Raw genomic sequence first — 51103 nt, 5'->3', positions numbered from 1 at the left:
GGATGGCTAGGAACGAAGGAAGGAGAAAAGAGTGGAGTAAGGGGGTGAAAGAACTTTCTATACATATCTAACTGGATGGCTAGGAACGAAGGCACACAGATGAGGGTGTTCATGAGGCGCATGACACTATGGGGTTCCGCTGACCTCCGGACGTCGCTACAGATTAGCTTGACCAGAGGGTCCAGGGGGTGTGCGAGCGCCCTGGAGACTCACACTCGTACGTGTGAGTCGTGTGTAGGGAAGTACTACACATCCAATTTGTTCGATACTGGAAGCCACCCCTAAGATGATTAGAGATAGGTCCCTATTCATGATTGCATGTGTTTGCATTAGCATGGCCCCTATAGTGGGGTCACTTCGAAATACTCAGGCCATGTGCTATATTATTTTTCAGGTAAAGGCAAGGCTCCCATGTACGGTTGACGGTGACATCGTGATCAAAGACTGGGGCGCGTGCATAGGATAGTTGCATATTTAAAATTCCTAGTCTTGGTTAGGATAGGGCGTTTGCATTTCATTCAGTTATATTAATTAATTTGTTATCGTTTTATTTTATCTTTTAAACCCCAGCACGATGTTTGAAACACGTAAGTCCGGCAGTGTTTTCCAATGTTTAAATGTATTCTGAAGTTTTAAATTTTTCCGCTACTAAAGATGAGCATTCTTAGATTTTTATTCTGCATTAGAGATGAGCATGAGACGTTAGTGGCGACTCTAGATATGTGGAAATTTAGGGTCGTTACATATAGATTCTATAGACTAGCCTACGATGTACACTCAGAATTTTTCCATTGTCTTGCAGCGGACGATTCATCATAGTTAGGTATGCCTTGCGAAAGATATAAAAGATATTATTTCTACTTTTTTTTGTGACTTACTATACTTAGAATGTGAGTGGTACATGATGTATGGACGATTCAATACACGTTTAGATTAAGCAAAATTTGTATTCAAATTGTATGTTAGGGAATGATCATGAGTTGATAATCAAGGAATACTCTCTCTATTGGCTGAGGCGTTTTGGGGAAGCCAAAAGTAAAGCCATGAGAGCTTATGCTCAAAGTAGACAATATTATACCACTGTGGAGAGTTGTGTTCATCTAACATGGTATCAGAGCCATGACCTAAACTTAGCCATGTCAATAGAATCCTGAAAGGTCGAACAAAGGACTCTAAAAGAAAAAGGAGTCGAGCTTATGCTCAATGTGGGCAATATCATACCACTGTGGAGAGTTGTGTTTATCTAACATCGTCAAGTTAGAGCATCATTAAAAGTAGTAGGCTACTAAAATAGTGTACACATAAAAATGATTTTGCTGAGGAAGATTAGATGTTTTAATCGGATGTTTCAAAACATAAAAGAAAAAATATATATATATATGTGTGTGTATAGTTTCATGATTATTAATGTTTTCAAGGCTTGTATAAATGTGAATTGCAATATGAGGTGTCCAAAATATGATACACAATTATGAAACTATGAATTGAGATCGAGCAAAGTGGGAGATTCACGGTGATGAAAGTATATGAATTTTTTTCAAGCCAATCTAGACTTTTCTCCACTCAAAAATCTATATGCACTCTAATTTAAGTAAGAGTTAAGGGATTATGGAATGATTAAGACAAGAACCAAAATTTAAGGTCCTAAACCAGACAATTTTCTCCAGCTTCAAGTGACTTTAAAATAACACTCTGAATGGACTCTGATATCCATGATATTTTAACAGAAGACTTAGCAGACATGTTTAGGTTATGCATTAAATTTGGAGGTCATTTTGCAGTGTTAAAGGGTTGAACAAAGGATAAGGGTAAAATAATCAAAATGACTCTAAAGTTACCTACCACTAATTTATGACCCATGACACATCTAAATGACATTAAATGAAGTCTTATTTCATGGTTTAAAATGATTGTGAAAAGTTTCAAGATCATTGGAATATGTTCAGAACTTAAACCAAGTTTTGGGTTTTTAAATAGCCAAAATAGTCAAGAATTCTGAGATGTTTCAAGACCCAAGGGACTCCAAGAATTTGGAAACTTAATGTATTATTCACTTATGAATATAAGGGTAATCGACGGGATCTCGTGAGGGGATTAGATATGTTTGGGCTATGAACTATGTGAAAAATGACAAACTACTCGTAAAGACCCATTATAGGGAATTAAGATTTTTGTGGCAACAAGATTTTTGTGGCAACCGTCAAGATGCTTAAGATTTATGCATTTAAAGAAGTGCTTAGGACTATTATGGATTAGCCTCTTGTTTTTCTTGGCTCAGTTTTTCCGCTTCCTTTTCTTTCGATCCACTTATTTCTTCTTTCTTTTCTTGCTACCAATACTAATGGAGGCTTCTAGAAGATGTTGATGGTCTTTCATTAATATCTTATATAGGTGATTTGCAACCATTTTACCTCAAGGTTCTGTTTTACTCAAATATCTTAATAAACAAGTTTAATAATATTTTATAATTTGACTGAGGATAATAATATTCTTCTTCAAACTTGAGATGTGATATACCTTGGTCATTAAACATTGATCGCGTTCTTACACTGAAACAAGGTGAATCATTTGTCTTGGATCAGTACAATTGATCCATTGTAAAGCTTTATGTTTCTAATGAACTTTTCATTAAGCTCCATTAACTTTGCTCGATCTTTGGTCATGTGCTTGCTCACTCCAATGTCTAAGTACCACATGTTTGTCTCCACTTGGTCTTCAACATCTGTGAAGGGATTCGCCATAACCTTTTCTTCATTAAGCACTAATAGGTTTGACATCTTCTTGGGCACATGAGTGCAGGCTCTTTGTCATCTATGAATGTGAAGTTGCCTCACTAGTGGCGTCATGATTCGTACATTAGTGTCATACTTTTACATGAAAAAGAAGTAGCACGTGGCTTAAGTATTTAAATATACTTAGTAAGTAGCCCAACTATTAAAGTTGGAAAATGCAATTACATGCAATTACGGTAAAGACTTGTATTTCCGTAGAACTTTTCCTTGGTCACTACTTTCTAATCCTTGTAGGGATGGATATGTTGCACTTCTCAATACATGGCTCATGCACATGCACATGAACCAACAAGTCATGGTCATATTTGTATCCATTTACCTAATTATGGCCCAACGCACACTCACGCTACCAGAAGCCACAGAGGGAAAGGAGAATATAGAATATCATGGTGCGTGTCTGTACTAATCATAACACAAAAATATCTCGATACACATTACATACAAAATGCATGAAGTCCTTTAGTTCCAACCATGGTACGTACTTATGATAAAAATCGTACCTCCATTATTTTCATGATATGACGTTCCTAAGAAGAATACATGGCTTATCACTATGTCATATGTATAGTGTTCACATGCAAAAATAATATACGCACCATGACGTATGGAAGTAAATGCATCATATAACATTCATATAAAAATGTCATTTCATAATACAACATAATCATAACATAGCATAGCATCATAAAAAAATGACACGTACAAGTGCCACAGAGTACGTATCAGTCATACAACACATAGGTTATCTAGGCATTTAACAACAAACCCACTTACCGGTTGACCTAAGTGAGAGTGTATTGTCACTTACATAGTAGAATGGCTCATTGATAAGCAATTCAACCTTTTTCTCAAATATATTGTGGGTGGTCAAGCATGATTTCCTCTTTTCATCAACTTTTATATCATCAATAGAGATACCGTTTGCAATCATAGATGATCTTGCTACATTATTCATTGTTGTTAACATTGCAAGCCTCCATTCTCTAAATCCATAAACTACAATTCTTTCTTGAGGAAATATGAGTTAAAAATTCTTAGCATGGTTTCTCTCTTAATTTTTAATTTGCACTCAGCTAGAGGTAACATTAAGAGTTGTTAAAGGATATATCCAAACAACTGTTCAGTTAATTTAAAGGGTACCAAGAAGTTCGATAGTTTTGAGGTTATGTCATGGAATTCCTTCTAGGTTTACCTAATATAGCGAAAGGTCACACTGCCATTCAAATAGTGGTGGATGGTTGCACTCACAAGCTTACACAAGTTACTTCAAGTAAAGTCTCCGTCCTATAAAAAAATAGGTGAGATTATGTGATGTCAGTATTAATAGTCACAAAACCTCAGTTTCATAAATGAGTTTGTTTCCAAGTAATATTTTATGGAGATTGCTCATAACCATAGTTATCAATGGACTATTGGTATGACACGATTTCAAGTCTTATATGAAAAACATTTTAGGCTTTGGTACACTGGGACGAGCTAGGCAAGCACAAATTTTTTATCCAAAGAAGGTCCAAGCGACCAACGACGACCCATGGCAGACATAAAAATTACGGTAATGAGCCTGCATATTTGTTTAATGTACATTTGCATGGGCCATACATAGAGAAGTATCTAAGCCTACATGGATTGGAAAGTAGAGACAAATGAAAAGTTTTATGAAAGGATAGGTACTCCTACTATGATTGCATGTACTAGCATTTTCCGACTCCAACACTAGGACTACTTAATATTTTAAAATACTCAATTTATGTGCTACTTTTCTTTTTTTCAAGTATAGGCAATGAACCCATGTATGGACGTCCATGTCGCTGTAGAGGCAATAAAAATAAAGTTAGAGTAGTTGTTAGTTTAAATGGATTCTAGGAAGGTTTTAATCTATTACAAGTATTCAGTAAACTACTTTAAACTATATATATATATATTTACATATTAGGAATTTCAGGCACGTCCTATTGACTTTATTTTTTAAAATGAAAAATTGGGTCAGTACAGCAAGTGTCACTTATGCACTTTCTGAAACTTATTTTGCTACTTTGGAAGATCGGGAGGGCAGGCTACGTAAGATTAATATTTCACCAGATGATCACATCATAATCTTGAATAAGTTCATAGATGGTAATTATTTTTATAGTTGATTTAAATGCCTAAAATTTTGAGGACTTGACTAAATATGAAAGAGTAATAATTGTGGGACGAGATAAAATTCACTCATTCTCAAATAAGTAAAAGTAGATGAGTAGTTCTCTTATAAATGTTGATTTCAAAACTTGAACCATGGAGCCTCATTTTCTCATAGTCTAATGACCCACTTTTCGAAACTTCGAATCACGAATCCTTACATACATTGGAGGGTAAAACAATGATAATATTATTCATTTTTTAAAATAGGCGACTCAAAAGTAAATCAAAATATTAGAAATATAAATTTACATTAAGAATTTGAGACGTACCATATGCATTCATGGAAGTTATACAAATGTTACAAATAAATACAATGTTCTGAAACGAAGTTAAAATATAAAACTCGGACAATGATATAGATCTAACAGCCCTTGCAGTTACACAACTCCTCGATACTCCTGTCATCAATCATCAATCAAAATTTGTTGCTTTGGCTGAGTGGTTAAGGCATGTGCTTGCTAAGTACATGGGGTTTCCTCGCGAGAGTTTGAATCTCTCCCGAACAAATTTATTTTAATTGCTTTATTGAATTGTGATAATTTGCTCGTACCACTATCGGGCTAAAAATCTCTTGTTTAGATTTCCACCATACATGTGCATGATGACATATTTTGGTCATTTAGATAGTTGGGTCCTTAAAGGTCCCCATTAAAGACACGGGTTGCGGAAAAAAAATGTATAAATTGATTAGAGCCATAACTCTTCTAGGATTGGGTCCTTAAAGGTCCCACTAAAGACACGGGTTGTGGAAAAAAAAATGTGTAAATCGATTAGAGCCATAACTCTTCTAGGATTGGGTCCTTAAAGGTCCCATTAAAGACACGGGGTTGCGGAAAAAAATGTGTAAATGGATTAGAGCCATAACTCTTCTAGGATTGGGTCCTTAAAGGTCCCATTAAAGACACAGGGTTGTGTAACGATTTGGAAAAAAATGTTATATTAAAACAGGAAATCTCACGATTTCCGACGAGGTATTATTTCTGCGGAGTAACCAACCACAACCCCCTGTTAAAAACCCTACTCTCATGCTCTCCATCACCAACATAATCTTTTCTTCATTCTGCAACCCAACGACACATTTGAGAGTTATTCGAGAAAGAAAACAAGAGCATTGTCTGATAAGGAAACCAAGAGACTACCTCACAAAGATCTCAAATTTTAGTTAAGATTTTTGGGATTTAGGAGCAATGGAGTGTGGTGTGTTATTTTACAAACAAGAGATGGACGAAGGATGATGGAATAACGCGTAAACGGTGTCACAAAGCCGTTGAAAAAGAGGGGAGAAAGATCGAGGATTACTCCATGTTCTCGTGCAAAGGAGATGAAGCTGCTATTCTCAAGTCGAAGCCCTAATGCATGAACCCAACCCATTGCAACCTACAAAACTAATACCTATTCTAGACTTGCTCGATCCAAATTTTAGGTAGTTTTAGGACATATGTTTGAAATAATCATCATGTTTAGCTAGAATAAATTATGGATATGCTCTAAAATATGTGACATAATTTGATATGGGTAGAATTAAGCGTTGGAATATAGTTTTTAAAGCGGCTAACGAGTAATTAGTAAGTTTAGTCCAGGCCAATCAAGTGAGTGACCGTACGGTTGAAGTTAGATAATTGATTGATGTATGTTGGTGCATGCCATGTGGCTCCTGCATGTACCATTGATGGATTATGTGATGATTGTCTTATATACATGATGCATATATGAAATATGTTATGGATGAAATGAGAAAGGAAATGAAATTAATGTCATGTTATGAATTAAACTCATGAGACCTTATGCATGTACGTATGTCTTGTGCATCGGGATACTTCCCCGTTATGTTATGCAAGTACGGACACGTACCTTCGATATTTATGTTTGCTATGATACCATGTGGGTCTTTCCTTTTCCGAGGCATCCAATGACATGTAATGTGTTGTGCCCGACCAAGTTAGGCCAATGGGGTACGTATATGAGCCCACCTGGTGGGTTGAAGTGTGTGTACATGAGTTTGTGTGGAGAAGTACTACACATCAAACCCTTCCCAAAATTGGAAAGATCCTATGATCTTGTTACGATTTTAAAAGAAAGATCTTAATCATGATATGTGTGTGATTGCTATTACTGGCCCCAATAATGTGGTGACTTATTGAGTATTTCTTAAAATATTCAAGTCATATGCTACCCTTATATTTTTCAGGTAAAGATAAAGCTCCCATGCGCTCTCATGCACGGATGACAATGAATACTAGAAATGACATGGAAGTCAAGATAGATCATGATAGGACCAATTGCACATTGAATTTATTTTAATAGTTGATAGGTGTTTTTAATGCAATTTATTTTATATTAGAAAATTATGTTATCTTTATTTTCTTGTTTTGAATTGAATACGTAAGTTCATGGTTTTATTTAAAAGCATTTATTATGAGTTTCCGCAATATGAGATTAAAGCATGCATAGGGTAACTTCACTCATTATGCTAAGAAAATTAAGGGCTTTACAGGTTGTATGTCTTTAAATCTCGTAAATATCTCGTCTCTCACATAACCCTTAGATTGTTGGTCGTTTGTTCCTATTTGTTGGGTGTCATAGCCTACATCATTGTGTTGTATGTCTTTCACATTATGGCATCCGTAATGGTGTTCAACCCTATTAGAGGTGCCACAGGTGGTACTATAATCAGTGGCACGGTTGGGCAAATCCAACTCTCTAAACTTTGCTAGCTGGATTCCTTCTACCCCTACCTCGACCTATAGCAAGTAGTCGTCCTTTTCGAAGTATTCGAGGTAGAATGATCTATTATTCGATACATAAGACACTAACTCTTTGACACTCGACATGAAATCTTAAATGATGCATAACATTCATTGTAACGACTCTAGATTTCTACTAGCCTAAAGTCGCTACTGTATGCATTACATGGCTTCTTATGCATAAATAATAATTTTAAACAATACAAAAGAAATATTAAATTAAAACAGACATAAGTAAAAATAAAACTGTAATACCTACACTAACCCATAATCTACGAAATTGAATACAACTACCCTTTGCATGTGCCATGATCTTCAAATTTGCGATGTCGCCATCAACCGTGCAGTGGTGCCTTGCCTTTACCTGAAATATAAAAGTAGCACGTTACTTGATTATTTTAAAAAATACTCTGTAAGTGATCTTACTATTGGGGTTAGATGCAAATACATGCAATCATGAACGAAATCTATCATTTAAAACCATATTCCCTTAAGTGACTATCCTAAGCGTGTCATTGAATGTGTACTTACTATTCTACACATGGCCCATACGTGCAAATATGGACCCACCAGTCGGTTCGCACACCTCTTAGGACCCTTTTCTAGTCGAGCTAGATTCTCTGGTGCTATTGTCGGACACTCGGTAGGAATAGTGATCGTCGTAGCATCATGATAGACATAATGATCAATTTTCTTTTTGTAATGTACACATTCTTAGTCAATAAAGGGGGTAATTCCCTAATTCATATAACATACAATGATGTATGAGATCCCAACATTATTCACATTTATTAAACCATGTAAAACAATTCCTATTTTCTCTCATATCATATCATCTTATAACATAGTCTTTAAAACGTTTATGAGAGTTGTATATCATGTCAAAATATATATATTGTGTATCATTCCTTTCATACATCATATTATGTCATATCATGTACAAAACATATCCTTCTAACATATCATATCATATCGTGCACGTATAATAAATCATATCATAACATGTATCATATCATCAAATATATCATATCATAACATGGATCATATCGTCAAATATATCATATCATAACATGAATCATATCATAGTCATATCATATCATAGACATATCATTTCATAAATATTTCACACATATCAAACATATGACACATGTAGAACCACGAGGCACGTGTCATCACACAAAAAAACAAACTTCTAATAATGTCAATAGTAAGACCACTAACTTAGATGGTCATAGCTGACTCTCCCTAACTCAAATATTCTTAATTTTTGTCCTTCAAATTTGTTTCAAGTAATAATGTAATATTAGAACATACATCTAATTTCTTAAACAATTCACATTTCCTAACTTAATTCAACTTGAATTTGAGTAATAATCGGACATTATACTAAGCCTTAATTCTCTTAAATAAGGTCAATTCCAACTTCGAGAGGGTCCAAAACATATGAATTTAAGTCCAATTGTCTAAACCAAGTCGAATGATAAGTTTTTAACGGACATAGTCGAAGGAGCCGTGGCTGTGAACAAGCGTGACAAGGGTTAAGCTGACGCGTGCGCGGGTTTGGCTACATGTTAAGACATGGAGTTTGGGTGGGTTTCACTGATGTGCAAGTTGTTGAGCTGTGTATGGTTTTTAGGTCGCGATTTCGAGTCTACTGGGCTCGAGTGGGAAGGTTGGACTTGAATGTGGGTTGAGGGTTGTTGATTCATTTGGGCTTTGGGTTGTGGGCTGCTGCAGGAGGTATTCGACCAAGATCCGAATGGTCTACCTTTTCATCTGACTACACGCGAAATCTCTGACGTCATTTTCTGGTCGCCCCTCTGTTCTAGATATGACCTCTTCCACTTTGCACTCACCTGCCTTTCCCTTCCACGATGTTAATACCCTTTGTAAGCACATCCACATACGATTTTTGCAAGTTTATAAATCCTCTATGTAATGCATATAACGCCAGTGGCAAAAGGATTACCATGTAGAAATAAAATTTGCTCTGAAACTGATTCGTAGAAAATAACAATCCGCTCTATACTAATTTGTAGAAATAAACACTCGCTCTGAAACTAACTTGTTAAAATAACACTCACGAAGGTGTGAAGGAGATGTCGTGAGGGGAGAGACAAGGAGAGAGAAGTTCTGAAGCCCTTTTCGATTACAGTGTACTTTTTAACCCTGTAATTTATATGATTTTTCGCCCTTCATTTTTTTTCTTTGACATTTTCTACTCAATTTCCAAAACCTTACTAAAATTAACAAAATTAAAAACTACAATTTTTTTTTTATTCCCAACAAAACTCCCCTATAAACTTAAATGCTCTATTCAATGATTCCACGTGCGTTGCTTTCATTTTCTCGACCTCAGTTGTGGTTTCTTCGATTTCCTCTCCTTGTCCTCGAGCAACAAACTGAGCTTGTCCTTTTCTGATGAGACTTCATTTGGAACTTCTCGTGAACAGCCCATTTGAGATACCAACTCCTCATTTCTCCCATCCTCAGCCACGCTCGATTCAGATGTCATAGCTCCGTTCAGTTTTCTCAATTCCCTTCGCAAGTCGACAACGACATTTTTAGCTTCCATTTTTGCTTCCTCCATTTCGGCTTTATCACGAGTGAGTGTCTCAATCGTGTGTCGTAAATTCACTGTCTCCTGTTGGACTTGATTCAAGTTCACATCGAGTGAGTCTCTCTGTTGGGTCAGCATCTCTATATCTTTCTCCTCACTCACTAGCTCGCCCACTAGAGCATCAATCTCCATTAACAGACCATTCTCTTTCTTCACACCTCTTTTGACTTTTTTCACAAGTTCAAAGATTACCTGCCCATTCTCTTCCTTCTCCTGTTTGAGATAGGAGGAATTCTCACTCAGCTCAGCAATTACCTTCTCTAACCTTTCAACCTTTATTTCTAACTCTCTCTTTTCTTCTTCCATTTTCATCATCTTTCTTCTTTCTTCCTCAAATTGCCTTTTCGGCCATTGGAGCTCTCTCTCTTCGAGCTCAGGCTATCTATTATTTGGTTGTTCATATTTTTTCGATTTTCTCGTCTCTGCTATCAGGATTTCGCCACATCCGTTGCGCATCACCTCATTTCCAATAGTTTCCACTACCTCACGACTATCGCCATCATCTTTCGCACCACCGCGTTCTTTTGTTTTCACTCTTCATTTTGGGCCATTAAGAGAATGCCTCCATTTGTTGCGTCATCCAAGGCTAGGTTGATCGTTTCTTCCACCTTTTCCTTGGCTCGACAATCTCTTGCATAGTGACCCATTCTGCTACAATTGTAACATTTGTCGGAGTTACAATTAGTTGCATAGTGGCCATATTTTTTACATTGGTAACACTGGACGTTGGAATTATATCCTTGACCACGTCCTTGATTGTGTCCTCTTCCACGCCAATTTGCTTGGCTCGATAGTCTCTTCTCCTTATAATTTTCTTCATTACTTTTTCCTTGACCACCTCGACCATTCTTGCAACTTCCTCGACCTCTACCTTGCGTATTTTGAGAGTAGAGTACCTTTTCATCCTTTATTGATGCCTTAATCTAAAGCGCTTGATTAAGTGTTTCCTCCTCCTTCTTCTTACGTTGTTCATATGCCTCGAGAGAACTGGCGAGCTCATTGACCGTGAACGTCGCTAGGTCCTTCGACTCTTCTATGGCACATACAACATTCTCGAAGTTGTCTGTTAACGACCTCAAGATCTTCTCCACAACCCGCATCTCGGGTAACATTTCTCCATTTCGATTTGGTTCAATTTCCATGGTCTGTACGCGCGTAATGTAGTCAGATACATTTTCTGACTCCTTCATCTTCATTCTCTCCAACTCGCTACGCAGAGTCTGGAGACGCATCTGCTTGACTCGGTCAGTTCCATTGAACACTTTTTCTAAAGTGTTCCACGCTTCTTTTGAAGTAGTTGCCCTTGCAATCTTCTAAAAGGCCAACTCGTTAATTGCCCGAAACAACATGTATAATGCTGCCTTATCTTTTGATTGTAATTCTTTTAGTGCCTTGTTTTGCGCCACCGTATAACCCGTGGTATCCTTCGGTTCTTCGAAACCTTCTTTGACCACCTCCCATGCGTCTTGAGAACCGAGAAGAACTTTCATTTGGATGCTCCAACTCTCGTAGTTCGTCTTCGTCAATCGTGGTAGCGACATTTGTCCCATCATGTTCGCCATCGGCTCTGATACCAATTTGTAGAAATAAACGCTCGCTCTGAAACTAACTTGTTAAAATAACACTCATGAAGCTGTGAAGGACATATCGAGAGGGGAGAGACAAGGAGATAAAGAAGTTCTGAAAAGCTCTTTTCTATTACACTTGAATTTTTAACTCTGTAACTCTTGTTTTGCTCTGCTCTTTGCTCTCTGTTTTTTACCATCGAAAACCAATTAATTTATAAATTTTCTAAAATCTAAAATCGGCTATCCCATAACCCACTCTCTCCTAAAATGATTCTTGGCCCTTCATTTCTTTCTTTGGCCTTTTACTCCATACTTATGACTCAATTTCAAAAACCTTACTAAAATTAACAAAATTAAAAACTACCTTTTTTTTTCATTTAAGTTTATTCCCAACATACCACAGAGTGTTGTGAAGACGAAAGACTTACTGTTTGTACTCTCACATCTGTTGACCATCTTTCCTATGGCATGACTAGGTTATTCGTTATTTGTTAGTCGTACAACTCGAATCTAAGGTGTAACGACCCAAAATTTTCTACTTAATTCAAGGTCGCTACTGTATACGTACCATAAACGTTGAATGTGGAAGACTTCATTTAATTTCTATAAAACATAATCTTTATCTTAAAACACAGCCACGAAAATACATGTTTCAAAAACATCTTTAAAACGACACAACAAAAGACTCGAAATAAAATAAATAAGCGTTTAAGTTTAAAACATCCTATTCTAGCGGAAGTCTAAGAAAATAAATACCACTATCCTATGCATGTGCCATGATCTCGAGTTGTGATGCTATTGTCAGCCGTACAGGAATGCCTTGCCTTAACCTGGAAAATGTAGTAGCATATGGCTTGAGTATTTAAAGAAATACTAGTAAGTGACCCCACTATTAGGGTTAAATGCAACAATCACATGCAATGAGATGATGAGACCTATCTTTCATTCCGTTTTCCCTACGGTGCTGTCCTAACGGATAATTTTGGATGTGTACCATATACTTTACACACAGCCCATACGTGCGAGTATGGGCTCACCAGATAGTTCGCACACCGCTGGACCACATTCCTTATCCGGTGGTCATACTCTAGGAGCCCCTTAGGCCGGACACCCGCTAGAACTAGTAACCGTCACGGTAGCGCTATGCAAAACATAACGATTTTTGTCCTGTCATTGGATGTACGTGTCCGTACCCTCGTGATGGGATAGGGGTATCCCCCCAAATGCATGAGCAAACATAATGCATGAGGTCCCAAAACTTTTCCATTTTCATTATCCTTTAATACAACCCCGCTAGCATTATGTACATATCATATCATTTTCCATATCGTTTCAGATATCGTTCATCATTCATGTCATATCGTTTCTCATTCTTTAGTTCTGAAATCATACATAATTCTAACGAGGTTATACTTCATGCCATTTATCGTAATTTCATGTCATTCATATCATGTTGTATACACACAATTTAAGAGATCTAACATAACGTTTTATGCTTTTAACATAACATTTCATCATATACACATCATACCATGACATATTGCATCACAATATATCATATCATAAACAAGTCATAACGTAAACACTTCATAGTATCGTTCTCTAACTTATCATAGCCTTAACATTCTTACACCCATCACAGACATATCATTACGTGAACGTACTTTAGTCATCTCATCACAAGAACTTAACCTAACGCTATCATTCTATCAATCCTAACGCTATCGTTCTATCAATCCTAACGCTATCGTTCTATCAATCTATCACAAACCTATCCCTTTCTACTCGTAGCCTAACCGTATTCTTCTATCAACCTCTCATATCCATATCACTCCGGTATGTAACCTAACCTTTGTTGGTGACAACAAAAAATTGAAGTGAGATTGAGAGGAGGAGTAATTTGAATGGTAGAAAGGGAGGTCATTTTATAGGACGAGATTTCATTGCGTCCCGGAGTTGGTTGAGAATTTTGTGGATGAAATTGCTTTCACCTCCTCCTTCTCCGTAGCAACTAATTCAAATTACTGCTTTTTCTATTATTAGCTTCAACACTCTCCCTTAAACTGAATTCTGCAGAAATCAGTTTAGGACTTCATCTTTTTGATATAAATTTTAGATTCTGCACATCCCCATCTTTCTTCTAAGCTTCTCGAACAATGGTTGTTTCAAGGGCTTTGTGAATAGGTCTGCGATCTGTTCATCACTTCGGCAAAAGTTAAGTTCAATAATGCCTTCTTTACACAAATCACGCAAGAAATGAAATTGAACATTGATGTGCTTACTCCTTCTATGCAACACAGGAATTTTAGACAACTTAATAGTTGACATATTATCACAATATATAACCGTCGTACCTGGTTGCTTCTTATTAAGAATTTCAAGCATTTTTCTTAACCAAATTGCTTGGCACGAGCATGCTGCTACTGCCACAAATTCTGCTTCTATAGTTGAGAGTGTTACAATAGGTTGCTTCTTTGAAGACCATCAAATAGCTTGTGAACTCATCATGAAAATACTTCCTAAAGTACTTTTACGATCATTTATATCACCTGCATAGTCGCTATCTGTATAGCCAACCATCTTCGGATCATCTCCTTTCTTGTAGAATACCCCCAAATCAAAAGTTCCTCTGACATAACGAAGTATCCTTCTTGTTGCATTGAGATGTTTTTTCGTTGGATGCTCCATGTAACGACTTATCATACTAACCGCATACATGATGTCTGGTCTTGTTGAAGTTAGGTACATCAAACTTCCCACAATTTGTTTGAAGTACCTATTATCAACCTCTCGCCCTTCAATATCCTTGTGCAACTTCAAACCCAATTCTGATGGAGTTCCAAATGTGCGCTTATCCAATTTAAATCTTTCAAGTAATTCTTGAGCATATTTCTTCTGACAGATGAAGTTACCTGCGGGAGTTTGAGTAACTTCTACTCTAAGAAAATATCTCATCAAACCAAGATCTGTCATTTCAAATTCCTTCATCATGCTCTTCTTAAAAAATTCAAACATTTCTTCATTATTGCTAGTAAATATTAAATCATCAACATATAAGCAAATAATGATAATGTTACCTCCCTTTTCAGTTTTCACATACAACGTATGTTCATAGGGGCATTTAGTGAATCCCATCTTTTCAAAATGAGAATCAATGCGACTATACCATGCCCTCGGAGCTTGCTTCAAACCGTACAAAGCTTTCTTAAACTTGTATACTTTTTCCTCTTTGCCTTTTTGAACAAAACCTTCTGGTTGCTTCACATATACCTCTTCTTGAATCTCTCCATGTAAGAAGGCCGATTTCACATCAAGTTGATACATAGGTCAAGATTTCTGTGCTGCAATAGAAATTATGAGCCTGATAGTATCTTGACGTGCCACTGGTGCAAATACCTCCTTATAATCAATTTCATACTTCTGCTTGTATCCTTTTGCAACGAGTCGCGCCTTGTACTTATCCACCTCACCGTTTTCATTCAACTTGGTTTTGAAAACCCATTTTACTCCAATTGTTTTATGTCCTCTAGGAAGACCAGTGAGCTCTCAAGTCTTGTTCTTCTCAATGGATTTGATTTCATTGTCCATAGCTTCCTTCCATTTCTTCTCCTTTACCGCTTCTTCATAGACAATTGGATCACTATCGATAAAGAATGAAAAATAACCACTATCACTTGATTCATAGTCCATCTCATAATCAATCATCCAATTTGGTCTCTTTCTTGTTCTTGGATTTCTTTGATTATGATCATGATCTTCTTCTACTCGTTCTTCTTGTTGAGTTTGTGATGATCTCTGTCCATTCTCATAGTGAGGCTGAATAGGGGCTTCAGTTTGTTCTTCTTCAAGATCTACAAAAATCTGCTGATTCACAGTGATCTTTTCTTCCCATGTCCAAGGCTTCTTTTCATCAAAGACTACATCACGACTTACGACCACCTTCTTTGTCAAAGGATCATAGAGCTTGTACGCCTTAGAGGTCTCGCTTACTCCAAAGAATACACACTTCAAACTCTTGTCCTCAAGTTTCTTCCTTTTCTCATCAGGAACGTATGCATATGCTATGCACCCAAAGATTCTAAAGTGGTCTACTGTAGGTTTTCTTCCACTCCATGCTTCTTGTGGAGTCATATCTCTAACAGAAAAAGTAAGGCTCCGGTTGAGAATTTGAACAGACCACACGACAGCTTCTGGCCAGAATTCCTTCGGGACTTCTCCTTTATTTAGTAAACTTCGAACCATGTTGAGAATGGTCCTGTTTTTCCTTTCGACCACACCATTTTTTTGTGGTGTATATGTTGGTTTTAACTGCCTCCTTATACCCTTCTCTTCACAAAATTTAATAAACTCGTTCGAGCAGAACTCTCCACCTCTGTCAATTCTTAAAGCCTTGACTCTTCTTCCAGTTTCCGTCTTCATAGTAGCACAAATTTTTTTGAAGCAATCAAAGGCTTCTGATTTGGCATGCAAGAAATAAGTCCATGTTTTTCGACTAAAATCATCAATGAGGGTCATGAAATATTTCTTGTTACCATTTGATGCTAGAGAGATGGAACCACATATGTCTGAATGAATCAACTCCAAAATTGCTTCAGCTCTTCTTGATTTTCCGGATGGAAAATAATTTCTTTCATGTTTTGCTATTACACAGCTCTCACAAATTTCTGTTGGAGGAGTAATATCTAGCAACCCAGTTACCATCTTCTTTGAAGACAAGGTCTTTAATCCTTTGAAGTGTAGATGACTATACCTAAAATGCCAAAGCCAGGTGGTATCTTCTTTCTTCACCATCAAACTTTTGGAGACGGTATTTAACGTCAACGGATATAGACGGTTGGTGGTCATCTTCATCTTAGAAATCGATCCTCTTTTGGAGTCATAAATCTCACATTCATCATTTTGGAATGTGATCACATACCCCTTTTCTTGTAACTAACCGATACTAAGTAAGTTGACCTTCAGATCAAGAATGTAGAATACATTAGAAATAGACTCTACAAAGCCATTTCTAGTCTTGATATCTACGGTTCCTTTCTCCATCACTTGGATAGTTGAATTGTTGCCAAGAGAAACCGTAGTATGAAAATTTTCATCCAGAGTTAAGAAGAATTCCTTACAACCTGTCATATGGTTGCTGCATCCAGAGTCTTCGACCCATACACCTTGATCTGCAACCTTCATAGCATGGAATGACATTAACAATGTTTCTTCTTCTCTTCTCTTCACAAAATTGGATTGATCTCTTTTCTCCTGTTGGAGCTTGGTATAGCATTCATTTTTGTAATGTCCAAGGCGTCCACATCTGTAGCATTCCACCTTAGACTTGTCAAAGTGTCTCTTGCCTTTATTGTCATAATCTTTTCTGACTAGATCTGCTGACCTGCCAACATCTCCACTTCTTTCTCGACTGCCTCTCCCACGACCTCTGCCTCTTCTTTGCCCTCTACCTCTAGAGCTTGAAGTTTCACTTGGTGTGGATATCTTCAAGGCTGTCATCTCCTTTATTGCACTTGTACGATTGAGCCTCTGCTCATGTACTAACAGGGAGCTTTGGAGTTCATCTATTTGCATCTCTTCAACATTGTTTGCTTCTTCGATAGAACATACAATGTAATCGAACTTTGGAGTTAGTGATCACAAAAATCTTTTCTACGACCGCAACATCCGTGATTGAATCACCATGCATCCTCATTTTACTTGCAAGACTCATAACCTTGCCAATATAATCATTCACCGTTTCTCCCTTTTGCAATTGGAGAATTTCAAAGTCTCTTCTAACTGCTTGAAGTTGAGCACGCTTCACTCTCGCTGAGCCTTGATACTTCCTCCTCATAAAATCCCAAATTTCCTTGGATGTCTTCTTCTGAAGCATTGTGTCAAAGATAGTCCTATCAATGGACTAAAATAAATAGTTCTTGACCTTTAGGTCCTTCAACTTCGATGCTGCCAACAGTTGCTGTTGACCAACTGAGAGTACCTCGCCTTCATTTGGCTCTTCATAACCCGTCTCCACCATATCAAAAAACTCCTTTGATCTGAGAAAATTTTCTATCAACATCGCCCAATGATCATTGTGACCATCGAACCTCGGGATGGCGGGCTGAACGTATCTCTCAACTTGATTTTCTGCTGCAAGATCGCTCTGATACCAGTTGTCGGAGGAGAAGTAATTTGAATGATGTAAAGGGAGGTCATTTTATAGTACGGGATTTCATTGCTTCCCGGAGTTGGTTGGGATTTTTGTGGATGAAATTGCTTTCACCTCCTCCTTCTCCGTAGTAACTAAATTCAAATTACTGCTTTCTCTATTATTAGCTTCAACAACCTTAACTTTTCATGAATGTATTTTATTCCTATAGTTACATTTTGTTTTGTGCATGCTTCTTGTATCCTATCTCAAACATATCCGTTAACACATCGTACCGTAATTATTATCATACAATTCACATATTACAACATATACATAACATATATGAAGCATATCGATCCACAGACAATTCACACATATCAATATATATGACACGTGCAGAACCACAGGGCACGTGTCAACATCAAATATAACCATGCCGATAGTAAGGTCACTTACCTGGCTAGCTTAAGTCGTTGTTCCGTCGTTATCCTTAATGAAAGTCCATTGAAATCCAAGTCAACCTATGTGAGCCCATGATATCTGTTTCAAGTTTGAACTCTACAATTATTTCTCTAATTTACATTGGCCATTGTTAAATTCTGATATTTCCTGTTAAACGAAATTTAATGGAGTTCCTTGCCTCTAATATTTCCCGTTTTATTTTTTAAATTCTGTTCAACAAATCTTTCCTCAATCTTCCCTCTTCCTCTGTAATTATTTTCAGGGTAAGGAGATATTATTGGCCAATTTTGTTAATCTATTCTTACTCCCAAATCTTCCCTTTTTATTTATTTATTTTTTTCTTTCTTTTCAGTTAACAGTACTCTCCATTTTCATCCCTATTTCGTCTTATTTCCTTTGTCCATTCATTTTGTTATATTCTTTTTCTATAATTCATATAAAATTATTGACAACCTAAATCATTGCAACAATTCAGGAGATCTAAAATATAATAGGTTGTGATTTCATAAAAGTCATACAAAATTCTTTTCATTCCATCTCTAACTCAAAACTAAATAAAGGTAACCAAATTAATATTACTTAATAAAATAAAAAGAAGATTTAACAACGAACACTGACCTCTTCAAATGACATATCTCTTCCGCGGAACTAAATCTACTTAAACCTTTTGTTTTTTTTATTTTTCTATTTGTTTTTGTAGGAAGGAAGAATGTCTAATATGAGTAAATCTGCAGTTGTTTTCACAGAAAAGGAATTCATGATTTGTTGCCAGATTTAATTTTAGGGAAGGAGGGGTGAGAGATTGAAGGAAGGAGGAGGGATGGTTAAGCAATGTTTTTCTTTTAATATATATTTTTATTACTTATTTTATTATTATTATTATTATTATTATTACTATTTTATTTTATTTTTCGTGGTTGTTACATAAGGTCACCGACGTTGTGCTCGAAGGTATTAGTTAAGTTTATGTCATTTCGTTCTTTGGTCTCGCGCTCTCGGATGGCAATACGTGTGAAGTAGAAGGGTGGGTCTTGAAGTCGGCTTAAAAAGGAGTAACGTGGTATTTTTCTCTTATCTCATCTTACTGTTTCCACGTAGCTTCTTCTGTTTTATTGTTTCGTCAGGCAATATCTTTACTGTGTAGGGCTTTCACTTCATAAGCTAAGATCCTTCTAGGTTTTGTTGACTTTCGACAATCACAAGGAAATCGTCGAAGGAATAAAAATGGCCGAAGGAAATTTGTTGGAAGAAAGAAAATAACGAAAGATTAACAGAGAGAAAGTATGCGCTGAAGACCCGATAGATTGTTATTTTCATTTAGTTGACATATTTAAATAACCATCCTATCCTATAATTATCAGTAGGGGCACAAATCTTGCGCCAAAGTTGGCCCAAATGGCTAGCAAAAAATATGCTCTTCCATTGTACGGGGAGGGTTAATTCAGATATCCAGAAACCAAAAAAACAACTAACTAATTTTGAATAACCTAAATAAGGAAAAAAAAATAGCTTGTATCTAATAATCTAAAGCTGTGGTATATCTACCTTATTATTTGAACTCTGATCTTTGAGCGTAGTTGTTCAAATTTTACCCACGCCAAGGACTTGGTGAAAATGTCTTCAAGCTGTTCCTTTGTTTGGATGAAATCAATCTTGATGAGCTCCCGATCTATACATTCTCGGATGTAGTGGAATCTGATTTTTATGTGCTTGCTCCGATCGTGCAAACTGGATTTTTTATTAGGGAGATCGTAGCTTTGTTGTCCACGTATAGCATTGGTGGATCGCCTTCTCTTCCGATGAGCTCTTCCATCAGTCGCGCAAGCTAGACCCCTTGTGTTACCGCCATCGAAGTGGCGATGTATTCTGCTTTACAGGAAGACAATGCAACTATCTTTTGTTTTGTTGATTGTCAGCAGATCACGCCATTGAGAGGAAGTAAATCATCCTGCTAGTGCTCTTACGATCATCAACGTCACTGGCCATGTCATTATCACTGTAGCCGACCAGCTCAAGCTTTTTCTTTCCTCTCCCTACGTAGTATCTCACACCCCAGCCTCTTGTTCCAGCCACATAGCGCAGGATGCGCTTGACAGCCACAAGATGCTCCTCTCTAGGTGCTTCCACGAATCTAATCACGTATCTAACGAAATAAGCAAGGTCAGGGCGTGTGTTTACCAGATAGCGCAGGCCGCAGACAATGCTGCGGTAATTGGTGGCGTCGACTGTCGTCGTAGTGCCGGCCTTCCTTAGTTGGAACTCGGCCTCCATTGGCGTCCTTGTTAGGGTTACTGTCCGCAAGCCCAGTTGTCTCCAACAGCTTCTTCGCGTACGCACTTTGGCAAATGGTGATGCTGGCAGTACTCTATTGCATTTCGATGCCGAGGTAGTAGCTGAGCACGCCGAGATCGCTCATCTTGAAGTTCTTTGACATCTCCCTCTTGAATCTTTCGAGGACTTCCATGTCGTCTCCAGTGATTATGAGGTCGTCGACGTACACTCCCACGATCAATCGCTGCTCGTCCTGGCCGTGTGTGTACATGCCATTCTCAGAGGCATAGCGCTTGAACTTCAGCGATAGTAGGGTACTATCAAGCTTCACATTCTAGGCTCGTGGTGCTTGCCAAAGCCCATAGAGTGCCTTGTGCAGGGGCAATACCTTGTCAGGGTTGTCGTTGTCCAAGAAGCCTGGTGATTGTCGGACATAGACGGTCTCCTTTAGCTCTCCGTTCAGGAACGCGAACATCAGGAGCATGTGGTGGACCTCCCAGGAATGATGTGCCCCGATTGTCAGCAAAAGGCAGACAGATTCCAGCTTTGCCACTGGCGCGAATACCTCCTCAAAATCCACTCCTTGCTTCTGGACGTAGTTCTTCGCCATCAGACGGGCCTTGAGTTTCACAACTTCTCCCTCTTCGTTATGCTTAAGTTTGAAGACCCATTTGAGCCCTATGGCTCGGTGTTTCGGTGGCATATATATTATTACATTTAAATATATATATATATATAGATATATTTATTTATTTATTTATTTATATTTATAATATATAATAAAAATGAATTTAAAATGTTTTTAATATTTATTTAAAATAATATATATATATATATATATAATTAATTAATTAAATAAATGAAACATGTCTCTATAGTTTTTCACGATAAATTTAAAAAAGAAATAAATAAATATTATTTTTCGTGGTCCACATTTCAGTTCACGTTTTAGTGGTACGTATGAATTTCTATTTTTACAACTTGATCACTATTTAAACTCATCACCTCTTGATATTTTTTAAAACACCGAACACTATTTAAATTCATCACCTCTTGATATTTTTTTAAAACACCGAACACGTTCACAACTTTCATAGTTTCCTCAATCTAAACTTTTTTTTAAAAGTGTCCATTGTTGCTCTATCCAAAGATTCGAATTTTATTTCTTGTTTATCTTATTATTGAGAGAGATATCGATTGTATTGTGAGAAAATAGTTGTGAGGTGAACGATCAAATTGTAAATCTACTCTTTCAAAGAGTTGTGTGTGTTTCTACAAAATTTCAGACAATTGTACCAGTTTGATCCTGAGCCGTGGAAAGGATTGAATTTTCTCTTGAACTCGCAAAAAAAAACGATGTAGCAGTTGGGCTCTGATCCGAGAAAAGAGTCAAGAAAGGTTTATTCAAATTCCCAAGAGACGCTTGGGTAGTGGTGTAGGTCGAGTTTGACTGAACTACTGTAAAACTAGGACGGTGTTATACTTTCTAACCCTTTCCTATTTAATTGTAAATTATTATTAAGTTTTATTGCAATGTATTAAGTTGTTTTGTTATTAGAAAATTTTAATCACATTTAAATTATTATATGGTTGAAACCCTATTCACCCTCTACGGTTGCCATATCAATCCAACAAAATGGTCTCATGTTTTTTAGGTGACCGAAAGGAGCTAATCGAGGATAAACACAAATTTGGAGCAGATGCTACAAAGAGCCACACCATAATTATTTTAATCTTTTAAATTATTTTTCTTATTAGGCCCCATGTATATAAACTCTATTTTAATTTGTAAATATAATATAATTATGTTTTGTTTTAAAGCATAAAATCTTATTGCATTATTTTACTTTGCCGGGTATGTTTTCAAGCAAGTCTTTAAGATAGTCTCGACTTGAGTCAGGAACCTAACTTTTATGAGTAACATACGTGGCTTAACAATTTCTTATAAACCTTGAGTGAACATGCTAGCATCATGTGTGTGGCATAATATATAGAGGCTTCATGCATCATACAAGATTGAGTTTACAACAAGATTCATAGCGTAGAATAATGATAACATAAACATAATATAATAGACATCAAACAATCACAAAACACGACACATTTAGGAGTTACTAGATAGGCCATTCATACTTCATACCGTTCAGCCAACCAATTTCATAGCAAAATCATTTACTTGTTGGCCTAAATCAAAATCACTATCATGATGCTACTTTAAAAGCTTCAACTTCAATTCTAGTTCTCATAATTTAGAATTCTTGGTGGAAAAAATTAGCTCACTTAATTTCCATGAAATAATTTAAACTCTAATTAATTTTCCTCCCATAATCTAAACTTAACTTTAAATTGCTAATCTAATTTGCATGAAAAATCTAAACTTTACTTCAACTAATTTAAATTTATTAAAAATGAGTCATGCTAACCTTAAACACCTCCATATGTGTCAAAAACACCTCTTGAAGATTAAAAAATGTAAGAAAAGCTTCCAACATATCAGATCCAAGGCGGATTAGCCTAGAAGTTGAGCTAGAGCCTTTAAAAAAATGTATTATTCGACTAGCTTCAAATCCCCTGAATGGAATGAAATAGTGTAATTGTTGACTCAATAAGCTAAGGTTCGTTTTATATTAGAGTCTGACTCCTCACTTTCCCCATCTAACCGATGTGGAACTTTATTTTATTTTATTTATTGTTTATTAAATATTTATTTTATCTTTAGTTTTTTTTTTCTCGTAATTCCCGAGTTTATATATATATATATATATATATATATATATATATATATATATATATATATATACACCACTTGTTTCAATCGCACTCTTGATGGCAGCAGACTTGCGATTGTGCAGCACTCACTTTCCCACGACAAGTGAGTTAAGCCAATTCGTTCTTGCGTCGCCTACGGCCAAGCGACGTATGCTTGAGCCTCTGGCCTCGGTTTTAAGAGAAGGTTTTAGAAAACGAGGGCAGAGAGAGATTTTCAAAAGAAAAATTTTCGAAAGAAAATTTTTTTAAAGAAACTTTATATAAGCAAGCAAGAGAGAAATAATAACGGATCACACTATATAACTTTGGGTCTATATATATATATATGTATGTATGTATATATGTATGTATGTATACATACATTGAAATAATTATCTTATGAACAAAATCACTATATAAATAATGCTATATTTTAACATTGTTTTTTGTAATGCACTATTTATTCTTCTTACCTTAAAAATAAAAATAAAAAATAATAATAAAAATAAAAAATAAAATAAAATAATTATGCAATAACTCTAAACTATATTTACTTTGAGAAATTATATATAATTAATTTATTAGTATGATGCTAATAGTCTCCTGTTTACTAATATAAATTTATATTATTTTATTTACTAAAAAAGTTTGATATTAATTTATAAATATATTTTAATCGACAAATTAATTAGTCAAAGTATTAATATTTTATTTTAAAGCAATCAAAGTATTAATGTAATATAATTGGTAAACAAATAAATACTAATATAGGCAATTAAGATTAATTTTAATTTTAAGCCTAAGTTTTTAATGTAAGTATTTACGTTATCAACTTTACCTTACAACCATAAGCAACATATTCTCAAAATAAAATAATAATAAAATAAATGGGTCAAACAAAAAAGCACTAAAAATATTAACACAAGTATAATATATATAAACTAGGGAGCTGAGAGGGACATTATTATGTTAGATACAATTATCAAATATTATATTTTAATACATATAGCTTAAGAGAGACCTTTTGAGACCATACATAAAACTATATACCCTAAGTTATTCTCAACTTTAATCTTCGAACACATTTAGCTAAGATATTATTCTAAATTCGATTCATATATCTTAGTTTGTTTGGCCGCCACCGCCACTGCTCTTAGTTGATCGAGGAACACGTCTAGCGAGCGATGTCATAAATGTCTCGATACGGTGTGAAAACTGTAGTTCGAGTAATTTAAATTTGGTAAATGCCCAATGTTCCCCGAGGGATTAGGAGATAGGTAAATTGGAAATATCCTCACCTAAGCCATCACTTTGACCATGGAACATTTTTACCTCCTCAGTTGAAACCTCCATTTTTCTTCCTGTTTTCAACAAAAACTTAGAACGATGCTCTCTAGATTCTCTCGTAGTGTTTGTGGAAAAAGGGTTCGTGTTAGTCTTGATTGAATGCCTGAAAATATATATAGGCGAATACGAGTTGAATATCGATTCCTTTTCATTTTTCACCAATTGTTTATTGAAGATTCAAACAAAATTCTTTGTTTTGATTTGGGCTTAGCAGAACCTCGTAGTTTTTCCTACACCTAACTTGTGAAATATGACTATTTATTAAATTTATGATACATCTAACGATTATTTTTGTTAGTTTATAGACCATTTGGCCGGCGGTCTCCAAATCAATGGAAGTGACCAAAGTTTAGTATTGATTCATTCAAAATAATTGACACTTCGAAAGAGATTCAATTATTTAATATTTTGATTTCATTTGGTTTGATTCTCATATTTCGGCTATCTCGATTCACACAAGCTCTATGTAAGCTCCACGTAAGCCTTCGTTGTTGGGACTCCAACAAAAGATTGTTGGAATAAATTTAGTATGATGCTTGTCTAGTAAACTCAGCTTCTTAAGTTCACGTTCGAAGCGATATTAAGTTGAGTGAGATTTAAGTTACTTACCTAATTTCTAAGAGTCTATTGATATTTATGGAAATTAGACTAATTGTGATATCACAATATTAATGTTCGTGGATTTCAGTGTATAAAGTTAACGCATCTTAGGAGGATGACAAGATAAATGACGTAAATAGGAGTGCTTGTTTTATAGGGTAGACTTAAACGAGTCACGCTCTATGAGTCTAACCCTTATATGGTCAAAGGGTTTAGCATGATATTGAACAACAAGCACTACTCAATCCAATGTGTTGTCTCTTATAGTTTTTTCTCAATCGACTTTTTTTATTATTAAAATTCCTACCTTATGTTTAGAAATTGTAGTATTGAGCCAAAAATCGGCGCTCAAAGTAAAAGATAACGAAGACTTCATGTAAGGACGCTATTTTCTTATTCATGACAAGGTCGCTAGTGCATGCATGATATGACAACTATGTGCGGGAAAGCCCCTTTAGATATATCATAAACGATGTCATGAACTTAAACATTTGTAGAATTCATTTCAAGTAAAAATAAACCGAAAATTGTCACAATTTAGTGTAACTTATTTTAGTTTGAATTAGTTATGGAATATATGATATTCGTAATCTTGAAAAAGAATATATTAGTTAGGAAATATATCTTAAATATTCTCAATCAGTTGAATTTGAATAGTAGGATATTTTATTTTATTACCAGGATTTAGTTAGTCTATATTTTCTTTATATATATTATTTAGTATCTTGTATCCGATTTAAAGGTTGTGAATATCAATGAAGATTGAACATTCGATCCCAATTTTTTTTCTTATTCTTAAATCTGTATTCTTTCGTTGAGTAATAATAATATCTTCATCAGTTAGATATTGCATCAGTTGGTATCAGAGCCAAGTTGGTACGGTTTGATATTATTACTCAACGAGATGAAAAGTGGGAGTGGTTCTATGGGTGTAGCTATGGAAAAGCTGGTTGGCAATAACTATAGTTATTGGAAGTTATGCATGGAAGCTTATCTACAAGGGCAAGATTTGTGGGATTTAATTGAAGGTGATGACATAGACATTCCAGCCGATACTCCACAGAATGCAAAATTACGCCAACAATGGAAGATCAAATGCGGAAAAGCCTTGTTTACTTTGCGGACTTTGATTAGCAAGGAGTATATTGATCATGTTCGTGATTTAAAGTCACCAAAGCAAGTATGGGATACACTTCAAAAGTTGTTCGTAAGAAAAATACAGCTCGACTACAATTTCTAGAGAATGAACTAGCTATGGTAACTCAAGGTAATTTTTCTGTTGAAGAACATTTTGAAAGTGAAAAATCTGTGTTCTAAAATTTCAGAATTAAATGCTGAGGAGCCAGTGAGTGATGCTCGATTACGGCGTTATCTTATTCGTGGATTACGAAAAGAGTTTATGCCCTTTGTTTCCTCAATACAAGGGTGGGCAAATCAACCTACGGTAATTGAATTAGAGAATCTTCTTTCCAATTAGGAAGCATTGATTAAGCAAATGACTAGCAGCAACGAATTTTCCCCAAAGTTAGAAGGTGTGTTGTATGTCAAAGATCAAAGGAGACAGAATTTTTACTCAAAGCCTTCATCAAGCAATGGGAATCAATTCAGGAGTGAGGAGTCGTCAAAGAAGCCATTTAAAGCTTGTTACAGGTGTGGAAAACCAGGCCACTTAAAACGAGATTGTCAGGCGAAAGTGGTGTGTGATCATTGCAGAAAGCCAGGCCATATTAAACCAAATTGCCGAGTCAAGATGCAAGAATCAAAAGCAAATGCGGTACATGAAAATAAAAGTTCTCCAGATCCAATTTGGGAATATTGCTTAACCACTAAGGTTCTTGACCAGCCAACAAACGTGACTTCAGCCGTATATCAAGATGATGTCTCTACAGGTGATCAAAATTCTAATTCCACTACTTACGCTTTTGAGTTTGATTCTCTCCAAATTTCGCATCTGGACTCTCTTTTTTCTCCGATGTCAATTCTATTGCCCCTGATGACCCTTCTGTTTATTCCACGGCCTTGGATTTGAGATTCGACGAAAATGAAGTTGTCGAGCTAACGTTTGACGATCTTGACGGTCTTTACTTCCCTCTGAGGCTGACGATTTCCTCATCTTGGAGAATTTGGATCAAACTACCAATTCGCAGGATTCGGCTACTGATGCTCCGCCCCAGCCTGACCCAGAAATAGCTGCACTGCTTGATGATGATGATTTATCACAATTTGGCTTTGATGTCGAGGACTTGAAGGAGGATTTAGTAGTTCAGGCAAATTTATGTGAAGAAGAGGAGGATGGTTCAATGGATAATAAGTTTAGTTTGGCTAAGGATTCTGAGAAGGCGACAGGAAGCCAGAATATTATTAATAACAAATCTTTTGGCGGCGACATTTTTGAGGATGCAGATGTTGACCATGTGGAGGATGATGTTGATAAGCCACGAACTCGACAGCTTTTGGATGATCGATTTGACACCCTATTAAGTCAGGACTATGCATCTAGTGACAAAGGTGACAGTGCTTGTGATGAGCATGATGGTTGGGTAGCTGAAGAAGATGAGTCCCTTGCTCAAAAGCTCAAGCATGCCCTTGGTGATCATAGTAAGGATGACTTGGACCTTGACCAAGGATATAAAGATTCTGCAAATCAAGAGCTTTTGCAGTCTGCCAGTGATGTAATTCATCGGTGTATGGAGTATGCTGAGTCTGCACAAGTTGAGATGAATTATTACTCTTTATCATTAGAATTGGAGCATTCAAAAGCTCAGATTCAATCATTGAAGGGTCATATCGACTTGAAGCCTAGTCATGTAGATGCTTTGTATATTTTTGGTGGACTTTACATGGACTCAAATGGTGAAGGAGCTTTTATAGTTGTGGAAGCCTCAAAGTTTAAGACCATTAGAGAGAAGACTGTTTTGAAACCGAAACTGTCAAATGCTCTCAAAATTAGATCTTTTCATAAGATTATCAGATTGAATCGCTGCGATGTGGAACTTATTAAGAAGGAAATCATTGAACATGATGTGTCAGTGTCTTATTCAGGTGGTGGCGTGCCTAAGAAGTCCATACGCAAGCCTAACTGGAAGAAATTCTTCATAGATTATTTTGTTCGAGAGAAAGTGTTAACGCAGGATGTTGAATTGCAGGAAATACATACTAATGAGCAAGTTGCAGACATATTGACTAAGACACTTGCCAAAGTAAAATTTGAAGTTTTTCGTAAAGGCTCTCGGAGTTATTGAGAAATAAGCTTGCACTAAGGGAGGCTGTCACAATTTAGTGCAACTTATTTTAGTTTGAATTAGTTATGAAATATATGATATTCGTAATCTTGGAAAAGAATATATTAGTTAGGAAATATATCTTAAATATTCGTAATCAGTTGAATTTGAATAGTAGTATATTTTATTTTATTATCAAGATTCAGTTGAATTTGAATAGTAGTATATTTTATTTTATTATCAGGATTTAGTTAGTTTATATTTTCTTTATAGATATTATTTAGTATCTTGTATCCTATTTAAAGGTTGTGAATATCAATGAAAATTGAACATTCAATCCCAATTCTTTTTCTTATTCTTAAATCTGTATTCTTTCGTTGAGTAATAATAATATTTTCATATCTACTCACACTTTTGAGTGGTAGATATTGGGTCAAAAATGTGATGAGAATACCTTCAAAACAATGAAAACGCCTTGATGTAACATAAGAGCTATAATTTAAATAGATATGCAGCTACCCTAATTTTGGCTTCATGGTCTTCATTGCAACAATTTCATCCGTACAGAGGTATCTTACTTTTACCTGAAAAAAAAAAAAAAGCTCAGTTTGAGTATTTAAAAATACTCCGTAAGTAAATCCACTATTACGGTTAAGAAATGCAAACACAAAGCGGCAGGGCCATGTGTACCTTGTTCTACTAGTGCATGCTCATGCAGCTAAATGCTACAGAGGGAAAGGGTACGCACAATAACATGACGAACATAAATATCGTAAAGGTATACATCCGTACTAATTATAACGGAGAAGTATCCTAATGAATGTGACAAACCGAATGCATGAGGTCCCCTAACATCAAAACATCGTATATACTTATAATGCAAGTCATTTCTCAATTATTTCTCTGACATAGTGTCTCTATGAGATATACATACGTGTTATTTGTCATATCTTTCATATTTAACATATAAGACTTTTTAATATCTCATCGACATAGATCTAACGTATCAATGTAGTTTACATAGCGTGACACATGGAGTTCATGCATCATAGCATAATCAAGTCATAATATAGCGGATAACATAGTATATTTTGTAACACTGTATAACATATATCGTAGTATAAATATAACATAGCACATGTCAAGAAATTATAAAACATGACATACGTAGGGGTTAGCTACTTACTTCATTTGCCTAAGCTGAAGTCACTAACTTATGCTTTTTTTTACCGTTAACACAATACATAGCTTAGTTCATCAATGGTGTCAATTTAAATCCCTTTTGGTTAAAAAAAATAAAAATCTTAAATTGATCAAAAGGTCGTCAAACTGACCTCAATTGCTTTTGAAAGCTATAATTTGCACCGAAATGGTAAATATTGTAAAACGGAACTCAAATGAAGCAACTCAAGCCAAATAGTCCACTTAAACGGTTAGAGTCAAGCTGAGACAAGCCAAGTCGAGCGACACTAGAATCAGAGAGGCACAGGTCGAAGTTGGGTAAATAGATTAGGTAAATGAGTCGGTCACAGGCAGGCGCACGGGTCAAAGTCAAGTCAAGGTGGTTCGGGTCGTGGGATGTGAGTCGATTCCTGATTGGTTGTGGACTCTTGGGTGAAAATGGTTGGGTCGTCGGGTTCTGGGTGACACAATCGCGCTTTCGAAGGCAGCGGACTAGCGATTGTGCGGCACTCACTTTCCAGCAACGAGTGAGTTGAGCCTATTTGTTCTTGCGTCGCCTACGGCCAAGCGACGTACGGTCGAGCCTCTAGCCTCAGTTTTTAAAAGAAGGTTTTAGAAAACGAGGAGAGAGAGATTTTTGAAAGAGAGATTTTAGAAAGAGACGTTATATAGCAAGCAAGAGAAAGATAACAACGGCTTAGCATATATAACCTTGGGTAGGGAGAAGTTGACGACTAGTCATATCCCCCTATAGTACATTCTGGGCCATTTTAGTTCTGGCAGGCGTACACATGATATTTTTGAGGTGTCATACGCTTTAGAATTACAAAAGGAAAAACACTAGAATGAAAAGACATGACAAGGGTTTGGCTTGTCATGGGCATGCGGCCATGGGCGACAAGCCCTGGACAAGCATGACCGTGACATCCTCCCCCACCTAATTGGTTGACGTCCCTGTCAACCGACTACTTTCATACCTTGCGATGTGGGTGGCGGCGAAGTTCAGATCTTCGGCGCGTTCCCAGCTTGTTTCCTCTGTAGGGAGATTCTTCCATTTGACAAGGAATTCACGAATCGTCCGTACAGGTCTTCCTATCTTCCTAACCCTGTCGGCTAGGATCTCTTCCACTTCCTTTGTTTCTTTTTGCTTCAGATCGGTGTTCGGTCTTGTGGTTGCATTGCGTTGGTCGTCGTCTGGATCAGGGTGATAGGGCTTCAAGTTGCTCACATGAATGACGGGGTGGATTTTCATCCATGCGGGTAGTGCAACTCGGTAGGAGGTAGCCCCAATCTTTTTAAGGACTTCAACCGGGCCTTCATATTTACGAACTAGTCTCTGGTCCTTTCGGCTTCGAAATCTGATCTGTTCTGGTCTCAGCTTGATAAGGACTTGATCTCCTGCACGAAAATGAAGGGGGCGACGCTTCTTGTCCGCCCATTTCTTCATATGCTTGGAAGCCTTCTCTAAATATGCCCGGGCTATATCTGTCGTCTGCTTCCATTCCCTCGTAAAGTTGTGAGCTTGAGGGTTTTTTCCTGCATAAGGATGATCAATAATATGGGGTAAGGCCGGTTGTCGTCCACTTACAATTTCGAAGGGACTCTTCCCTGTAGATGAGCTGGTTTGGCAGTTGAAGCAAAATTGGGCGACATCTAACAATTGTATCCAGTTCTTTTGGCGAGCGTCGACGAAGTGACGTAAGTATTCTTCGAGCAAGCAATTGAACCGTTCTGTCTGTCCATCGGTCTGAGGGTGATAACTCGAGGAGATGTTCAAGGTTGTTCCCAAGAAAGCGAATAACTCAGTCCAGAACGTCCCAATGAATCTGCCATCCCTATCACTGATGATGCTCGACGGAATGCCCCATAACTTTACAACGTGTTTGAAAAACAGTTGGGCTGTAAGTTCCGCCGAGCATAATTTGGGAGTGGGGATGAATGTCACATATTTGGAGAATCGGTCTACAATAACCAAGATGGCGTCATATTCCCCGACCTTTGGGAGGTGCGTTATGAAGTCCAGAGATACACTTTCCCAGGGTCTCGTTGGCACAGGTAGAGGTTCCAAGAGTCCAGAGACTTTGGCTTTCTCGACCTTATCCTGTTGGCAGATGAGGCACGTCTTGGTGTATTGCATGATGTCGTCTCGCATGTTTGGCCAGAAGTACCCCTTCTTTATTAGGGCGTATGTTCTTTGCCACCCTGGATGTCCGGCCCACAAGGTATCGTGACATTCTTGAATGAGCTTCTTCCTCAGTTCCCCCGTTCTTGGGACGTACAGTCTGTTTCCTTTGGTTATCAGGAGGTCCCCCTCAACCCAAAACTGCCGTGTCTTTCCAGCCTTAGCTAGTTCGACAACAGCTTTGGCCGATGGGTCTTTGTGTAAATGTTCCTTGATGATGTCGCGCATCGATCCATCGATCTTACTTGAGTGAATATGGGCTAACATGCACAGGGCCGCATGTTCGCCCTTCCGACTCAGCGCGTCGGCTGCTTGATTACTCTTTCCTGCTTTGTGTTCGAACTTGAAGTCGAATTCGGCCAACGACTCCTGCCACCGGGCTTGTTTTGCTGTTAACTTCGGTTGCTCAAAGAAGTGGCAAGTGGCGCTGTTATCCGTCTTCACTACGAACTGTGATTCTAAGAGATACTGTCTCCAGACTCGAAGGCATTGGACTACAGCCAGCATTTCTTTCTCGGAGACAGTGTATCTTCGTTCGGCATCGTTGAGCTTTCGACTTTCGTAGGCGATGGGGTGGCCTTCTTGAATAAGGACTCCACCGAGAGCAAAGTCGGAAGCATCGGTTTCTACTTCAAATGGCTTAGTGACGTCTACCAACCCGAGGACAGGACCCCTCGTCATGGTTGTTTTCAGATTTTCAAAGGCCATTTGACAATCATTCGACCACGACCAAGGGTGGTCTTTCTTCAACAGCTCTGTCAATGGGGCGGCTCGTCGTGAAAACCCTTCGACGAACCGCCTATAATAGTTGGCTAGTCCTAAGAAGGACCGCAATTCAGATACGGAAGTAGGAACCTTCCATTCTTGGATAGCTTTTATCTTGTCGCTATCCATACTAATTTGTCCACATCTGACGACATGTCCAAGGAAGTTGATGCATGTTTGTGCGAATGCACATTTCTCCTTCTTCACATACAGCTGGTTCTGTCGGAGCTTGTCAAACACTAACTTCAAATGCACTTTGTGTTCCTCGAGGATTGTACTGTAAACAACAATGTCGTTGAGGTATACTATGACGAACTGATCCAGGTATTCGTAGAAAACCTGGTTCATCAACGTGCAGAACGTAGCTGGGGCGTTTGTCAAGCCAAAAGGCATTACTAGGAATTCAAAGGCCCCATATCTTGTTACGCACGTCGTCTTGGGTTCGTCCCCTTCGGCAATACGTACTTGATAATATCCTGATCGTAAGTCCAACTTCGTGAAGTACTTGGCCCCGTGAAGTTGGTCGAACAAGTCGGATATTATCGGCAGAGGATATTTGTTGCGTACTGTCACCTTGTTTAAGGCTCTATAGTCTATGCACAGGCGCAACGTCCCATCTTTCTTCTTCTGGAATAGTACGGGGGCTCCATAAGGGGCCTTTGCCGGGCGAATGAACCCCGCCTTCAACAACTCATCCAGTTGTTTCCTCAATTCGGCTAGCTCGGGCGGAGCCATCCGGTATGCGTTCTTTGCTGGCAACTTAACCCCGGGAAGGAGTTCGATTTCGTGGTCAATGCCTCGACGAGGTGGTAGTGTTTGTGGTAGACTCTCTGGCATGATGTCGGTATAGCTGTCTAGTACTTCCTTGATTTCCTCTGGGACAGTCTCTTCGGTGGTTGCTTCTTCTATCAGTGGTATGGCCATAAACGTAGGTTCCTCTCGTGCGAGTCCCCTTTTCAGTTGTATGGCCGAGATCATTCGAAGATTACCTGGTTGCTTGATGCTTGCAGGTATTACTGTGGGATTACGGTCGGTGATCACCAAGCATTTTGCCAATGGCATTGGGATGACCTTGTGTTCTAGGAGGAACTCCATCCCAAGTACCACGTCGAAGTCATCCATGCGAACCACGACAAGGTCTAGCTCTCCAGTCCAATCCCCTATTTTGAAGGGGACTCTCTTGGAAACTCCCACAATAGGCAAGGCCTCGGAATTGACAGCTTTCATTTTCCCCGGGTCTTTTCCTATGGTGAGTCCCAATCTTCTGGCTTCTTGATCGGCAATGAAGTTGTGGGTTGCTCCAGAGTCTATCAAAGTGCTCTTGCTCGGTTGAGAGTTTATTGTGGCATCTACGAACATGAGCCCTTTCTCTAGTACCTCCTTCGGTTCGACTTTTCGTTGGAGGGCCGACAAGAATTTGAGTGCGCCCATTCGGGGGTTGTCGTGATCTTCCTTCTTGTCTAGCAAAGTCTCGACCCTTGCTTCATTGCTCTCTTGAATGGACACTTGAAGTGCAGTGAGAGAGGCCCGATGAGGACAGTATGATACTTTGTGGGGGCCTTTACACAACATGCATTGCAAAGGTGTCGTCGGGTGGTTCTTTTGATGGTAATGCCCTCGAGAAGTCCCCGCTTGATTGTTCTGAGGAGGTCTATCCGTCCACCCATTCGGTCTGTTGGGACTTCCATTTCGCTGGCCTGGTGGTCTGTATGGTTTGCCCCCATTGTTTGGGGCTGGTGTCGCTCTTCTTTGGGATCCTGCTTCGTTCCCACAGTCTACGAGTCTCTCGGCGCAGGCCATTGCGGCAGCTAGGGTTTGGACCCTGCTCTCATGTATCTTTGTTTTGGCCCACGGCTGTAGACCATTTATAAAGAAGAACACCTTGTCCTTCTCTGCCGTGCCCCTGATATCCAGCATCAGGGTTGAGAACTGTCTGACGTAGTCCCGTATGTTTCCAGTGTGTTTCAGGGCTACTATTTTCTCCATTGCTATATGCCCTGCGTTTTCGGGGAGGAATTGTTCCCTCAACTCTCTCTTGAGGTCCTCCCATGAGTCGATGGTGCACAATCCATCCTCGATGTCTTGCACCTTCGTACGCCACCACAGTTTGGCGTCGTCTACGAGATACATCGCGGCTACAGTCACCTTCTTGTCGTCGGTACAAGCCGTTGTGGCTTTGAAGTACTGTTCGACGTCGAAGATGAAGTTCTCCAACTCCTTGGCGTCCCGATTCCCTTTGAAGGCTCTAGGGTCTGGGAACCTTAGTTTGTTGGATCCTGTATTAGTTTGTCCAGCCGCGACACCTTCCACGGCTTTCATGGTAATTTCAATTCGAGTGCTCATGGCGGCCATCCTTTCTTGGAGGTCGTCGACTGTTGATCTGAATTCATCAGCCAATCCATTGAACAAACTCATCATTGTGGTTTGTAGTACGTCGAACTTTTCGCCACGTCCCTCTTTGTGTGCGACAGAGCTATCCGGAGTATCAGACGGTTTTGGGCTGCTCGTAGGAGCAACTCTTTCTTCGAGCGAGGTCACTCGAAACAATAGTTCTGCGATTGGCAACCCATCCAGGCGGTTGCCCATTGCGTCGACTTTGACGACTTTCTCGCTCAGTTCGGTCACCCGTGTTTCCAGGAAACGGAGGGTGTCAGGGACTTCTTTGAGGAACAGCATTTCCTCCTCTATTAGCGTAAGCCGGTCGGCTTGTGCTTTGGGTGTCGACTTTGTTGTCGACATGATCTCGGTCTGTATGACGTTACGGAGCTAACAAAGCTCTGATACCACTTGACACAATCGCGCTTTCGAAGGCAGCGGACTAGCGATTGTGCGGCACTCACTTTCCAGCAACGAGTGAGTTGAGCCTATTTGTTCTTGCGTCGCCTACGGCCAAGCGACGTACGGTCGAGCCTCTAGCCTCGGTTTTTAAAAGAAGGTTTTAGAAAACGAGGAGAGAGAGATTTTTGAAAGAGAGATTTTTGAAAGAGAGATTTTAGAAAGAGACGTTATATAGCAAGCAAGAGAAAGATAACAACGGCTTAGCATATATAACCTTGGGTAGGGAGAAGTTGACGACTAGTCATATCCCCCTATAGTACATTCTGGGCCATTTTAGTTCTGGCAGGCGTAGACATGATATTTTTGAGGTGTCATACGCTTTAGAATTACAAAAGGAAAAACACTAGAATGAAAAGACATGACAAGGGTTTGGCTTGTCATGGGCATGCGGCCATGGGCGACAAGCCCTGGACAAGCATGACCGTGACACTGGGCTGCGTATGCATGTGGGCTGGGGCGAAGATTGTGGACTGGGTCATAATAATAAAGAAAAACCTTTAACTACTTTCAATTTTGGTTTAATCATTTAAATTTAATTTTAAATGGTTTTTTAATTGTCTTGTTTTAACTTCAATTTAATTTTTAAGATAAGTTTTTATTTGGTTAGATCGATTTGTTATTTTTAAAGTAATTATCCCTTAAGTTTAGGGTTTAACATCTTTCATTTTAGTAGGAAGGATATTTTCCTAATTAAAGGAGAAAATATAGAAAATGCAACCGTCTCGTCTGTGTTTAACACAACTTTGTTTTTCCATTTCCACCAAAAATAGCAAATGAAAAAGAATTGGTATTTATAACTATGCTATGGATATCAACCTAAAAACATACCTGGCAATTAATTTTTTTTAGGTGGATATTAACCTTAAATTAACTACTGAAACAACTTTAACAGCTTGTTGAACTCAAGTTTTATTTTTTATTTTTTTCTATATAATAAATCAAAATCTAAATACTGTTTGATTAAGCATCAACAAAAGAGATTTGAGTATCTAAAAAGAATAAAGCCTTTAACCAGCTTTGGTTTTATCTTATTGTTTGCTTTGGAAAAAAACATTATTATTAATACATGTTTTGCAGTATCCAACAAACAAGCCATAGAAAAAAATTGGCATTTACAAGAAAGTAAATGGCAAGAGACTATTTACAATTATCAAACAAAGTTAGTTTTAAATGCTCATTGCAATTCAAACGACGATGATTTGAACAAACGCGTTTTGGAAAAGCAAGCCCAATTCAACTAGAGTTTCGGAATGAACTTTTGGCATACGACTTTGTTTTGGTGCAATTTTAAAAGTTTGAATGGACATGCTTCATTTGAGGTATTTTGGCCAGAGAAATCACATTGGCTTTCTCAACGATGCCATGCTACAAACTGCACTTGGGCAGCTTTTAATGATGGATTTTACTTAAAAAATACTCATTCCAAGAAGTTAAAGTTTATACACCCTTGGAAAAACTGAAGTAAAATCTCCCTCACTCATTTTGGACCCACAAAACCTTTTTTTTTTTTTTTTTTTCTTTTCTTTCATGTTTGATTGCTTTAGCATGTAATAATTTTATGGAGAGTTGTGGGGTTTCTTTATAGACTTAAGATGTTGTATATTTAAGTCTAATAAAAGTGGGAGGAATCTTTTGGGATTTTATAGTTCTTTGGATGTTGATAATTTAATTGTGTTTCAAGTTTTTACTTGTAAGGACCCATGTGCAAGCTTCAAATCTTGATTTGGCACTTAATGGCCCGAATATTCCCATAACAATTTTGTCAAGTTATTTGCTCCGTGCTTCTAAGAGTGAAAAATATCTCCATAGACCAACATGAGTCTTCCAGCATGTCCTTTCCTCACTCACATGTTTGCTAGGGAAATTCTTAAGAGGTCTCCCAATTTAAATCTTGGTTAGTAAGTTTTCTTAGTCATCTATACTCTAGGTCACTTTCATTCGCATATAATCTTGGTTTATTCATGTACTCTATTTTATTCGAGTATCACTCTACACAAAACCCTTTCAGGATAAGGAATACTTGAGATTTTAAACTTGAAAGGGTAACAATTTAAGTCAAAAAGAAAATAGGTATAATAATTGGTTATGATAAGGTTAAGATCATAAATAAGATATATACAAGGAAAATAATCTTTATAAGACTATGAAAGGGAAGAAACTATGTGAAGATAGAGGGAAGAGATCAAGGAGAAATACCCAAGTAATTCCAATATCAAGATTTCGAGGACAAAAGTTTCTTCTAGAGTGTATGATGTATGAACTAAAAAAAAAAAAAGTAAATTATTTATGCGTAATTAGACAGTTTAAATCAATAGGAGTAAGTTTTTATGTATAATTAGGCTTAGCTAGTTTAAATTATTAGGAGTATGTTTTAAATTATTTCATGCAAGATTAGGTGAGTCAACTCCCATAGTAGTTCTAATTTATGATTGTTGGACACTTTAGGCCGAATTAAATTTCAGAGAGCAGCGTTAAGTAGCGCTAGCATCAAGGAGTCGTAGTAGCTTCAGCCTAGGCCAACCAAGTAAGTGGCTCTACTGTCGTAGGATATAGAAATTGTATGTTGTATATTGGCACAGGCCCATAGTTTTGCACGTGTCATAATTTGTATGTTGAGACCATTATGATTTAATACGTAACTGTTATGCAACGTGAATGTTAAGTTGTCTTGGATGAATTAATATGTGATATAATGTGATGTGATATGTTATTCTCGGATTACATGATGTGACTGGTAAGGTATTTATTGTATGAATTGCATGTTATGAAACGTTATGTTGAAAGCATGAAAATGTTACGTTATGTCTTGTGGAATTGAAAGTAAATTAGTTTCTTTAAATAATTAGTTAAGTTTCCGCATTAGGGTATTCTCGAAGGGGTTCATGTTGTGAGGTCTTATAGATATGAGTGCATATTTTTTTTAGTTTCTTACTTACACTTAAGCAAAATCTTTAGGAGGTTTGGCATGAAACTGAGAAAAAAAAAAAAAAAAAAGTGCCAATAGTACAACTACGAAAAGTTAAGTGCCAATAGTACAACTACGAAAAGTTACTCGAAAATGGCTAGAAAATGAAATTATTTAAGTTTGGTTTTTTTTACTAAACAAATGAGTCAAATTTATTTAATTTGAACCTTTCTTAGAGTTTGGTTTAAAAATATCGAAAGAAACTTAGTTTTTTCACATAATGATTTAAGTGTCTCCAATAGGGTCTTCTGAGAGTGGTAATGATTTAAGTGTCTTAGGGTCTTCTGAGAGTGGTAAGGTTGTGAAATCTAATAGACATTATTACATGCTTTTTTTTTCGTCCTTATTTTACACTTAGTACAATCTTAGTTGATATTGTACCATACTAAAATGAGAAAATAATTTTTTTGAATGAGTTAATGACCCTGTCAAAAGTAGGAAAAAAAGTGTAAATGGTACACCTAGGAAAATGAGTCGAAAGTGGTCCGAAAATGGAAGTGTTTAGTTTTTTTTACAAAACATATGTGTCAAATTCATCAAATTTGAACGTAACTTACAGTTTCGTTGAAAAATATTAAAAGTAACTTAGTTTTTTCACATAATTATTTGAGTGTCTCCGTTAGGGTCTTCTTGAGAGGGTTTAGGTGTGAGTACATATTTTTTTTTCTTCCTTATTTTAACCTTAGAAAAATCTTTAGGGGATTTGGTATGATACGAAGACGTGAAAACAACTTGTTCGAATGAGTTAATGACCCTCGTCTCAAAGAAGAAAAAAAAGTGTCAATGATACACCCACATAAAATGACTTGAAAATAGCCCAAAAATAAAACTATTTAAGTTTGGTTATTTTTACTAAACATATGTATCAAATTCAGCAAATTTTAATGTTAGTTACAGTTTCGTTGAAAAATATTGAAAGAAACTTAGTTTTTAAACGTATTGATTTAAGTATCAACATTAGGGTCTTCTCGAGAGGGTTCAGGTTGTGTGGTTTTATAGACATGAGTCCATATTTTTATTCTTCCTTATTTTATACTTAGTACAATTTTTAGTGGTTTTGGTATGATACTAAAACAAGAAAATAACTTTTCTGAACGACTTAATGACCCTCGTCTCAAAGAGGCAAAAAAGGTTCTAATGGTACACCAATGGAAAATGGCTTGAAAATGACCCGAAAATGAAAGTGTTTAAGTCTAGTTTTTTATAAACATATATGTCAAATTCATAAAATTTTAACATTCATTAAAACTTCGTTGAGAAATATTGAAAGAAACTTAGTTTTTTTTTTCACATAATGATTTAAGTGTCTCCATTACCGTCTTCTCAAAAGGATTCAGGTTGTGAGGTCTTATAGACATGAGTATATGTTTTTTTTTCTTCCTTATTTTGTGCTTAGTATAATCTTTAGTGGATTTGGTATGATAGTAAAACGATAAAACTACTTTTCTAAACGAGTTAATGACCCTCATCCCAAAGGGGAAAAAAGTGTCAATGGTACACCTACGGAAAATGACTCAAAATGGCCCGAAAATGAAAGTGTTTAAGTTTGACTTTTTTACTAAACATATGTGTCAAATAAATCAAATTTGAACCTTCGTTACAGTTTCGTTGAAAATAGAAGAGCTACCATTATGTGTGGAGGAAATATCCACTAAAAGGAGACAAGGGACTACACAAATAATTTAGCTCCTGATAAGCGCCACTTTGGTGTGAGACAACGGTTATGGGATACCTGAATTAGGCACTGACAAGCTAGTGGAAGCTTATTTTTATACTCAACCCTTTCCCCTTTTCTTTTCAAGTATGGGGTGAGGTGGGGATGTGCTCGGAAGCTGAACCGTCACAAAGGGGTGTCGATCTGTGGCGTTAGTGTTAATTTGTATTCTTTTCTTAGAGAGTTTTCATTTGTATTCTTTTGGTTTTTCGCACATATGACACGCTTGTAAATAACTAATATAGTACCCGTTTTGTATTTCTATTGCTTTGGATTTTATTGATGGTATTTTATGATTTTAAATGGGACGAAATTTTAACTTATTTTTTTGCATTTTAATTGTTTGATTTACTTTACTTATTTTTATCTTTCGACTTTTGGTCGTAGTCTGATTTTTCAAAAATTCAAAAAATTTTGTCATGATATTTTTGGTATTAGAGTAGCCGAGTTTAGGTCCTATAAACCATTTTTCTAGGTGGAGTGTTTTATACCTCTGTGACTCAACTCTCTGACACGTCATTGTGACTAGATATATTGTTTAGACGTGTATTTTATTATAAGACTTATGAGGATGTAACTTATGAGACTTATGATTATTATGATTACTATTTATGTTGCTTGATGGAACAATGTGCTAGTAACCTAAGTTTGTTGTCTTCCTGATAGATTATGGCTCCTAAGAGAATAGGGACTTATGTCGGGTCTCAACCTAGGAAAGGTAGAAGAAGGGCTGAAGATGACATCGCAATTTCGACACTTAAAACAGGACAACATCCACCCAGGGTGAGGCTAGAGAGCTGCTTCCTAATGCCGACAGAGCCATGCTGTAGGCACGAGTGTCTAAGAGAGGTCGAAGTAGAACCGTGACTTGAGATTTCCTTGAGATAGTTCCTTGGGCACTCGTGCCCAGGAAAATACCACTGGTGTAGCACCCACCCCTGCCAGGGAATCTTTTCTTTAATAGTATTATCTCATGGTGCTCCCACAAGTTGGCTGAGTGTACACACCAGAGCAGGGCAGTGAGGGTGGACAATGAGCTAGAATAGTAGTAACAAGTACTCTTATTTATCTTCAACCGTTTAACCTTTTGTTGGTTGACCTTAATGATATGCATTTATGTATGATAAAAAAAAAATGATTGATGTAAATGTCCACTAGAATTAGATCTTTTAGAACCTATGTGACAGTACCATGTCCTTAATGACTGAGGTGTCGTGGAATGACCCCTTGATACCCAACATGGGAGTGTGTTAAAGATCACGTGTTTGTTTAGATTGCTGTCAGTTAGTATCTGCTTAAATCTCCTTATAATCAAGGGTTTTAGTTTTGGTTTGATTTAGTTTTTATTTGTTTACTTGTTTGTTATCAGAAGATTTTTAGGTAGATTTTGTAAATATCTTTTTGTATTCTTGGTATATATAGGAGACAATTATCAAATGTAGGCAGTTCGTATGGAGATTTATCTGGAGGCTTTGGATCTTTGGGAAGAAATGAGAGAGGATTACGAGGTCCCTCCATTTCCAGCAAATCCTACTTGTAGCACAAATCAAAGTATAGAAGGAAAAGAAGACAAGAAAATCAAAGGCAAAAGCTTGCCTATTTGCAGCTATATCTCAAATGATCTTCAAGCGAATAATGTCTCTCAAAACAGCAAAAGAAATCTGAGATTATCTCAAGGCTGAATAGGAAGGAGATGAGAGGATTTGGGGAATGAAAGTCCTGAATTTGATTAGGGATTTTGAGTTGCAGAAGATGAAGGAGTCTCAGTCGGTGAAAAAGTACTCTGACAGACTTCTCAACATTGCCAACAAGGTGAGATTGCTTGGTTCTATGTTAAATGATTCCAGGATCGTTGAAAAGCTGCTATTCTCTATTCCAGAGAAGTTTGAAGCCACCATTACTACTCTAGAGAACACCAAAGACCTGTCAAAGATTTCTCTTAGAGAGCTCTTGAACGCTTTACAAGCACAAAAGCAAAGGAGGCCTATGAGGCAAGAAGGGGTGACTGAAGGTGTTATAAATGTTAAGAATCAAGACAACAGCAGGTATAAAAACAAGAAAATTTTCAAAAACCAATCGACGAATGGAGATTCATCTACCAATTATCAGAAGACAAAAGGAGGAGGTTCCAAAAAGTTCTATCCACCTTGCCGTCATTGTGAGAAGAAAGGTCATCCACCATACAAGTGTTGGAGAAGACGTGACGCCAAATGCTCCAAATGCAATCAACTTGGACATGAAGCGGTGATCTGCAAAGTCAAAGGTCAGGTGAAAGAAGTAGATGCACCAGTAATTGATCAAGAAGAAGAAGATCAATTGTTTGTGGTCACTTGTTTCTTAGACAAAGAATCAAGCGAGATCTGGTTGATTGACAGTGGGTGCACAAATCATATGACATATGACAGTGAGTTTTTTGAGGAATTAAGAGACACTGAAGTCAAGAGAGTGAGGATTGACAATGGTGAACACTTGGGAGTTAACGGAAAAGGCACAGTAGCTATACCAAGCTAGTACAAAATTTATTCCAGATGTTTTATTTGTACCTAAAATTGATCAAAATCTCTTAAGTGTGGGTCAGTTACATGATAAAGACTATAAAGTGTTGTTTGAGAATAATCAGTGCTTGATCAGAGATGCTAGTGGCAAAGACTTGTTCAATGTCAAAATGAAAGGAAAAAAACTTTACTCTAAATTCGATGGAGAAAGAGTAGATGGCATTTATATCCAGAGCTAGTGCCACTGAGATTTGGGACAAAAAACTTAGGCACTTTCATCATTGAGGTTTGCTTCAGATGCAGTCGAAGAAGTTGCTAATGCCACTGAGATTTGGCACAAAAAAATTTCCTCTTTGTCGTGCTTGTAATTTTGGGAAGAAACATAGACAACCCTTTCCTAAAGAGGCATGGAGAGCCTCGAAAAAGCTGCACCTGGTTCATACTAATTTTTGTAGTCCTCAGCAACACCATCATTAAATGACAATATTTATTACATTGTTTTTATTGATGATCTAACAAGAATGTGTTGGATCTTCTTGCTAAAGCAAAAGTCAGAAGTTGCGGGTATATTTTGGAAATTCAATGCAAGAGTTGAGAATGAAAGTGCATGTTTGATTAAGACTATAAGATTAGATAATGGCAAGGAGTACACTTCAGAAACTTTTCACAAGTTTTGTGAAGAACCTGTATTTGAGTGGGTTTTTAATTCAAAAGTCAATCGTAAATGAAAAAGGCCAAAATGGTGAAAATGAAAGGCGAAGATTTATTTTTGGAAATAGTTAGAATTTCATGGGTCACTAAAGAGTGGCATTCTCACCGGGTTATATTTAGTCTTATGAGAGCTTATAAATATATTGTACTTTCTAATGTGAAAAGTACTAAAAAAAAATAAATGAAATAGAGAAGTAATAGAAGAAAGTTTTTTGAGTTGAACATAGTGTTCTTTGTCTCCTTCTATCATTAGTTTGTGTGAGATTTATTTCACAAATTGGTGAGTTTTTCTTTGACAAGAATGACGTCAGTGAAAGGAGGAAAGATTTATAATGGAGAGGACAAGATGCATACTTCATGAGAAGGATATTCCAAAACGTTTTTGGGGAAAAGCAGCGAACACTGTTGCGTGCTTGCAAAATTGAATTTTAACAAAAGCTGTAAAGGATCTAACACTATTTGAAGTTTTGTATGGTTACAAATCTTCTTTAATGTTCCTTAGAGTATTTGGGTGTCTTTGCTTCACTTACATTCCACATGTCAAGCATGATAAGCTTGACAAAAAGGCAGAAGCTGACATGTTTGTTCGGTATAGCACTATATCCAAAACTTACAGAGTTTTTCAACCACACACTATTCATGTTATTGTGCGCCGAGATGTTCATTTTGCTGGAAATGAGCAGTGAAATTGAGTAGAAGTGACTAAGGTGGAATCAGATTTCTAATGCACTAAACAATTTAATCTTTGGTAGCATGTTAGAAGAGTTTGAAGATGAACAACAAGAAGAGTCTGAAGATGAACAACAAGAAGAGTCTGAAGATGAACGACAAGATGCTTTGGTTGATGATGCACTTGTCAGAGGAGGAGCTTTTTGGTGATCCTGAAAAAAAAATCAGGGAGTTGGTTGATCGACCTATAAACAGAAAAATAATTGGAGTAAGATGGGTGTTCAAGAAAATGCTTGGAGTTAGAGAATCTAAACAAGAGAAGTGTTAAAGATCACATGTTTGTTTAGATTTATGTGAGTTAGTATCGGATTAAATCTTAAGTTAGAAGTTGATTTAGTTTTGATTTGTTTACTGGTTTGTTACTGGATTTTCTACCGATTTTTAGGTAGATTTTCTAAATATCTTTTTATATTCTCAGTACATATGGAGCCTTTTTTCTCTTCATAATACAATCTTCTCATCTACCATTCAATTACTCACTCTTTTACTAAGAGTGCAATATGTACAAAGGGTAGGGTAGTCCTTGGTGCACTCTAGTGGTCAAAGAACTCGAGGGGTTTCGAAGGACGATAGGGATTATTACAACCTCTTTGAATATGGAAGGACGTGAGTTAAGCAAATAACTAAGGTTATGAACTAAGTAGACCTAAGGTTGACCTACCATGGGAATTGAGCATAAACAACTTTCAAGGATAAATGTTTTTAAATAGGGGATAACATGTAATGCTCGAGCTCCAATGAGAATTAATTTTCTCTATTCTTTCTTTAAGATAGACTTCTAAATTTTTATTGAGAGTCTTGAATGTTGAATTTGAGGTTGTGGTAGACATAAAAAAATCCTTATAATGATCCCGAAAACCTAAGATAAATATAAAAAAAAAAAAAAAAGTTAGTCAAAGTCAACCAGGTTAAAATGATCATTTGGGGGTCTCAAGAGATCCTAAACTGATCCTATTCAGAGAAAAAGAGAAAAAGTAAAAAGGAAAAGAAAAGGAACAAAGGGTTACAGTTTACCTTTTATTAGTATGATGATTGAGTGTGTGAGTTGTTATGCAATCAAAATAGTTGGTATCAAATCTAAGAGATACTCAATCCAATCTATGAAGATTGAAAGTTATGATTGGAATCAAGAAGTTTTATGGATTCAATTTCAGTCTTGAAAGATGTATTTGTATCGTGAAGATCATCATGAATTCTTATTTGGGGTGAAGTTGGATACCATGACCATAGAGTTGTAGAAGCTCAAGGATTTCAAAGCTCTAAGGTTGATGACGTTGACGCTGTCCAGAAACGTGACGTTCAATATCTTCAAGAAGAAGACAACATCATATTGATTCAAGGCAACGTCAAATATGTATGAAAAATCCTCAGCTATGAATAAGGTATATTTAATGCGTAGATTGTTCAATTTACAAATATTTGAAATGGATCTATTACAAATCATATAAATGACTTCAATATCATTGTATGTCATTTTGCTATGTGGAAATTAACTTTGAAGATAAAATTAAAACATTAAATTTGATGTCATATTTACCTGAATAGTAGAAAATTTTTGTTATTGTGATCAGAAGTTCTCGAGGATGTGAGAAACTAAAGTTTGATGAATTCGAGATGTAGTTTTCAACGAAATTATTTACAAACGAGAAATTGAAGATTCATTGGAAAGTGCTTTCAGTGTTTATCAGAGGAGAAGAAGTAAATCGAAGGACTCAAATATACATGGTCAATAAAAATCAAAGAACCGAAGAAAATATTCGAACACACCCAAACGTAACGTGTTGAAATTGTAACGATAAGAGGCACTTTCAGACATATTGTACGAAACTGAAGAAAAAGCAGAATAAAAAATCTAGAGATGATAATATTTATATAAGTTCAGGAAAAGATACAGAGGAGGCTCTAATTCAACTCGATTGAAACCTGGATTTTTTATTCAGGTACATCTTATCATTTATCTCCAAACAAGTAACTGTTTTGAAGTTTCAAATTTGGAAATTTTGAGAAGGTGTATCTCGTTGACAACAAAGCCTTGAAGATTGAAGGAACGAGAGATGTTCGTGTACAAACTTCAACAAAAGATCAGTGGACATTGAAGGATGTTAGTATATCTCAAGTCTCTAGAAGAACCTGGTCTCCATTGGTCAGTGGACAACATAGGTAATGTAGTAGAGTTTGAAAAGAATCCGGGTAAGTTTGTGAAGGGTGCTATATAAACATGGCTGCTTTTGCTGAGAGTTTTCCCCTTTAAGTCTATGACACAATTTACTTGAAAGTATGTGCATTAAGTGAATTAAGATGCTCGCTAAAGGAGTTTTAGATGGCCTAAAATCTGTTGACATGGGTTTTTGTGAGAGATGTGTTATGGGCAAGCAAAAACAAGTTAGCTTCACAAATACTTCTAAAGAACAGAAGGAAGTACGGTTGGAATTGGTCCATATAAATGTTTAGAAACCATCTCGAGTTCCATCACTTAGTGAATTTAAGTTTTATGTCACCTTCATTGATGATTTTATCACCAAGTTATTGGTTTATTTCCTTAAACAAAAATTAGATGTGTTTGCCACCTTCAAGAAGTGGAAAGCTAAAGTTGAAAATCATATCGATTGGAAGATCAAATGTTTGATGTCAAATGGTGGAGAAGAGTACAACAAATTAGAATTTAAAGCATTTTTTGTATATGATGGGAATTAAATTAATGATGACAGTATCTAGTAAGACAAGATAAAATGGTGTTGCTGAAAGGATAAAAAGAACATTGAATGAGTGAGCAAGGAGTAGGAGAATTTATTCTAGATTACCAAAGAATCATGGATTGATGTTGTGAATATAACAACCTACTTGATCAATAGAGGGTTGTTAATACCCTTGGGGTTCGAATAGCGAGAAGAGTTATGGACACAAAATGAATTAAAGTACTCTCACTTGAGGACTTTTAGTTACACTATGTATGGAAATGTTGATCCAAAGAAGAGAGACAAACTTGATGTTAAGGTTGTGAAGTACTACTTCATAAGCTATAGTTCCAACCTATTCGGGTATAAATTTTGGGATGACAAGAATAGAAAAATTCTGAGACATTGTGACGGAACTTTTGATGGAAATGTCATATACAAGGAAAAAAGAAGCCTAAAGAGTACGAAGCAAGTGGGAGTTAAGATGAGTTGCAAAAAAATTTACCAAGTAATAACGCTGCAGAATCTAAAGAAACTCGTAAGATTACTGCTAAAAAAATTCGCACCTAAGTAGGTGTCAAGGAGATCATCCACGACTATTAGAACATGTAATAGATATTCACATTCATTACAATACTTGATGCTTACTAACCATGTGGGAGTATGGATGATCAGAGGAGTTCACTTGAAAAGAATAATACGTGGGTATTGATTAATTTATCCATACGTTTAGTGTCCAGAATCAAGACGGAACCAGATGGCAGGAGTTTCAAGACTCGATTGATATTTGACATATATTATGCACTGCGGAGAGGGACGATGGTAAGCCCTATTCTTATATCTCTGTTCAGTTCAATCTACAATGTCAAAAAGTTCGATAAAACATGAGTTAACTTGTCATTTCATGAGAAACATACTAAGTTAAACTTGGAGCATATGAACAAACCTTCTAAATCATCTCACTAAATCAAGTAAATTTACAATTTGGTGCCTTTGTATCAATGTAGACCGACTACACATTGTTTCCTCTTGACGATCAAAATTAACATATTCCATAAAAAATGGGGTGTTTGAAGTTTTGGCTTAGTAGCTAGCGTGTATATGGCTCGATCTACTTCAACTCTATTTTATGGTGCTATCCATACTTCAAGTGAATTCATGGCTCACACTCTTTGTTGAAATTGATTATCATGTTGATAATGTTGGAATACCATAAATATTTAATTTAGTCTTAACTCCAGATTTTCTACTCCTTGAAGATGACTTGCTTACTTCTTTTAACGTTCTTTTTTAGATATCCCCCCTTTGGTGCATGATTTTGTATCAAAGAGCTTGGTTCTTGTCCTTCAAACATTCACTTGGGAGACCTGTTAGTCCTATGGTCAATGAACAACTAAATCTTGACCTATACCCGAAGGTTCGTACGTTCCTTGCGACATAGCCTAATACTTACATTTAGGGCTTCATGTTTTTCCTGTGATACAATCTGCATACCTATGTCTTGGACTTCATGTATTCCCTACGATAGAATCTACATACCTATGTCTAAGTCTTCATGCGTTCTCCGCGACATAGCCTGAGTATCTATGCCCAAGACTTCATGTGTTCCCTACAACGTAGTCTGTGTCGTATGATCAAGTTTCATGGCATATCAGGAGGTTTTTTAGGTATCTCGATTTCTTGTTCTAAGATTTCTTTGTTAAGTCTTGAGGCACAACCAAAAAAATTTCATAACTCCTATGCTTTAAAATCCATAGGAGTCATATAAATTTTTTTCACATGCATAAATCTTCCTAAGCATCTTGTCACTTGGTATTAATAAATCTTATCGCTTTCTAAGCATCTTGTAAAGGATTTTAAGGGGTAATTTCGTCATTTCCTCTTGGTTCATACCCCAAACATGTTCTAATACTCTAGTGAGACCACACATAATTATCCTTGAGGTCATAAATGAGTCTCATATAAATTTTTTTATTCTTTTTTTTATCGGTTGGAGTCCTTTAGAATCTTTAATCAACTCATAATTATTATAGGGATAGTTTGCTCAATTATCCTTCAAATTTTGGTTTAAGTCTTTCGCATGTTCTATTGATCTTGAAATTTGATAATTCTTTTAGGCAATTCCTTATTAAATTTCATGTCATTTAGAGCTCACTTGATCATAAACCAGTGGAACATAACTATAGGAGCATTTTGATCATTTTAGTTATGAAATGACAATATACAGGCTCCTGTCATCGATCATCAGTCCACTATCCACTGATCATCCATCAAAAGTTGTTTCTTTGGTTGAGTGGTTAAGATGTGTGCTTGTTAAGTACATGGAGCTTCCCCATAAGAGTTCAAATCTCTCAAGCAACAAATTTTTTTAGCGAACATGTTTATCAAATTAATTAAAAGACTATTCAAAGAAGGGAGCATATGGATTTCTACTATATACGTGCATCATTCTACAACATAAATGGATTTCTACTATATACGTGCATCATTCTACAACATAAATGGATTTCTACTATATACGTGCATCATTCTACAACATAAATGATGTGCACGACACTTTTGGTCATCCAGATAGTTCATACATCGATTATAACCATAACCTTTTTAGAGTTGGGTCTTTAGAGGACCTATAAAAGAAACGGGGGTTGTGTAGAAGTTCGGGGAAAAAAAAAACGATATACTCAAACTTCGCAAGGAATCGAGACATTATATCTGTAGAGTAACCAACCATAACTCCCCTTAAAAACCCTTCGTGCTCTCCATCACCAACATAATCTTTTCTTCACAATGCAACTCTCCTATGCATCCAAGAATTATCGAAGCAAGAAAATGAGAGCATTGTCTAAAAAGGAAACTGAAAGATTACCCCACGAAGATTTCAAATTTTAGTTAAGATTTTTGGGCTTTAGGAGCATAAGAGTGTCGTTGTGTTATTGTATAAACGAGAGGTAGACAAATGACGATAGAATCATGCATAAACGACATCATAAAGCCGTCAGAAAAGAGGGGAGAAAGATCAAGGATTACTATGCGTTCTTGGGTGAAGGAGGCAAAGCTGTTGGACTTAAGTCGGAGCCCTAACCCACAAACCTAACCCATTGCAGCCCGTAAAGCTAATACCTATTCTAGATGTGCACGACCCAACTCATTCCGACCTGTGAAGACGTCTACTCTCCAGACGTGGGTCAACTAAGTCTAACATCCTACAACTAGTGACCCGTACTCACATCTTGACTCAAGTGACAACCCATGCCCTCAGCATCGGACATGCCTGACTCGTGACCCATTTTCCAACTGCGGCTCCTCTCGACTCCACTCAGTAAATTTGCAATTTGGCTCAACGGCTCGTTTGGCTCAGCTTCTTGGCTCGCTTAAGCTCGGCTTGACGGTTTGGCTTGGCGGCTTAGCTCCTTGGCTTAGGCAGTTCGATATACAATCTTTATACCATTTCCTAAGTTTTCGACTCTCATGAAGCTACTTTTGACCTTATTGAAGGCATTTGAGGTCAGTAAGACTTCTATTTACCCAATTTTAGGTAGTTTTAGGACTAATGTTGGAAATAATCATCAATGTTTAGCTAGAATAAGTTGTGGATATTCTCTAAAGTATGTGATATGGTTTTACATTGGTAAAATTAAGCGTTCGAATATAGTTTTTGAAGTGGCTACCGAGTAATTAGTAATTTCGGCCAAGGCCAACCAAACAAGTGACGTTGCTGTTGAAGTTAGATAATTGATTGATGTATGATGGTTCATGCCTTGTTGCTGATATGCTCTTTTTATTGTCATGTGATGTATGTTGTGTATGCATGTGATATCCATTACACTATATTATGAATGAAATAAAATTTCATGTCGATATGTTTTGCCATATAAAGTTGTGTGATGTATTATGTGATGATTACCATATATACATGATGCATATATCAAATATGTTATGAATGAAAGGAGAAAGAAAATTAAATTAATGTCATGTTATGAATGATCATGAGACCTCATGCATGTATGTATGTCATGTGCATTGAGATACTTCTCCGTTATGTTATGCTAGTACGGGCCTTTACCTTTGATATTTATAGTTGTCATGATATTACACGTGTCTTTCCTTTTCTTAGACGTTTGGTGACGTGTAATGCATTGTGGTTGATTAAGCCCCAAGGGAGT

The 51103-nt window shown here is 36.9% G+C and overlaps 1 protein-coding gene across 1 annotated transcript; it reads left to right on the top strand.

Moving 5' to 3' along the window:
- Nucleotides 1-34354: 34354 nt before the first annotated feature.
- On the top strand, nucleotides 34355-42841 carry LOC111436667. The gene is made up of 4 exons (XM_023074388.1): nucleotides 34355-34483; nucleotides 40997-41113; nucleotides 41773-41967; nucleotides 42080-42841. Exons 1-4 carry the CDS (start codon nucleotides 34355-34357, stop codon nucleotides 42839-42841), a joined length of 1203 nt encoding a protein of 400 aa, XP_022930156.1.
- The last annotated feature ends 8262 nt before the right edge of the window (nucleotides 42842-51103 follow it).

The sequence above is a fragment of the Cucurbita moschata genome, unplaced genomic scaffold, assembly GCF_002738365.1.
Source record: "Cucurbita moschata cultivar Rifu unplaced genomic scaffold, Cmos_1.0 Cmo_Scf00058, whole genome shotgun sequence".
NCBI classification, from domain to species: Eukaryota; Viridiplantae; Streptophyta; class Magnoliopsida; order Cucurbitales; family Cucurbitaceae; genus Cucurbita; species Cucurbita moschata.
The sequence above is the reverse complement of the archived record's forward strand: the minus strand, read 5'-3'. Positions and strand labels throughout refer to the sequence as shown.

What these genes read in the sequence shown, in the direction of transcription:
- LOC111436667 (XM_023074388.1), top strand. Translation starts at nt 34,355, where the DNA reads ATGATACTTTGTGGGGGCCTTTACACAACATGCATTGCAAAGGTGTCG. An exon ending in CAGGACAACATCCACCCAGG is followed by an intron (nt 41,114 to 41,772) that starts GTGAGGCTAGAG and finishes TATCAAATGTAG; the next exon opens with GCAGTTCGTATGGAGATTTA. An exon ending in ATGATCTTCAAGCGAATAAT is followed by an intron (nt 41,968 to 42,079) that starts GTCTCTCAAAAC and finishes TTTGAGTTGCAG; the next exon opens with AAGATGAAGGAGTCTCAGTC.